Raw genomic sequence first — 71,313 nt, 5'->3', positions numbered from 1 at the left:
ACTTCCAAGGAACCAGTTGGCAATAGTAGAGTAGGAAGTAAGAGGATTACATTGAAATGCCAGTGAAAATGGCAACAGAAAGACTATACTGTATTCTAAGGCTGTGAGGTCATTAAACATCCATCCACCTTGAATCCAGCCGCTGAGGGTAATGCTGTTAGAATAGAGCCCAGGATGAACCTTGGCCTTGACGATGCTCAGTGGTGCTGAAAAATGGTCTATACCATCACCCCATCAATTTTAATCACCAAGCTGGTCCTCTGTATCTCACTCTGCAACTGGATCTTTGACTTTCTCAAGTCGGTGATAGCAGGTCTTCTTTAATGACTATCAACAGAGGTGCACCTCAAGGATGTGTACTCAGTCCACTCCTCTGCTCTCTCTACACTCATGACAGTGTGGCTAAGCACAACTCAAGCAACATTTATAAATTCACAGATGGCATCTATGTTACCTCATGATTAGGTTATGGTTAATAGGGGCTGTGGGGTTGCTGGGGTAGCTGGCCTTACAAGCCATGAAGGGCCTAGTGTGTGCTGTATCACTAAATAATTAATAACAGGCACCAATCCTCATTGAGGAGCCACTGGTGAACAGCTTCAAATTCCTGGGTCAACATCTTACAGGATCTATGTTGTACCCAACACATTGATGCAATCACAAAGAACGCACACCAGTGACTTTACTTTGTTAGGAGTTTGGTATGTCAGCACATTTCTGTAGCGGTATGGTGGAGAGCATGCTGGCTGGTGGAATCACAGCCTGCTGTGGAGGCTCTAATGCACAGGATTGTAAGAGGCTGCAGAGGGTTGTAGTGGACTCAGCCACTTTCATCATGGGCACTACCCTCCCCATCATCGAGGACTTCTTCCAAAGCAAGGATGAGACTTTATAAAGCACTGGCGAGGCCTCACTTGGAGTATCGTGAGCGGTTTTGGCACCTTGGAAAGGATGTGCTGACACTGGAGAGGGTTCAAAGGAGGTTTATGAAAATTATTCATTGAAACCTGTTGTATGTTGAAAGGCCTTGATAGAGTAGATGTGGAGAGGATGTTTCCTATGGTGGGAGAATCTAGGACCAGAGGTCACAGCCTCGGAATTGAGGGGTACCCATTTAGAATGGAGATGAGCAGCAATTTCTTCAGCCAGAGGGGTAAATCTGAGGAATTTGTTTGCACAGGCAGCTGTTGAGGCCAAGTATTTACATATATTTAAGGCAGAGGTTGATAGATTCTTGATCGGTCAGGGCATGAAGGGATACGGGAAGAAGGCAGGAGATTGGGGCTGAGAGGGAAAATGGATCAACCATGATGAAATGGCAGAGCAGACTCAATGGGCCAAGTGGACTAATTCTGCTCTTATATCTTATGGTCTTAAAGGTGGTGCCTGCAGAGGGTAGTATCAATAATAAAGGACACTCTTCATCCAGAATATACTGCCTTCTCATTGCCATCATCAGGGAGGTGGTACAGGAACTAGAAGACCCACATTCAATGATTCAGAAAAAGCTTTCCCCCCCCCCACAACTGGAATTTTGAATGGTGCATGAAGCCATGAACACTACATTTTTTCCTATTATTTATTTTGTAATTTATGATAATTTTATTTTTGTGCCCAACCTCTGTCATAAAACAACTAATTTCACATTATGTGAGACAATGAAAATAAACCTGATTCTGGTATTTCATTCCTGGCCTTCACTTTCTCAAAGCTGGGGTTAGCAAGTTGGGAGTCAGACTGTCAATTCTTTCCTGCAGCTATCAAGTCTTTACTTAAAAATGCAACCAAGCATGACACTTTGCTCTAAGAGGCCCACCCTTTTTTTTTTTAAGTACAGTAATGAAACATGCCAGAAATCGCAAGGTGTGTGTTCTAAGTTATTCAGTTCCACAGGCAATCAAAATGTCAGCATTTTCTTCAAATATTAGGGGAGCTGCCACTGAGAATGTTGGAATTCTTTCCTGGGTTAAAATGGGGGCTATAAGAGGAGTTTCATGCTGAAAATGTAACTTAATGCCACCTCTGCAACAATATCAATTTCCATACTTGACTTGCACCACTTTGATTCCTCTCAGCTTGCTAGTTTACTGTACTCATACTTCCAGTTGCAAGATTGTATGTTCAAGTCCCGATTCCAAAGCAGTTCTGCTGAGTACAGGAAAACCCCGGTCCCCACCCCAACGCCTGCATTATGGCCATTTAAATAGCAGAAACAGAATTAACAAATGACTTCCCAAAAATTTGAGAAACAATAACATTTGTTCTCACTGGATTTAACTAGGGAAAAGAAAAATAAATAAATACAACTATTGCTTCTTGTTGCATGTACATACGGTGTGTCTGTGTGTTATGGATAATTGTGATACTATCAGTTTTCTGGGAATATAATCACTCCTCCAATATGCAGCGTTCCCTTGTACTAAGAGGGACTTGGATTTATACTATAGTGTCTTTCATATTTCGGGATATCCTGAAGTTCTTTGAAGCCAATAAAATGTTGCTTTGATGTAAAGCAGGTGAAATGCTGACAAAAAGAACAATAAGTATTTTCCAGATCTGCAACAATTCCTCCGTTCTTCCAATTCATGCTTACAACTCACTGACAAAGCTCCCAGTTGATTCTCCTCTGAAAAATGGCACCTCCAACAATATTGCATTCGTACAAAAAAACCTTCAGCGCAATACAGTCCCTTTGGCCCACAAAGCTGTGCTGAACATGTCCTTACCTTAGAAATTACCTAGGGTTACCCATAGCCCTCTATTTTCCCAAGCTCTTTGTACCTATCCAGGAGTCTCTTAAAAGACCCTACCATATACTGTTGTATTCCCTCAATATTGCACTGTGGTGTCAGCCTAATATTTTGCTCAAATATCTGGAGTGGGATCCAAACCAGCAATCTTTCCTTTACATTGAATAATTCCATCATTTGCACCATTGAAAGGTGGTGAGAGAGAAAAACCAGGGAATTGAAGACCAGTTAGCTTATCATATGCTGTTGGTAAATCATTAATTTCCATAACTAAAGAAGTCATGACAATTGTCAGTTATTAGGCAGGGCAAAGTGGATTAATGAGGGATAGATCATCCCTGCTGTATTTGAATAAGGAATTTGAGAGCATTATAGAGGCAATGTCGATGGATATGTTTGTTTGTTTTATTTTTAAAAAGCTTCCATAAATAGTTTTTAAAATCCTTTATACAAAAACTGTTCCTAAAGTTGAAGCTCTTGACCTAACCGAGATTAGGAAATTAGCGAAGTGGCAGGTAGCTGAGTACAGCTCTAATGCAGAACCTAAGTTTGGTAATGATACCAATGTTGTTGGCTGAATCAAATGTGGTGATGAATGAGCATGTAGGAGGGAGATTGTAAATCTGGTTGAATGCTGTCACAACAACAACTTCTCAGGAAGCCAGAGGTCTATGAACCAGTTCTCATGAGCAGAAAAGAGGTGGAAAGAGTCAGTAACTTTTAATTCCTTGGTGGTATCATGTCAGAGGATCTGACCTCGGACCACCAAATGAGAACACTTCTATTGTCCTAGATTGTGTAGATTTGGCATGTCACCTAAAACTTTGACCAACTTTTATAGTTGCACAGTGGAGAGTATTCTAACTGGTTGCATCATGCTCTGATATGGACACACCAATGCCCAGGAATGGAAAAGTCTACAGAAAGTTGTGGATACAACTCAGCCCATCACAAGAGAACCCTTCATCATCTTTGAGCACACTTACATGGAGCACTGTCATAAGAAAGCAGCATCCATCATCAAGGACCCCACCATCCAGGCAATGCTCTCTTCTCACCCTTAGGTCACACACTACCAGGTTCAGGAACTGAACCAACCTGCATAACTTCACTCACCACAACTCTGAACTGATTCCACAAACTACAGACACACTTCTCAAAGACTCTACTACTCGAGCTCTTGGTAGATTTATAATCATAAAATTTGTCATCTTTTGCACATTGGTTGTTTGTCAGTCTTTCTTTGTGTAGTTTTTCATAAATTCTATTGTATTTCCTTATTTTCCTGTAACTGCCTGCACTTAAATGAAACTCAAGGTAACACATACATGCTTCGATAATAACTTTACTTTGAACTTGACTTTGAAAAGCGGTGCAGTGGTGTAATTAGCAGACGCACAGACCCAAAGCTCCAATGAGCCAGGTTCAGACTGACCTCAGGAACAGTCTGCGTGGAGATGCACGTTCTTCCTGCGATTACTTAGATTTACTCTGGGTGCTTGGGTTTCATCCCATGTCCTAAAGATGTGTGGGTTGGTAGATGGATTGGCCACTGTAAAATTCTCTTCGCTTGTGTGTGTGGCAGAATCTCTTGGGAGTATAGGGAGAATAAAATACAGGCTTATATAGGAATGGCCTGAATACATGGTTGATAGTTGATGCAGATTCAGTGGGCCAAAAATCTCACTTAATTTGCATAACTTGTGATATCTTAAAAGCATCTGTATAGGTAGCCTATCTAGTCACAATTTCAAAAGTTTATTTATACAATCAGATGGAAAGTCATGTATCCAAGTTTGTTTATGAGAAATTTATAACCACATTGTAAACAGTGTGGATGGAAAAATACACATAAAAGATAGACTGTGAGTGAGTAAAGCAATAGATTTCATTGTCAGCAAATGCAGGCTAGATCCAAAATTAATAGTATGTCGTGGCCTGAAACGTGCTATCTGCCATCACAAATTCTGTAGGGACAACTGGCTTTCAGGCATTGGTCACAGCTGAAATCCAGATCTATGTGAACCTGCTCTCAGTCGAGATGTGCTATATGACAGTCCCTCAGCATAGGATTGGGTTCCCAGCCTGAAGATTAGAAGATAAAATGTTGTTTGACATATTTTAATGCCAAACACACTTTTTAAAAAAATCTTTCAAATTACAATCTGCGTTGACAGGAGACGAAACTCCACCTCTAGCGATGCATCCTGTCGTATGCTGTCATGCCATTCAGAGACACTGCTGCTGCCTCATCAGCTGATATTTGGGTGCTGGGAGCTGGTTCTCTGTAGCCAGCTCCGGCAGGTACAGACACATTATGGGTGTTGATTCATGGGTTGGCAGGCCTTGTAACTCCAACACAGGAACGCACAGAGCAGACATTTTAGCACATGAATGCGAAACATTGACTTGTCATACTGAGTATAGTACCAAGCAACTCTGAGCACCATAGTTTTCACAGGGTTTCCTGGCACTAAGGGAGCACAGCATAGATTTACTGATATGGTCTGTGGCTTCGGAGGGTTAGATTTTGAGTTTACACAAAACAGCATTAGAATAAAGAATATTCCAGACAGACCAACCAGGAGAGAAATACAGACAAGGTGGAGTTTGAAAAGTATTTGCATTAGACATAGACATAGAATAGTACAGCACAGTACAGGCTCTTCGGCCCACAATACTGTGCCAACCCTCAAACCCTGCCTCCCATATAACCCCCCACCTTAAATTCCTCCATATACCTGTCCAGTAGTCTCTTAAACTTCACTAGTGTATCTGCCTCCACCACTGACTCAGGCAGTGCATTCCACGCACCAACCACTCTCTGAGTAAACAACCTTCCTCTAAAATCCCCCTTGAACTTCCCACCCCTTACCTTAAAGCCATGTCCTCTTGTATTGAGCAGTGGTGCCCTGGGGAAGAGGCACTGACTATCCACTCTAGCTATTCCTCTTATTATCTTGTACACCTCTATCATGTCTCCTCTCATCCTCCTTCTCTCCAAAGAGTAAAGCCCTAGCTCCCTTAATCTCTGATCATGATTAGTATGAGGAGTGTAAGAAATATAGTTGGAGAACTGCAGCTACATGTCACTGCACAAGGTTACAACATTATAACAAAATTCTTCTCCTTAAGCAGCCCATTGGGATCAACAGTAGCCTTCTGTACTGGTTTGGGGTTCCAGGTTGGCTGATGCAGCCGGTGAGGGAACAGCATTCCGGACTAGGAGCTCCGATCAGCCCCGACTAGGAGTTGAGGATGCCATCGTCCACCTGCTGAACCGTGTCTACACCCACCTGGACAAGCCAGCGAGCACTGTGAGGGTCATGTTTTTTGACTTCTCCAGTGCGTTCAACGCCATCCGCCCTGCTCTGCTGGGGGAAAAGCTGACAGCGATGCAGGTGGATGCTTCCCTGGTATTATGGGTTCTTGATTACCTGACTGGCAGACCACAGTACGTGTGCTTGCAACACTGTGTGTCCGACAGAGTGATCAGCAGCATTGGGGCTCGACAGGGGACTGTCTTGTCTCCCTTTCTCTTCACCGTTTACACCTCGGACTTCAACTATTGCACAGAGTCTTGTCATCTTCAGAAGTTTTCGGATGACTCTGCCATAGTTGGATGCATCAGCAAGGGAGATGAGGCTGAGTACAGGGCTATGGTAGGAAACTTTGTCACATGGTGTGAGCAGAATTATCTGCAGCTTAATGTGAAAAAGACTAAGGAGCTGGTGGTAGACCTGAGGAGAGCTAAGGTACCGGTGACCCCTGTTTCCGTCCAGAGGGGTCAGTGTGGATATGGTGGAGGATTACAAATACCTGGGGATACGAATTGACTATAAACTGGACTGGTCAAAGAACACTGAGGCTGTCTACAAGAAGGGTCAGAGCTGTCTTTATTTCCTGAGGAGACAGAGGTCCTTTAACATCTGCCGGATGATGCTGAGGATGTTCTATGAGTCTGTGGTGGCCAGTGCTATCATGTTTGCTGTTGTGTGCTGGGGCAGCAGGCTGAGGGTAGCAGACACCAACAGAATCGACAAACTCATCCGTAAGGCCAGTGATGTTGTGGGGATGGAACTGGACTCTCTCACGGTGGTGTCTGAAAAGAGGATGCTGTCCAAGTTGCATGCCATCTTGGCCAATGTCTCCCATCCACTACATAATGTACTGGGTGGGCACAGGAGTACTTTCAGCCAGAGACTCATTCCACCGAGATGCAACACAGAGCGTCATAGGAAGTTATTCCTGCCTGTGGCCATCAAAATTTACAACTCCTCCCTTGGAGGGTCAGACACCCTGAGCCAATAGGCTGGTCCTGGACTTATTTCATAATTTACTGGCATAATTACTATTTAACTATTTATGGTTCTATTACTATTTATTATTTATGGTGCAACTGTAACGAAAACCAATTTCCCCCCGGGATCAATAAAGTATGACTATGACTATTGTTTTCTAGAAATGAAGCAAGAGGTGGCCAAAGGGGAAGGTGGACGAGTAGCTCATGAGGCAGCGATGTATCCTCTCTGCTTTCACGTGGCTTCTGTGTGCTCTCAATGTGTGGCCTTGAGGCAGTCAATCCCCTGCGGAATGCAACTTCTCCAACTCCCGTAGTCAAGTGGAAAGAAGTTAATTATTTATTTATTGAGATACAGTGTATAGTCAGCCTTTCAAGCCGTGCAGCCCGGCAACCCTTGTTTTAACACCAGCCTAATCAAGGGACAATTCACAATGACCTATTAATCTATGTTTTTGGACTGTGGGAGAAAACTAGAGCACCCGGAGGAAAAGCACATGGTCACGAGGAGAATGTACAAACTCGTTACAGACGGCGGTGGGAATTGAACCCGGGTCACTGGTACTGTAAATCATTATGCTAACCACTAAGCTACCGTGCCACTCATGCAGCTTAGAAGTAAGCCCTTTTACTTCACCATGTTTATGTCCGCCATCTAATACTTATTCATACTAATCCCATTTACCAGCAATTAGTCTGAAGCCTTCTCTACCTGATAACTTTCTCCCACAGAAGATCTCTTTTTTGGGATCTGGTGTCGGGTGCAGTATTCAAATGACCTGGCCAGCTTAATGAGTAACTGGTGCCTCACTTCAGGAGCTGTTAGTCTGATAAGGATTCTGGCATCAATTCGCTCATTCTTCCAATATATTTGAGAAAGTGATGTTCAGTTCATTGCTGCAGGCAGTCTGGAACTCTGAAGCAAACAGGAGAGTAGAAATCTCTATTGCCTGGTCTGTTGTCTGGTATGGGGAGGCTACTGCACAGGATTGAAATAAGCTGTGGAAAGTTGTAAACTTAGTCAGTTCTATCATGGGCACTAGCCTCCATAGTATCCAGGACATCTTCAAGAAGTGATGCTTTAAAAAGCTGGCGTCCATCATTAAAGACCCCCTTCACCCAAAATATAAATATGCCTTGTTCTGACTGTACCATCAGGAAGGAGGTGCAGGAGCCTGAAGGCACACACTCAGCAATTCAGGAACAGCTTCTTCCCCTCTGCCATCCTGAATGGACATTGAACCCACAAACACTACCTCACTTCTTTTTAATTTTTTAACTACTTAACTTTTATACTTACTGTACTTCATGACTTTTCTATTATTTTGTATTGTACTGCTGCCACATAACAAATTTCACAACATACACTGGTGATATTAAATCTGATTCTGCCTGGCAGACTAGGAGTACAAGTATTTCCTGAGATATGTAAAGTTTCCTTCCTGAGAATTGTCAGTAAGCTGACTTTTTTCTTAAGTCAGGCATGAACAATTTCAGTAAGAGTCAATCCATGTGAATGTTTGTTTATTGTTTTCCCAGCATTTTCTGTTTTTATTTTAGATTTTAGCATCTGCACTTCTCTTCATCCTCTACAGCCCGGCCACTGAGTTTTAGGTGAGGTGATCTTGACTTTGGAGAGTAGTTGCCACAGGTTAAACAGTTCCCCATTGGATCTGAAGATCAACTCCAACCAAATAGAATGTGTTTTGCAGTGAGACTGACACTTTTAAATCACAAATACATGTTACTTGTGATTTTGAGTATATACTAAGGAAGAAACTGCAAAAAACTTTTACACTTGTGGTCGATAATTCAGTGGTGTAAATTTTAAAGAAAAACAAACTCACATAGCTACCTGAGGTGATGCCTTTTCATTGAGGGACTTCTCCCACCTGTATCTGCACTACCATGTGTGGTCGCAGAAGGGGCTAGACTGTGGTTCCTTCCCCACAGAGCCTTAGCACTGGCTGCACTGAGTTTCAGTAAGTTACACAGCATGTACTGACTGTGCCAGTCTGCAGTGTTCCCTTACAGATACCTCACTGTACTGGAAGACCAAGTCTCAGGCAGACCAAAGGGCAACTTTCACCGAGTTGAAGACCACCCAGAAGCACTTGATGTCTACCTCAGTGTGTATCACCGGGAAACACCCATAGATCAGAGTCATCTATTATGCAGATGCTGGGGATAAACTGTAACATGGACTCTTGCATTCTTCTGCACACCCTCTTTAGCAAATCCATAGTTTTCAAAAAGGTGGGTGACTGTCTCTTCCCCACCTTAGCCATCCTGAGGGAAGTACATATTGGGGGTGCTCTGTCTGGGAGGGCTCTTCTCACCACCAACCAAGCAAAGTCTTGGTGCTTGTTGGTCAGATCTGGCAATGAGACATTGTTATATGGCTCAGACCATTCTTTCAGGGAACAAACTTCAGTACATTCCGTGCTGACACTGCCTGACGGACTTGTGGTCATAGGTGTTTATGTGGAATAACTTTTCCCCCCCACAAAGGACAAGTATTGCAGCATGTCCAGCTGACTCGGAGGCAGTACAGTAGAGGGGCCAGGTCTACCTTCTTCAACACTAGGGACAGATAGAACTTGGTGTCCATGTACTTTGAGTCAGTGCTGATACAGGCACACATGAAGGTGGTCATTAGGATAAGGGCAACAATGGGTACACTTCAGTCCCCATTCTTGGGGGACATTGTGCATTGTGACCTATTGGACTGCATATTTTGGACCCCCAAATAAACTGAACGGCTTCCCAGATGATTACTGAGACTTAAGGGTGAGGAACAGGCTTCATCCATTCCAGATTCAGCAACCCTGAGGGTATATCTCACCTGTTGTCCAAGTTCCTCCAAGTTATTGACAGATAACACCACTTACACAGCCAATTTTTGTTACATATTCATGATCCACTCCAGACAGTTTTTGATTCATTCCTCAGCTTCACTGAGCCAACTTTCCAGCACCTTCAGGGAAGTTAGGCCCAACAGTAAAGAGGACATTGGATCAGCCAGATTAGTTACCAAGGAACGTCGCCTGGCACTTCCCTGGGTTGACTCTGGTTCCAACCACCAATTTGAACTTGTCACAATGCTGTTCAGTATGCAGACTGACCATGGATCCAAGCAGAAGGCACTGACATCATCCACGCATCTACGAAGGTTTTGACTTCAGCGCCACAACTTTTTAACAACATCACCCCTTATGCTTTCGGACTTCCTGATGCATTCGGCAAAAGGTTCTATGCAGCAAGTGAACAAGACAGGGTAAGAGAGGACAAACCCTGCCTGACTCCAGACTTGATGGAATAAGTACTGTCTCTGAACTTTACTACAGATATCTGTGTAGAGCAGTTGGATCCAATTTCAGATGGCCTCCCCAATACCCATTTTCGATGGCACATCCATTATATCCTGTCAGCCTTCTCCTGGTCCAAGCCGACTGGGTAGGCATCCACCCCTCCATCCTACACAAGGGCAAATACTCCCTTGTGTAGCACAAACCTGTCAGAGATGTTCCTGCCTGGCTTTGTGTTGGTGGATCATCCATCCCAGAGCAGACTTAATCTGGTTGGCGATGGTATTGGACAGTGTTTGATTAGACTGTATAATTGCTATTTCTTTGCAATTTAACTTTCTCACCTGCTTGTATTTTCATATAATTACATATGTATTGTATACACCAGTGTTCAGTGTGTCCCCTACTAGTTACAGTTCTTTGTATTATTCTGGAACTTGTCAGGTATTGCATTATTTGAATAGAGGTCATCTATTATCTACAAATCTGAATGGAATGTCTGTTGCCCAGGGTATAAGACCAGGGCACATTGGCTTCCCATGCTTTCTTTCTTCCTTCCTCTTTGTTCTCTCCTGCCAACCCTACCAGGGTCTCCCTTTCCAGTCTCTTTCTCCTCTTAAGCGCTTAGTAAAATGATCATAAAGCAACTAGTTTTATGTCCTCAGGTCAAAAGCATCAGAATCCAGCAAAATCATCTTACAATTCACATTCAACAGTGAAATGGGTTTCCAATTCTTGATGTCCTCCCTCTTCTACTTGTTGCTAAAGGCGATGATGCTCTCCCTCCCTCGGTCAGATATGCTGCCAGCCAGAAGCATAGTTCCACCTTTCCAGCATGTCTGGGCCCATTCAGTCCTACAGAGCCAAGTACAACTCTGCTGGCAAGTCATCACTTCTAGGAGTTTTGTTTGTGTCAAGGGAATGGATGAAGCCTGTTCGTTTCTCCAGGGACAGTGGCTGCACCAGACTCTTCCACTCTGGGATAGAGCACAGGAAATATTTGGGAGGCTGTGCTGTCTGTGGTCTTACTCTCATGCAAACTGGCATACTGAGGATCTACAGATCCTCTCGTCTGTCTGTAAGGATGTTACTGAGGCACCCTCTTCTTTAAGCTGTGAATCACAGAGCTCCCCCAAGAGCCCTTTTGGAAGTAGAAGTGAGAATACATTTTATCCTGTTCCATAAAGATAGGAGAGCTCAGATTGCTGGCTCTTTGCCACTTGGAGTTCCTCTCTCACTCCCAACCATGTGACTGCAGGAAAAGAAGTTGCTACAAGTCTGCCTGGAGTTGGCTCTAATTCTGTATTGCTTCCTGAACATGTTTGAGGATGAAGAATCCTTTGTTTGCTTCTCACCGGTGAATCAGAGACTCAAAATAGGAGTTTCATAATTCTCCAACCTGCATAGTCTCTCTTTAGTTCATGGATGTTTTCTGGGGTCAGCAGCTTGATAATCATCTTCCACATCCACCCACCTGCCTTCTTGTCCTCTTGAGGATGATAAAGAAGGCAGGGGGCGGAGAAGAACCCCAGCACAACATCAGTAGATCTGACCAGGACTGCCTTCAATGGTGGTCATCAGGATGAGGGCAACATTCGGTACTTTTGGCCCCCCATTCTCAAGGGGCTTGTGCATCATGTCCTGTTGTGACTGGTAGGAACAGTTACGTGACACGTGTTGGCCTATGACCTAATACCAATAACAAAAGCTTGACCTTTCCGATATGACCATTTCCTGGATCAAAAAAAAAAGGTCAAGCAGACCTCTTTCCGTGTAGATTTTCAGATGTCAATCTTGATTTTAGATTTGATATTTTTTAATTTTAGATTTCGCGTTTTCAATCATTCCCGCCCCACTTGCTAATGTTTCCCTTACTTGCCAAAACAAAGTGCTTCCCACTACTGGGAACGTGGGAGGCACCGCGGGCGGACATCCAAGACTCGGTGTGCGAGCCGTATCCGAGCAACCGCATTGTTTACGGTCGGCACGGCACGGCGCGGCGCGGCGAGCCCCGGGAGCGCGCACTCAAACACAGCCCCGCAAACTCTCTCTCTGCATTTCGAAAGTAAGCACAAATGCTGAATTATGGCCCATAAGTACGACACACTGCTCGCCGAGAAATCTGCATTAAGCAAAATACTCACTGATAAGAATCCGCTTCCTCAGCCGTGGTAAGATTTTTTTCCCCACAGCCGATATTCAGTGTCTTGCCGTTATTTCTCTCAGATGTGGAGTGGTTATTTATTTCGGATCATTGGTTGAGAAGTCTGTAAATGTATTCGTTAAGTACCAGAGTTAACTGCACCACTGAAATGAATGAGAAGTGATTCAAATCCCATGGTAGCTAATTAAATTATTAAACATTTTTCGAAACTATTAATTGTAACCCAGAAACGACTGGATTGTTGTAAAAACCCATCTGATTAAATTGTCAAAAGAATTGTTAGGCTGACCCTGATTCCATAACTGTGGTATTTTGGGAGTTCATAAGATACCTTTTAAAGTCAAACTTTCTGAACCCTCTCAATATTTAATAGTGAGTCCCAAGACTCCACCATTCTCTGGGTGAACAGTATTTGCCTCAACCACTCTAACCCTGATACTCATTACTTTTCATCCATATTTCCACCAAACAATGTCCTCTTTATTGATAAGCTCCCTTTCAATTTGTTTAAAAGAAAACAATTAGCCAATCTCTCTTAAATAAACTGTTCCAGTCTTGACAACATCCTTGTAAATCACTCTAGCTTCTCATAAGCTATCACATTATTCTTGGAGTGTATTTTATCCTCTCCAATACAATAACACTTTTATCTGACACCCTTGGAACCTCTCTGGTGCTGGACTAGCAGAGATTTTTGGTCTCTCAGATGTTACTCCTGTGAGTACCCAAACATTTCTTTATTTCACTTTTTTATAGTTTACACAATAATATGATAAAATTTCCAGTGAGTTTATAGGGAATTCATCATTCCACCGTACATTTCTACAAACTTACCCATGTTCCTGATGTCTGGTGCTCAGGACCCCAATCCTAGCTCCAGTTACATTCTCATAGTCCAGGCACCAAACCCGGCTGCACTCCACACAACCGTCTCTGATGCAGACCCCTCCTTCATTCTGAACCCCTGTCTATGTTCACTACTTTGACCATCTGATCACATCCACTTCCATAAGCCTTCAATTTTCTTAACAATTAACCCTTGCTTCTGGTCATGTTGTCAATTTTGGATCCAACATGCCACTCATAAACCTTATATTTATTGATCAGATTGCCATGTTTGACATTGATGAGGTATTTATAAATACAGTATTTCATATTGTGAAATACGTGAGCTGAATTGGTTCTGAACATTTATAGTGTTCAGTCTTTATACTAATCTATTATACTGTTTCGATTGGTGGTAAGAATGAGGAGCACACACAAGAAGCTTGTAGATTATCCAAGGGCTTTTCACAGACTGCCATTACAAATTTCTGTGCATATTGTTGCAGATCAGAGCGCTGTCAGTCTATGACTATATTAAAATATAACATTTTTTATAAAAACTGCATTACATATTCAGTCGTGCTTTCCTTTTTTTAAAGGGTTGCACATTTTACAAATTAAACATAATCACCTGTTTTTGCACTCTTAGCAGTGGTACTTTTGTTATTGCAGTTTCATTTGCACATGTTCTTGGAGTTTCAGCTTTCCCCATATTTGAGGACGTGGTGTCAACTTGACTGGCTAGAAATAGTACATATGTTATTTCTTGAAATGCTGTCAGAGTCACTAGAAATATATTCAGTCTCACAGTCTTCATTATTCTTATAAATATCATTTGCCAGGATCAAGTAGTCTACATTTTAAAAATTATCTTGTGAATATTGGTGAGAAATTAAGTAGAAAATTATATCTCTACCAGTTCCTCCAAATCCATTAGTCTTTTCCCTAACAGCTAGTGTAATGATGTTTGATCTACCCTCTCAAGTTCAAGATTATTGTCATTCAGCCATGCACATGTATACAGCTGAACGAAACAGCATTCCTCTTGGACCAGGATGCAAAACACAGAACATACAGTCACACTCAGCACATATGGTTAGGACCCAGCACATACAGTCACAAAATCATATTAGCACAAATCCCTGAGTGACAGCAGCCTGAAGACTGACAGGTTGACATCGTGTGAGGTGCATGTTTATGTAAGACAGATGTTACTCCTGTGAGTACCCAAACATTTCTTTATTTCACTTCTTTATAGTCTACATAATAAAATGATACATTTTCCAGTGAATCCAATGAGTTACTGGCACTATTATAGTAAAGCAAACAGCTGTATAAAAATGTGTAACAGCTGCAATAAAGGGTGAAAGGTGACCGGTGGAGGATGATAGATAGACAGATACTCTGCTGATCTCAACGGAGAGTGTGCCTGTGAGATGGGGAGTTGGGTGAGGCAGCAAAACATTCAGACAGGATGTGTGTGTGTGCTGGGTGGCTGCAGGGCGTTAAGAAGTTTAACAGCCTGAAGGAAGAAGCTGTTACCATGCCTTACAGCTCTGGTTCTTACGCTGAGGTCAAAGGGAATGTGGCTTTGAAGCCTGTGGGGATGGTGGTCTGATCTAGTGAGATTAAATCTCTTACTAGCTCTTCTTTCAGTTAGTCCTGACGAAGGGTCTCGGCCTGAAACGTCGACTGTATCTCTTCCTAGAGATGCTGCCTGGCCTGCTGCGTTCACCAGCAACTTTTATGTGTGTTGCACATCTTAAATCTCCTATGTATCAGCATTTCTGCATGGGTGCACCTTGTGAAGTGTGTTTTTTTTCTATTCTTTAGAAGAATGCTGCATTGATATTTTATGAACCTTACATGACCAATTTCCTCAACGCTTCTTTTCTTGTAAACTAACTTTTCCACTTCCCCATTTGAAGCAGGGTGACGGTGAGAAGTACAATAGTGATTCATTCCATTGCCTATCAGAAATTGTTCAACCTGAATCACTCTGAGTTGTGAACCATTCTGTGATTCAACCTCTTCCAGTTTATAATCCCATATACAGTATTTCACATGCTCCAATCACTTTGCATGGTTGTTGATTGATACTGAAAAGTTATTCACACCTTTCATCACAAATCAGGTTTAATTATCATTCAAACTACACATAGGTACAGCTGAATGAGACAGTGTTCCTCTAGGGCCAGGGTGCAAACTGTTCAAAAATAGCAAGCAAACTTGAAAATAGTGAGTAACATTTAAAAAGTGAGTACATAATTCAACAACAGTGAGCAAAGAAGCATGTTCACTTGAAAAAAACATATAAGTAATCACCACCCCGCCCCCCCCAGAACTTTTCATGTTTTATTGTTCTACACCATTGAATCACAGTGGATTTAACACAGATCAACAGAAAAAGACTCTTTCATGTCAAAGTTATCTGTGGAATTTGTTGCCACGATCAGCTGTGGAGGCCAAGTCACTGGGTGCATTTAAGGCAGAGGTAGACAGATTCTTGATTAGCCAGGGCATCAAAGGGTATGGGGAGAAGGCAGGGGAGTGGGGATGACTGGAAGAATCGGTCAGCCCATGATTGAATGGCAGAGCAGCCTCGATGGGCTCAATGGCCTACTTCTGCTCCTATATCTTATGGTCTTATGAAAGCGGATCGCTACAAAGTGATCTAAATTAATTACAAATGTAAAACATAAAATAATTGATTGTGTAAGTATTCATCATCTTTAATATGACACACCAAACCGTCACTGGTGCAGCCAATTGGCTTTAGAAGTCACATGATTTTCCCATAAAGTATCACTCTATGCTGATGACTTACTTTTATATATTTCTAATCCTCAAAAATCTATCCCTGCTGCTTTAGATTTATTAGCACAATTCAGTCTTTTTTCAGGTTATAAATTAAATCTTAGTAAGAGTGAACTTTTTCCGATGTATCATAACTTTCCGTTTAAAATGATTAATAATTATTTCTCATATCTTGGGATTAAAATTACTTATAAACACAAAGATTTATTTAAGACTAATTTTCTACCCTTAATTGATCATATTATTCAACTTTCATCTAAATGGTTTCCATTACATTTAACTTTGATTGGTCGTATTAATGCAGTTAAGATGTTTATTCTGCCAATATTTTTATATATATTTCAGGCATTACCGATTTTTGTTCCAAAATCTTTTTTTGATAAAGTTGACTCTAAAATTTCTTCATTTATTTGGCAAAATAAAAACCCGAGACTGGGTAAAATACATCTACAGAAAGCTAAGAGAGATGGAGGTTTAGCATTACCTAACTTTGGATTCTATTACTGGGCAATTAATATTCGACATATGGAATTTTGGTTACTTGACCAAGATACACTATCCATCCCTAAATGGGTAGTTTTGGAATTACAATCTGCTCAGGGTTATGCACTTGGCTCTATTTTAGGTTCCTCTCTTCCTTTCGATTTGAAACGCCTCAAACTGGTTTCTAACCCGATAGTTAAATATACCTTACGTATTTGGTTTCAAATCAGAAAATTTCTCGATCTTAACCAATTTGGGCTAGCGATCCCTATTTAAGGTAACATTTTTTCCTCCCTCTTTCACGGATCGTGCGTTTCAAATTTGGAAGACTAAGAGTATTTCACGGTTTTTGGATTTATTTTTAGATGGTTCCGTTATGTCTTTTGAACAATTATCTAATAAGTATAATTTACCAGGAATACATTTTTTTAGATATCTTCAAGTTAGAAATTTCCTAAGTACTATACTTTCTTCCTTTCCAATGCTTCCTCCTACATATATTTTAGATACTATAATTAACCTTAATCCATGTCAGAAAGGTGCAACAACTATTATTTATAATATTATTATGAAACTTAGGAAAGCTCCATTTGATAAGATTAGGTCAGATTGGGAACAAGAATTGGGTTCTATTATTTCCATGGAGACTGGGGATAGATTTTACAATTAGTCAATACTTCCTCTATCTGTGCTAAACATTCCCTAATTCAATTTAAAGTTGTTCATAGAGCACATATGTCCAAAGATAAATTAGCTCGTTTTTATTCTCATATTAATCCTTTTTGTGATAGATGTCCGGGGCAGATAGCTTCCTTAACTCATATGTTTTGGTCTTGTTCTACTCTGGAAACTTTTTGGAGAGACATTTTTAATATTATCTCAAAGGTATTGAATATAGATATCTCTCCTCATCCTACTACTGCTATCTTTGGATTACCTAATATTTCCAGTAATCTTTCCCCTTCAGCCCGTAGAATGATTGCATTTCTTACTTTAATGGCGAAAAGTTGTATCTTACAACATTGGAAAGAGCCTAATGCTCCAACTACCTTTTTTTGGTTCTCCCAGACGATATTATGCTTAAATTTGGAGAAAATTAGAAGTAATCTTTATGATTCCTCATTTAAATTTGAACAGACCTGGAGATCTTTTATTCAATATTTTCATTTAATGTAATTTTTTTTTCTCTTTTGTTTCATATTTATATTCCCTTCTTGCTTTTTTTAACTGTTTTTAATGGAGGTCGGGTTTGAGGACGTGATTTTAAGTTTTTTAACTCTACCTGTTTCCAAGTTAGCCCATTGCTTTGCTTTGCTTTTAGTTTAGTTGCACGGTGGGTTTTTTTGGGTTTTTTTTTCCTTTTCTCTATTGATATATATATATATATATATATATATATAAAATTAGTATACTATTAATTTACCTTATTATTTTATGTTTAAACTGCACTGTTTGTATCAATTTTTTTCTGTATTAATATCTCCTGTAATTTCTAACAGTGTATTAGTGCTTATATGGTTTACCTTTTGTATACTTATTTAATAAAAAGATTTAAAAAGAAAAGAAGTCACATGATTAGTTAAATGGAGATCATCTCCACACCTCCAAATGGAGAGTCAAGGTGTTTCAATTGATTACAGTAAAAATATACCTGTAGCTAGAAGGTCCAACTGCTGGTGAGTCAGTATCCTGACAAAAACTACACCATGAAGACAGAAGAATGCTCCAAGCAACTCCGCAAAATGATTATTGAAAAGCACAAGTCAGTAGGTAGATACAGAAAAATTTCCAAGTCACTGAATATTCCTTGGAATACAGTTAAGTCAATCATCAAGAAATGGAAAGAATATGACATAGCTGTAAATCTGCCAAGAGCAGGCCGTCCTCAAAAACTGAGCAACCATGCAAGAAGGGGACTAGTGAGGGAGGCTATCAAGAGACCCATGACAACTCTGGAGGAGTTACAAGCTTCAGTGGCTCAGATGGGAGAGACTGTGTATACAACAACTGTTGCCCGGATGCTTCACCAGTCACAGCTTTATTGGAGAGTAGCAAAGAGAAAGCCACTGTTGAAAAAAGCTCACATGAAATCTTGGCTAGAGTTTGCCAGAAGGCATGTGGGAGACTCCGAAGACAGCTGGAAGAAGGTTCTATGATCTAATGAAACCAAAATTGAGCTTTTTGACCATCAAACTGAACACAATGTTTGGTGTAAGCCAAACACTGCATATCATCAAAAGCACACTGTCCCTCCTGTGAAGCATGGTAACACACATTAAAGTTGCTGGTGAACGCAGCAGGCCAGGCAGCATCTCTAGGAAGAGGTACAGTCGACGTTTTGGGCTGAGACCCTTCGTCAGGACTAACTGAAGGAAGAACTAGTAAGCGATTTGAAAGTGGGAGGGGGAGGGGGAGATCCAAAATGATAGGAGAAGACAGGAGGGGGAGGGATGGAGCCAAGAGCTGGACAGGTGATTGGCAAAAGGGATATGAGAGGATCATGGGACAGGAGGCCCAGGGAGAAGGAAAAGGGGGAGGGGGGAAAAAACCCAGAGGATGGGCAAGAAAGAATAGTGAGAGGGACAGAGGGAGAAAAAGGAGAGAGAGAGAAAGAATGTGTGTATATAAATAACGGATAGGGTACGAGGGGGAGGTGGGGCATTAGTGGCAGTTAGAGAAGTCAATGTTTATGTCATCAGGTTGGAGGCTACCCTGACGGAATATAAGGTGTTGTTCCTCCAACCTGAGTGTGGCTTCATCTTTACAGTAGAGGAGGCCGTGGATAGACATATCAGAATGGGAATGGGATGTGGAATTAAAATGTGTGGCCACTGGGAGATCCTGCTTTCTCTGGTGGACAGAGCATAGGTGTTCAGAGAAACGATCTCCCAGTCTGCATCGGGTCTTGCCAATATATAGGCCACATCGGGAGCGCCGGATGCAGTATATCACCCCAGCTGACTCACAGGTGAAGTGTCGCCTCACCTGGAAGGACTGTCTGGGGCCCTGAATGGTGGTAAAGGAGGAAGTGTAAGGGTATGTGTAGCAGTTGTTCCACTTACAAGGATAAGTGCCAGGAGGGAGATCAGTGGGGAGGGATGGGGGGGGACGAATGGACAAAGGAGTCGTGTAGGGAGCGATCCCTGCGGAAAGCAGAGAGAGGGGGGAAGGGAAAGATATGCTTAGTGGTGGGATCCCGTTGGAGGTGGCGGAAGTTACGGAGAATAATATGTTGGACCCGGAGGCTGGTGGGGTGGTAGGTGAGGACAAGGGGAACCCTATTTCTGGTGGGGTGGCGGGAGGATGGAGTGAGGGCAGATGTGCGTGAAATGGGGGAGATGCATTTGAGAGCAGAGTTGATGGTGGAGGAAGGGAAGCCCCTTTCTTTAAATCTTTAAAAAAGGAGGACATCTCCCTCGTCCTTTTTTACAGTAGAGGAGGCCGTGGATAGACATATCAGAATGGGAATGGGACATGGATTTTTACAGTGGAGGAGGCCGTGGATAGACATATCAGAATATTCCGTCTGGGTAGCCTCCAACCTGATGGCATGAACATTGACTTCTCAAACTTCTGCTAATGCTCCACCTCCCCCTCGTACCCTATCCATTATTTATTTATATACACACATTCTTTCTCTCTCTCTCCTTTTTCTCCCTCTGTCCCTCTCACTATACCCCTTGCCCATCCTCTGGGTTCCCCCCCTCCCCCTTTTCTTTCTCCCTGGGCCTCCTGTCCCATGATCCTCTCATATCCTTTTTGCCAATCTACTGTCCAGCTGTTGGCTCCATCCCTCCCCCTCCTGTCTTCTCCTATCATTTTGGATCTCCCCCTCCCCCTCCCACTTTCAAATCTCTTACTCACTCTTCCTTAAGTTAGTCCTGACAAAGGGTCCCGGCCGAAATGTTGACTGTACCTCTTCCTAGAGATGCTGCCTGACCTGCTGCGTTCACCAGCAACTTTGATGTGTGTTGCTTGAATTTCCAGCATCTGCAGAATTCCTCGTGTTTGTGAAGCATGGTGGTGGCTGCATCATACTGTGGGGATGCTTCACTGCAGCAGGCCCTGGAAGGCTTGTGAAGGTAGAGGGTAAAATAAATGCATCAAAATACCGGGAAATCCTGGAGGAAAACCTGATGCAGTCTGCAAGAGAATTGTGACTTGGGAGAAGATTTGTTTACCAGCAAGACAATGACTCCAAGCATAAAGCCAAAACTACACAGGAATGGCTTAAAAACAAGAAAGTTAATGTCCCGGAGTGGCCAAGTCAGAGTCCAGACCTCAATCCAATTTTGAATTTGTGGCTGGACTTGAAAAGGGCTGTTCACGCATGATCCTCATGGACAGAGCTTGAACAGGTTTGTAAATAAGAATGGGGAAAAATTGCTGTATCCAAATGTGCAAACCTGACAGAGGCCTATCCACACAGACTCAAGGCTGTAATTGCTGCCAAAGGTACATTCACTAAATACTGATTTGAAGGAGGTGAGTAATTATGCAATTATTTTGTGTTTAAAAATTGTAATAAATTTAGACCAATTTATAGAAATTTGTTTTCACTTTGACTTGAAAGAATCTTTTCTGTTGATCAGAGTCAAAAAAACCAAATTAAATCCACTGTGATTTCATGTTGTAAAACAGTAAAACACGAGAACTTCCAAGGGGGGTGGTTGAATACTTTTTATAGGTACTGTATATAGTCCAAGACCCTCAGCGACAATGTCCGGCAATCAGTGGTGCAGTCTCCCAGCAGTGAGCAGATGTACGCAGTCCAGCTTGTCATTCCACTGCTTGAACACAGGAGGGCAGCACCGACAGGAGAGGCCAGGCCTCAGCTGAGTGCGGACACCACACAGTAACGCAACAGCGTCTCTCTCACCTGGTCTGCAGTAGCAGGCAAGCCCAAGGCATTGAGGCCTAGTCTTCGCTCCAAATGAAGCTCCCATGTTGTCTGTCCCTCCACCAGACAAAGGTAACAGGCCTGCAGCAACACATTATCATGTACAACAGAGCCTTGTGATCGCAAGTGAAATGTCCGAGACAGTCTCCCACAGTTATACTGCACCAACCTTGATACCTCTGAGTAGGAGGCAGTAACACGCTCTGTGGTCAGGTCAGCTCCTCCGAACCCAAACTGACCCCTCCGACATCCCGGCCGGATCCATCTCCTTCTCCGGCATCCCGGCCAGATCCATCTCCTTCTCCGACATCCCAGTCAGCTCCTCTGAACCCAGACTGACTCCTCCGACATCCCAGCCGGATCCTTCCCCTTTCCCAACATCCCAACCGGATCCATCTCCTTCTCCGACTCCTGACTGGCTCCTTCTCCTTTCCTGACATCCCGGCCGGCTCCCTCTTCTCCTTCGACCCGCTGGCCAGCTCCTACGACTCCCCGGGCGGCTACTTTGAACAATGAGTAGCTCACTGATACGGTAGCCCTGCTGTGCCCATAGTTCTTGCAATCCAGTATAGTCTTACAATTGTAAAAAACACATGTAATACAGAAAAGAACAACTTTGGTTGGCCCTCGAAGGCCACGGCATCCGAACGCGCTGCTATCTTACCAGATTTCACAATAAATCTGTAGGGACTAGCTGAAATGCTTTTGTATTCCACTCTGACACTTCAGGAAACTGTGTTCTGTATTCCTGGCATACTGTACGTCAACTAATTAATTTCCTGTATCTTTGTCCATGCCAGGACAATAGACATGTCATCTCGTCACTGCATTTATATTCATAATATAGAAGTTTTCCACATGAGTTCTTCCTTAATCTTGCTTTGTAAATCCTTCATGTTCCCATTTTATGCTTTGCTTGTAGACACTTCAGATTGTTTGCAATAAAATGGGTTCATGCTTATTTTTATTTATCTAGGGATGCAGCATGAAACGGACCCTTCCAGCCCAACAAGCCACACCACCCGGCAATTCACTTACTTAGCCTTAGCCTAATCACTGCACAATTTACAACGGCCAGTCAGCCTTCTAACTGGCACGTCTTTGGAATGTAGGAGGAAACAGGAGCACCCGGAGGAAACCCATGTGTTCGCGGGGAGGGTGTACAAACTCCTTATGCTGTAGATGGCGCTGGAATTGAACTCCAAACTCCAGCACCCCAAGGTGCAATAGTGTCGCCCTAACTGCTGTGCTACCATTCATGTCTTCATTTAGACGGAATTGGCCCATTCACTTAAAGGGTATTTATACACTTCATTCAGAGATATGTCCTTTGGCTTAGGTCTAACTGTTTTCACTGTTGGCACAGTGAAATAGTCTCCTGCCACCGAAATCATTTGCCATTGAAATAATCTCCTACCATTGAAGTCATCTTCTACCACCGAAATCATCTTCCTCTGAAATCACCTCTTACCACCGAAATCATCTTCCACCGAAAACATCTCCTGCCACCAAAATCATCTTCTACCACCTAAATTGTGCTGATTGTGGTTTATTCATAAGGTCTTTTCTAAAATGCTTTCACAATGGTATTTCATTTGGATGCACTATTTAATACCATAGTTTAATTGAGACCATTAGAGTGATTTGTTTCTGTACTCTTGTACTAACTCAAGGGAATAGCAGATGTTGATTCCAGAATGATCAATAAGGCCTTGTTCTCAGTTACTAGTGCGAATGGTTCTTCCAGCAAAATTTGGTAAAGTTTTGTAACCGTATACTAATTATCAATGTCTCCTCTATCTGACAAGTTGTAATTATCCATTGAGGACTCACTGTTGAGGATTTTCTTGCATAGATCCACACATTTGACTGATAATTTTCTTGCACTGATCATTTTCTGATCGAAGGTTAGATCGGCGGAGCTCAGTAATGATTTTAGCTTTATTGATTCTGATGTATTAAACTCTACTGTATATTGAAATAGCTGCAGCTCATTTACATCTATTTAAATATTTAAATAAATCACTTACTTCTGCATAAAGATACATTTGTTTGATATTATGTTGATGAATTCTACAAAATGCTTCCTCACCCAGCTAAAGGCTTTTTTGCTTCTTGTTGGTTGCTACCAGAATATCAGCCAGATGTACAAACATCTCCTGCAGCATATTAACCACAGTCACCTGGAATATTTTTAGCGATAATCTGATCACATGTGGTATAATCCCTTGTGCCTGTTAGTTACCTGATCATCATTAAATCACTCCAAATCCAGTTGTCTGCCTTAGGTCACCCAATCACTTTCACCTATTAACACTTCAGCTTGAGGTTTCAATGTATATGGTATCTAATTTATCCGACAATAAATCACTTTTGAAGTTAGTTTAAGCTTGACTGTGTGTAATGCCTAACTAAGTCACATACATACCTCAATATTCTTCTAGAAACTTACTTAAAAAATGTTTCAGATGTATTCATTTTCACAATCCATTCTTAAGTCACACAGCCTTCAATTCCATAAGATATAGGCAAAGGATGAGGTCATTCGTCCCTTCAAGTCCACTCCACCATTTGATCCTGGCTGATTTATTTTCCTTCTCTACCCCATTCTCCTGCCTTCTCCCTGTAATTTTTGATGCCTTTTTAACCAGCATTCCATTGTTCCTGGTGTTCTTGGGGTCTCTGCACATTATGTTCTCAACTTCAAAGTGCTTCTAATGGGACCTTGCTAAACTTCTAATCAAAGTTACAGGTCTCTGCACATCACAGATGGTCTTGAGAAGAGACCTCAAGTATGTGATGGACAGGTTAATGAAAAATATTTTTAAAAACTTCATTAAGCAAAGAATGAAGATCCTGATTGTGTATTGAAAGTGCATTCATCAGCGTTGGAGCAAACATATGCCCATGATGGAGCAGTTAGTAGCTGTGTCAACATTCATAATGATATGTCGATGTTTAATCTCTGATTTTGAAGTGATTCTGTCTTTATCACCATTCATATATACTGTTTAAAACACACACTTTGCATTGCTCATCCTCTTCAATTTTACAGAAATGTAGCCTCCTTTCTGCAGTTCCCACAGTAATTGTTTCCTTTCCATTGGGATACTAACTGCCACCACTTGATTTATCTCTGAATGCAGGTGCTATGGGCCCTGTTTTCTACAATTATCGATTTTGGCTGCTCTCAACTTGTACCGAATGATCCCTTTTGCAATAAAGCACCCTGCCAAATGCATTTTTCATGCCACTTGTGTGCACGACATAAATTCAATATCAGATCTCCCAGTACTGTTTAATATTGTTTACACTAGAGGAAGTAAAAAGTCAAACAGGGTTCTTTCAAGTTATAAGGTAGCCAGGAAGGGTTTTAAGAAGGGGTTTAGGAGTGCTAGAAGTAGACACGAGAAGGACTTGGCAAATAGAATTAAGGAAAGCCCCAAGCTGTTCTACACATACAGTACGTGAAGAACAGCAGGATGACTCAAGTGAGGGTAGAACTGCTCAGGGAGAAAGGGGGAAACTTGTGCCTGGGGTCAGAGAAGGTAGGGTTGTTCTTAATAAATACTGTACTTTGCTTCGGTGTTCACCAGGGAGAAGGCCCTTAATGAATGTGAGGTCAGCATGCTGGAGCATGTTAAGGTTAAGAAAGGGTCAGTCTCAGAACTTTTGAAAAATGTTAGCATAGATAGATCCAGAGGCCGGACAGCATACAGTGGGCTTGTCCTTATGGTGAGGGCTGCATACCATCGCAGACTTCAAAGCTAAACGTTGTGGTGCTACCAACATCGTGGTCTCTCTCCCAGATGAGCTCAATCGCTTTTACGCTCGGTTCAATGTTACTAACTCTGAGCCTCCGAGGAAAGCCACCGCTACAACCTGCAACCTGGTCATCTCTGAGGCTGAGGTACGCAGATGTTTCCAACGAGTGGACAGTCGCAAGGCTGCGGGACCAGACGGCATCCCAGGGCGAGTTCTCAGGATATGTGCAGCACAACTGGCAAGTGTGTTTAGACATTTTTAATCTCTCCTTCTCCCAGTGTAGATGTAGAGTGCCCTCCTGCTTCAAATTATCCACCATTGTCCCTGTACCAAAAAAGACCAAGGTGACATGCCTGAACGACTGGCCTCCTGTCACACTCACTTCAATAATAAGCGAATGCTTTGAGAGGCTGGTCAGGGACTACATCTGCAGCTTCCTACCACCAAACTGGACCCCCTACTATTCACCTACCGACACAACCGATCGACAGATGATGCAATACCCACTGCTCTGCATACCGTCCTTATACATCTGGAGAAGAAAGATGCTTATGTGAAAATGCTGTTCTTGGACTACAGTGCAGCATTCAACAACATAGTTCCATCCAGGCTCGACAAGAAACTCAGAGACCTTGGCCTTGACCCTGCCTTGTGCAGCTCGATCCTGGACTTCCTGTTAGAACGCCAGCAGGTGGTAAGAGTGGGCTCCCTCACCTCCAACCCTCTGACTCTCAATACAGGAGCCCCTCAGGGCTGTGTACTGAGTCCTCTCCTTTTCTCTCTGTATACCCATGACTGTGTCGCCATCCACAGCTCCAATATGCTAATTGAATTTGCCAACGACACTACATTGATTGGCCTTATCTCAAACAATAACGAGGTGACCTACTGGGAAGAAGTCATCTCTCTGACACAGTGGTGTCAAGAAAACAACCTGTCCCTCAATGTCGCAAAAACAAAGGAGTTGGTTGTGGACTACAGGAGGAATGGAGACGGCTAACCCCTGTTGACATCAATGGATCTGGGGTGGAGAAGGTAAACAGCTTCAAGTTCCTCGGCATCCACATCTCCGAGGGCCTCACGTGGTCTGTACACATCAGCTGTGTGGTGAAAAAGGCACAACAGCACCTCTTTCACCTCAGACGGTTGAGGAAGTTTGGTATGAGCCCCCAAATCCTTTCCTCCTCCCTTTTCCTACCCATGTCATTGGTACCAATATGTACCACGACCTCTGGCTGTTCACCTTCCTACTTCAGGATATTGTGGACACGATCAGAAACATCCCGGACCCTGGCACCTGGGAGGCAAACTACCATCTGTTTTTCTTTCCTGCATCCACAGAATCGCCTGGTAACCCCTTAACTATGGAGTCCCCTATTACTGCTGCCCTCTTCCTTTCCCTACCCTTCTGAGCCACAGGGCCAGACTCTGTGCCAGTGGTACGGCCACTGTTGTTTCACCCAGGTAGGCCATCCCCCCCAACAGTACTCAAACAGGAGTACTTATTGTTAAAGGGCACAGCCACAGGGGTACTCTCTAGAATCTGACTCCTGCCCTTCCCTCTCCTGTTACCCACTTATCTGTCTCCCGAGGCCTTAGTGTGACTACTTGCCTATAGCTCCCATCTATCACCTCCTCACTCTTCCTAACAAATGACCCAAAGCCTCACCATTCTGCCTCAGATCACACCATCGATGACCACTCCACTAGGCAGTGTCTCCCTGCTATAGTATTTAACTCACGAATGGTGCTCTGGTTATAGCCACTGATTGGCCACGTACAATGGACAATGCTCTCGAAGCTCCCTTTTTAAACAGCCACCTATTAAATAATACTTATGTGAGAATGCTGTTCTTGGACTACAGTTCAGCATTCAACACCATAATTCCCTCCAGGCTCGACAGGAAGCTCACAGACCTCTACCTTGACCCTGTCTTGTCAGCTGATTCTGGATTTCCTGTCAAATCGCCAGCAGGTGGTAAGAGTGGGCTCCCTCATCTCTGTCCCTCTGACGCTCAACACAGGAGCCCCTTAGGGCTGTGTACTAAATCTCCTCCTTTACTCCCTGTATACCCATGACTGTGTCGCCACCCACAGCTCCAATCTGCTAATTAAATCTGCCGACAACACTACATTGATCGGCCTAATCTCAAATGAGGTGGTCTACAGGGAAGAAGTCATCTCTCTGACACAGTGGTGTCAAAAAAACCTCTTCCTCAATGTTGCAAAAACAAAGGAGCTAATTGTGGATTACAGGAGGAGTGGAGACAGGCTAACCCCTATTGACCTCAATAGATCTGGGGTTGAGAGGGTAAACAGCTTCAAGTTCCTCGGCATCCACATCACCGAGGACCTCACATGGTGTATACACACCAGCTGTGTGGTAAAAAAGGCACAACAGCGCCTCTTTCACCTCAGACGGTTGAGGAAGTTTGGTATGGGTCCTCAAATCCTAAGAACCTTCTACAGGGACACAATTGAGAACATCCTGACTGGCTGCATCACTGCCTGGTATGGGAACTGTACCTCCCTTAATCACAGGTCCCTGTAGAGAGTGGTGCGGACAGCCCAGCACATCTGTAGTTGTGAACTTCCCATGATTCAGGACATTTTACAAAGACAAGTGTGTAAAAGGGGCCTGTAGGATCACTGGGGACCCAAGTCACTCCAACCACAATCTATTCCAGCTGCTACCATCTGGGAAATGATGCCACAGCATAAACACCAGGACCAACAGGCTCTAGGACAGCTTCTTCCACCAGGCCATCAGACCAATTAACTCACGCTGATTTGAGTGTATTCTATATTACATTGACTGTAATATTTATTACAAATTTTTATAAATTACTGTGATTGCTTATTGCATATTTAGATGGAGATGTAACGCAAAGAATTTTACTCCTCGTGTATGTGAAGAATGTAAGAAATAAAGTTAATTAATTCATTCAGTGGTGCTAGAAATTCTGTGAGGCATGAGAATTTTCTCTACTTCTGCATGAATATGACCTAAAATGTGATCAGATCTGCACAAAAGTTCTAAAACTAGATAGAGAACCCAATTAATTAAATAACACAAAAGCATTATTTATTGAGAAAAATAATCCAATATTACATGTATTTGTTGGAAAAAGTACATGAACCTTTGCTTTCAGTAACTGGTGTGACCCCCTTGTACAGTAATAACTTCAACCAAATGTTGCCAGTAACTGTTGGTCAGTCCTGCACATTGGCTTGGAGGAATTTTAGGCCATTCCTCCTTACAAAACTGCTTCAGCTCTGGGATGTTGGTGGGCTTCCTTGCATGGACTGCTTGCTTCAGGTCCTTCCACAACATTTCTATAGGATTAAGGTCAGGACTTTGACTCGGCCATCTCAAAACGAAGTTTTCTTCTTTTTAAACCATCTTATTATTGATTTACTCTTGTGTTTCGGCTCATTGTCTTGTTGCATCATCCAACTTCTATTAAGCTTCAGGTGTTGAACTGCTACCCTGACATTCTCCTGTAAAATGTCTTGATACCATTTTGAATTCATTGTTCCCTCAATGATTACAAGCTGTCCAGGCCCTGATGCAGCAAAACAGCCCTAAACCAGATGTTCACAAACTTTCTATCACCACTGTGTATCCCAGGTTAGTATGGGAAGCAAGGGAAGAGATTGCTAGGGCATCAATGAAGATCTTTGTGTTCTCACTAGCCACAGGAGTAGCACCATAGGACAGAGGATGGAAGATGTTGTACCTTTGTTCAAGAAGGATAATAGGGATAATCCTAGTTAGTCTTACAACAGTAAATAAATAGAGAGGATTCTTATGGACATGATTTATGAACATTTGGAGGGGCACCATCTTATTAGCGATGGTCAACATGTCTTTGCAAAGGGTAGGTCATGCCTCTTGAGCCTGACTGACGTTGAAGGTTCTGATGAAGCTAGAGCATGGATGTGGTGTACATGGATTTTAGTAACACATTTGAGAAGGTTCTCCATGGAAGGCTTATCTAGAAAGTCATAAGACATGTGATCCATAGAAACTCGGCAGCGTGAATTCAGAAATGGCCAATTTACAGAAGGCAGAGGATAGTAGTAGATGGAGTGTATTCTGCCTGGAGATTGGTGACCAGTGGTGTACTGTGGGGATCTGTTCTTGAACCCCTGCACTTGCTGATTTTTATAAATGACTTGGATGAGGACAAGGAAGGATGGGTTGCTAAGTTTACAGATGAGACAAAGGCTGGTCGTTAAGATTATAAGAGGTGGTATTGTTAATAGTGTAGAAGCTTCTCATTGGTTACAACGGGATGTTGACAGATTGCAGAGTTGGGCTGTTGGATTCGGACAAGTGTGAAGTGATGCTCTTTGGAATGTTGAACTTGAAGGCAGAATATAGTACAGGGTTAATGGCAAGGTTATTGGCAATGTGGAGGAACAAAGGTACCTTGGGGTCCAAATCCATAGATCCCTTAAAGTTGTGTGCAAGTTAAAATGATGATTAGGAAGGCATATTGTATATTGGCCTTCATTAGTTGATAGATACTGTTGCAGCTCTATAAAACTCTGGTTAGATCACATTTGGAGTATAGTGTTCAGTTCTGGTCACCTCATTATTGAAAGACTATGGAACCTTTTGAGAAGGAGCAGAAGAAATTTACCAGGATGTTGCCTGGATTAGAGAACATGTCTTATGAGGAAAGTTTGAGTGAGCTTGGGCTTTCCTCTTCGGAGCGAAGGTGGGTAAGAGGCAACTTGATAGAGATGAATAATATTATAAGAGGCATAAATGTAGTGGACAGCCTGCATCTATTTACCAAAGCAGCAATGGCTAATATCAGAGGATACCTTTAAAAAGGTGATCGAATGAAAGTTTAAAGGATATGTCAGAGGTAGATTTTTTTCTCACAGAGCGTGGTAAGTACCTGGAACATGTTGCCAGGTGTAGTGATACAGGCAGATACATTAGGAACATTTAAGAGTCTCTTAGATAGGCACATGGATGAAAGGAAAATGGAGGGTTATGGGCTACGCAGGAGAGAAAGGTTAGGTTGATCATGGAGTAGGTTAAATGTTGGCATAACATCATGGGCCAAAGGATCTGTACTGTGCTGTAATGTTCTATGTCCTATACTGTAGTTCTGTGTTGTTTAAAGTTCCCTAACATTTGTAGGCACCTTTTCTATAGACACAGTTACTTTGCTTGTATGTTCAAAAGTTAGATCTCATGTGCATAGTAAATTGTACATCATACCCTCTCATTAATGTGCAAAATCTGTGAATTCAGTGGTTGGTAATCTGTAATGAATGTACAGGCTGAGGTATGTGAAATGAGGAGCTCAAGCAAAAGCATTTCACAGACTACCTCTAGAACTTTTTATACACTGATAACTTTGGCAGTCAGTAAGGGAACCGTTATTGTTCACAGCTGAAATTACATGTACTATACTCATAAATTCAGAATGTGGCTTTGCGGAAGAGAGAAGATATATTGAGGCATTGCTCTAGTTAATAATTGAAACGTAAAAGTTATTCCAATTTGTAGGTACAAGGAGAGATTAAAGACTAAGTACTTAAAGAAGAATCCTAAAGTGCAGTCTGATGCTTTGAATGGACATAGATGGCGCTTCCTGAAAAGTGGACTGGATGATTTTCGTGATGGGTATCCACCTCAGTCACAAGAGGATTTAGCCATTATACAGAGTCAGAAAGGTGCTGGCCTTAGTCCTTTGCTGGTGAACACAACTGAAACTTTCAAGCCTGCTCAACATGTATCAAAAAGACTCAGTAAATCACAGATATGTTATTCCAAGGCTCTACCATTACAACAGGCTAAGAGAGAGCAGATTGAGGAGATTGAATATGGCTTGAGTCAGCATCCGTTAGCTCTTTATCCACACCTGGAAGAAGGAGTGCCTCCAGAGGTAGGAAATAATTTGAATAAAATTCTGCATGGTCTCATTTTAATCTTAACTGAAAAATAATTGAATTTCTCTCCATACAGCAGATAGACCGCTAACCTCTCGGGTAATTTCCCTCAAAAAGTCAGTTTTGCTCTGCAATTTGTGTGATTTAATTTTACAGTCCTGTGTGCAATGCATACAATGGTATTACTCCAATGTTACAATAAAGTTTATCCTTAAGTTTAAACAGCTGGGAAGCGGCTTAAAGTATTTTTGTATTCTGCAATGTACAAAGGGTCATTTTGTAGTTTCAATTTGCATTGCTCTACTTTTATTCTGTTCATGTTTTCTAAATTAAAAGCAAATATTTCTGACAATTCTTAAACAGTGACTTTCAATCAGACCATTGATTCTGTGGCTTCTGATTTATGGTGTTGGTATCATGGTGTTCTTACTTTGCACCAGCGCCAGAGCTAAAGCCATGGCCCTGGACCCCATTCAGGAATTACAGTGCAAGAATATAAGAAGCAAAGTCAAATCATTTATCACTTGGGCTGTTATAGTTTAAATTTATTTTTGTTATAACAAATTGAAAATAATTCGTTGCTTTGATCTCAATTGTTGTTCTGTTAGCTAGTGAGGTGATGATATAACTTTTAATTTCAGCTCTGGGTGTGGGTCAAGCTGTCTGAAGTTAAAATGGAGTGTGAGCACTCCCAAGCCTTGGCTATGTGCATCTTGACAAGTTTTACTTTCTGGGACTCATTTGCACAATCATGGTGGTTTTATTCTATCTGAAATGATTGGGAAGTGGTATCTCGTTGGGGAGAAAAAGCACACTAGTTGGGTTTGCTGGGATAGTGGGGTTGAGGGTGGAGATGAATAGACCCTAGGCATCTAGTGATGAACAGGAATGGAATCTGGGAGTACCAGTTATAGCCTTAAGATGATAAAGAAAGAGAAGCCCATACTTCTGGCCCAGAGATTAATCCTTCTTCTAATCATATACATTTTAAAATATCAGAGTTGCTAGGATTTCTTATGACCCTAGTCCTCTTCCTACACTGTTGGGCTGACTACCTTTCACAGGCTTCTGGTAAAAACAGTACTTGGGCTGCAATAATAATCGTCAATATTCAATTTGCTTTCTTGAAGTAGCATTCTGACAATTTCAGAAGTGCAAACTGAGACCGGATCCTTCAGAAGGGGGTAGGACCTTGGAGGATACGTCACTCGGGTAATGCAAACTGCTTAATTGCGTAGTTTCCCCAGGGCATGTAGGATTAAAACAGACCCATAATATAAAGTGACATGTTGAGAGCGTATCACACCTTTGAAGCAGAAAAAGTTATAGAAATGTCATGAATTTCATATTGGTTCAACTGAAAAATCTAACTTAATTTAGGGAGTCATTCTGAGGAACTCTATGTTTAAGGTTAGAAGAAGTTAATTATAATTATTCACTCCACCTTATATGAAAATCATTACTGTCACACAGAACATAACCACATGCAAGATTGAACAATTTGTGATAAAATAATTAAATACGTTCATCAAATCAATGTAATGTTGGTCATCTCTGCAAAAGTCCTTTCAACAAAACCTTGTTTTTCACTTTATTGAATCCCAAATATGGAATCTTTTTAAGCCAATTAGGTAAACATAGTCTCTAATTCCTGCATGTTCATCTGTAACTCTGTGTGTGTGTGTGTGTGTGTGTGTGTGTGTGTGTGTGAGAGAGAGAGAGAGAGAGAGGGATTGAGATTTATTGAGAGCTTTAACTATACCCTTAAACTACTGAAACAGGTAGACAGGATCCCCCTCAAAAAATTGAAAAGCTGCCATTACGGTACATTATGACACAGGAGATTCTGCAGATGCTGGAAATCACACAAAATGCTAAAGTAACTCAGCAGGTCAGGCAACATCTATGGAGAGGAATAAACAGCGAGCATTTTGGGCCAAGACCCTTCATCAGGACTGGAAAGGAAAGAGCAAAAAGCCAAAATAAAGAGGTGGGGGAGGGGAAGGAGTACAAGCTAGAAGTTGATAGGTGAAAGCAGGTGAAGGGGAAGGTAGGTGGGTGGGGGAGGGGGATGAAGTGAGAAGCTGCAAAGTGACAGGTGGAAAGGTAAAGGGCTGAAGAAGAAGGATTCTGATTGGTGAGGAGAGAGGATCATGGGAGAAAGGAAAGGAAGAGGGACACCTGAGGGAAGCGATAGTAAGGTGAAGAGAAGAGAATAGATAATGGGGAGACAGAATAGGGAATGGAAAAAGAGAACAGGGTAAGGTGGAGAAATTACTGGATGTTAGAGAAATCAGTATTCATACTGTCAGGTTGGGGGCTACCCAGATGAAATATGAGATGTTGCTCCTTCAACCTGAGAGTGGCCTCATTGTGGCAGTAGAAGACATCATGAACCAACATGTTGGAATGGGAATGGACAGTGGAATTAACATGAAAATGCTGCTTGTTGAGGATGGGGAGAAGATACCCAACCAAGTGGTTCACCCCAATCTATGTCGGGTCTCACTGATATAGAGGAGGCCACACTGGGAGCACCAGGTAGAGCAGATGACCCAGGCACACTCACAGATGATGTGTTGGTTCATCTGGAAGGATTGTATGGGACTCAGTATGGTAGTGAGGGAGGAGGTGAATAGGTAGCTGTTGTACTTCTTCCATTTGCAGGGATAAGTTGTCAGGAGTGACATCAATGGAGAGGGATGAATGGGCAAGAAATCATGGAGAGAGCGATCCCTGCTGAAGGTCGACAGTGGGAGGGAGGTAAAGATGTGTTTAGTGGTAGAATTTCATTGAGGATGGCAGAAGTTGTGGAGAATGATGTGTTAAATGCCGAAACTCATGGGGTAGTAGGTAAGGACAGGAGGATCTCTATCCCTGTTATGGTGGCCAGATGATGGGATGAGGGTAGATGGCCAGGAAATGGAGGAAATGAGAGTGAGGGCAGCATCACTGTCCGTTGAAGAAGGAGGACATCTCTGAAGGAAAACCTCATCCTGGGAATGGATAGGTGGAGATGGAGGAATTGAGAGAAGGGAATGACATTTTTATAAGTGGCTGGGTGGGATGAAGTATTGTCAAGATATCTGTGAGGGTCAATAGGTTTATAAAAGATGCTGTAAATGTTTTATATTAGACATAGACTGAGGATATATCCTTGTGTGAGGTTTGAATACTGATCAAAAAAGAGTATCTCGTTAGTAGATTAGTTATGGGTAACACACGGTCAGAAGCAATAACAGAGGTGTTTCAACCATATTTCAAGCTCTTTGAGAACATTGTAGAGATCCTGGATCCTGAGATGCTCCTGACCAGTGAGGAGGTTCAGGCAGGTCCCATGGAACCTACTGAAGGAAATGAGAAACTTCAAAAGGCACAGAAGAGGAAGGAAATGCTTGGACAAAAATGTTCAAAAAGGTAATTATTAAAGTGATTCTTAATGAAGCATGCATTTTTAAAAAGCAACTAATAGGAAGCAGAAAATGCTCACAATACCATAATGTATCACATTCCTCTATTGAACTGACTAATCTTGCTATTCCAGCATCATTTTTTGCCATGTTGTCAAAGCCCTTTTGTCATGTTATTTATCTCAAATTGAGAACTTTGATCACACTCAATGTTTATCTCCTCCTCCCAATTCATCTATTTTCTTGGTTTTGAGGAAATAAAAATCCTATCCTATAAATGACCTCCTTTAATTTTCTTTCACTGTGTTTCATTTGGGTACCGTCCACACTAAGGTTTAAATACCATGGCCACAGAAGTTCCTGTGCCTAAAGTGAGTTCCCCAGAATTTCAACCTGAACCCGCTGCTGGGGCATTTCCCCTCTATCTTGCATTGATAACATCCACTTGAAGTGACTCTCCACTGCCCTCTGAGTAACCTTCATCAGAAAGATATTATGTGTCAAAATCTTTGCAAACTTTGCTCCACGTATCCCTAATTTGGCCTGACATTGTAAGATTTTGACATGCTGGTGTAATAAGAGTACTTATGTTAAAATCACTTAATACCCAAGTACTTACGAAAATAGTGCAGAAACATATGGCTGCGTATTGAAATGGATCTTGACCTGACATTTAAAAGCAGAGTTAGGATCACCGCAGGCTGGTAAATGAATCATATCCAGTTCTGTCACACTACTGGCAGCAGCGTAAGGGCTCAAGAGTTTTGAACCTTGTTTTTTTTCATTAATATATTCTGAAAATAAGTGTATTTAAGGATGAATACTCCGTAAAATCCTGCCAGTCCTATCCTCAGATACAGATCATGCCTGTCCTCTGCTGAGAATTTACTGAAAGGGAAGGTGGGAGAAGAAGAGTGTAGTAGTGATAGAAAGCAGACAGGAGATTCTGTAGACATGAAAGAGACACCCAGATGGTATGTTGCCTACCAGGTGCCAAGGACAAGAATGTCTTGGATTCTAATAGGGAAGGGTGAACAGCCAGAAGTTGTGGTACATATTAGTACCAATGACATTGGTAGGAAAAGGGAGGAGGTCCTGAAGAGAGAACATAGGGAGTTAGGTAGAAAGCTGACAAGCAGGGCCTCAAGGGTAGTAATCTTTGGATTGCTGCCAGTGCCATGTGTCAGTGAGGGGAAGGATAGGATGATTTGGCAGATGAATGCCTGGCTGATGAATTAGTACAGGGGACAGGGTTTCAGGTTTCTGGATCATTGAGATCTCTTCTGGGAAAGGTATAATCTGTACAAAGCAAATGGCTTACACTTGAACTCGAGGGGGACCTGCTGTATATCCTTGCAGGCAGGTTTGGTGGAGCTGTTGGGGAGTGTTTAAACTAATTTGGCAGAGGGCTAGGAACAGGAGTGATAGGGCTGAGAGTGGGGCAGTTGGTATACAAGTAGATGCAGTGTGTAGTGAGTGAGAGGAAGGACAGGTAGATGATAGGGAAAAATTGCAGTCAATAGGATGTTTAATTGTAACGTGGGGCAAAATCGAAAAGGCTGATGAGTAAAAGACTGAAGGTGTACATTTGAATGCACGCAGTATACAGAATAAGATAGATAATCTTGTAGTGCAGTTAGTGATTGGCAGGTATGCATTGTGGGCATCACTGAGTCGTGGCTGAAAGAAGATGTGAAAGGATACACATTGTATCAAAAAGACCAGGCAGGTAGGCGGAGGGTGTGGGTGACTCTATTGATAAAAAGTGAAATCAAATCCTTAAAGAGAGGTGAGATAGCATTGTAAGATGTAGAATCCGTGTGGATAAAGTAAAGAAACTCCTGATGTGAGTTATATACAGGCCACTGATCAGTAGCCAAGATATAGGCTACAAATTACAATGGGAGACAGAAAAGGTATGTAAAAAGGGCAATGTTACAACAGTCGTGGGGGATTTCAGTCTGCTTCTAGATTGGGAAAATCAAGCTGGTGCTGGATCCCAAGAAAGGGAATTTATAAAATGCCTATGAGATTTTTTTTTAGAGCAGCTAATGGTTAAGCCCACTAGGGAAAAGTGAACTCTAGATTGGGTGTTGTGTAATGAACCAGATTTGATTAGGGAGCTTAAGGTAAAGGAACACTTAGGAGGGACAGTGAATATAGTAAGATAGAATTCACCCTACATTTTGAGAGGGAAAAATTAAAATTAGAATCAGTATTACAGAGGAGTAAAGGGAATTACAGTGGCATGAAAGAGAAGCCAGATTGGAAAGGAACACTAGCAGGGATGACAGAAGAACAGCAATGGCTGGAGTTTCTGGGAGAAATGTGGAAGATGCAGGATAGATACATCTTAGAGGAGAATTTAAAGCCAGCATAAAGCAAAAGAGAGGGTACATCATATAGGAAAAAATATTGGGAAGATATTAAAAGCTAATAGAAAGAACTAAAAAAAGTAATAAGGAGAGAAAAGATGAAATATGTAAACTAAGATAAGTTAGCTAATAATATAAAAGAGTTTCTTGTTCACTTCAGTAGGTTCCATGGGAGTTACCTGAACCTCCTCACTGGTCAGATATATAAAGAGTAAAGGAGAACTGAGAGTGGATATCAGATCGCTGGAAAATGACACTGGAGATTTAGTAATGGGAGACAAAGACGAACTTAAATTTTTTGCACCATTCTTGCTGTGGAAGACACCAACAATATGCCAGAAAATTGAGAGTGTCAAGAGGCAGCAGTAAGTGTAATTGCTATCACGAAGGAGAGGGTGCTTGGAAAGCTGAAAGGTCTGAAGGTGGATAATTCCACCATACTGCTAGTATCTTCCACTGTGAAGACTGATGCAAAATACTTATTCAGTTTGTCCACTGTTTCGTTGTCCCCCATTACTGCCTCTGCACCATTGTTTTCCAGCAGTCCGATCTCCACTGTCATCTCTCTTTTACACTTTATGTATCTGAAGAAACTTTTGGTGCCCTCTTTAATATTATTGGCTAGCTTACTTTCATATTCCATCTTTACCTTCTGAATGACTTTTCTAGTTGCCTTCTGTTGGTTTTTAAAAGCTTACCAATCTCCTACCTTCTAACTAATTTTTCTCTATTATATGTCCTCTTATTGGCTTTTATATTGGCTTTGACTTCTCTTGTTAGCCATGGTTGTGTCATTTCACCTTTAGAACACTACTTCCTCTCGGGGATGTACCTATCCTGCACCTTCCAATTGCTTCCAGATATTCCAGCCATTGCTGCTCTGCCATCATCCCTGCCAATGTTCTTTTCCAATTAATTCTGACAAACTTCTCTCTCATGCCTCTGTAATTCCCTTTACTCCACTGTGATAATGGTACATCTGACTTTAGCTTCAAAGTTCAGGGTGAATTTGTTTATGTTATGATCACTTGTCCCTAAGGGTTTTATTACCTTAAGCTCTCTAATCAATTCTGATTCCTTGCACAAACCCGATCCAGAATAGCTGATCCCCTAGTGCGCTCAAGCAGGAGCTGCTCTAAAAAGCCATCTTATAGTCATTTTAGAAATTCACCCTCTATCTGCATATTGAAACCCCCCATGACCTTTGTAACATTGCCTTTTTGACATGCATTTTCTATCTCCCATTGTAATTTGTAGACCACATCTTTACTATTGTTTGGGGGGCGGGGTCTGCATTCAATCCTCATCAGGGTCCTTTTACCCTTGCAGTTCCTTCATCCACAATGATTCAATAACTTCTGACCCTATGCCACCTCTTTCTAATGATTTTATTTCATTTTTTTACCAACAGAGCAATGCTGCTCCCTCTTCCCTCCAGCCTGTCCTTTTGATACAATGTGTATCTTGGATATTAAGCTCCCATCTATAACCTTCTTTCAGCCATGGTTCAGTAATGTCTACAACATCATACATGCCAAATCTGTAACTCTGCTACAAGTTCATCTACCTTATTCCATATAGTGTGAACATTCACATTTAACACCTTCAGTCCAGTATTCACCCTCTTTGATTTTGTCCACCTTTTACATTGAAACTCATCCTGTTGACTTCAATTTTGCCCTATCAACAGCCTCTCCTCACTACACATTGCCTCTGTTTGTAAACCAACTACCTCATTCCCTGCACAATCACTCCAATTCCCATCCCCCTGCCAAATTACTTTAAACCCTCCTGAACAACGCTAGCCAATGTGCCCGCAAGGATATTGGTTCCCCTCTGGTTCGAATGTAACCCGTCCCCTTTGTACAGGTCATACCTTTCCCCAGAAGTGATCCCAATGATCCATAAATCTGAACCCCTGCCCCCTGCACTAATTCCTCAGCCACACATTCACCAGCAAATTCATCCTATTCTTAACCTCACTAGCACATGGCATTGGCAGCAATCCAGAGATTATTACCTTGAAGGTCCTGTTTTTCAACTTCCTACTGAGTTCTCTAAAATCTCACTTCAGGATTTGCTCATCTATTCTACCTATGTCATTGGTGCCAATATGTACCAAGACTTCTGGCTGCTCACCCTCCCCTTTTAGAATGCCATGGACCCGATCCAAGACATTCCTGATCCTGGAACCAGGGAGGCAACATACCATCCGGGTGTCTCTATTGTGCCACAAAACCCTGTCTCTGTTCCTTTGACTGTGGAATCTCCTATTAACACTGCAGTCCCCTTCACCTCTCTGCTCTTCTAAGCCACAGCACCCGACTTAGTGCCTGAGACCTGGTCACTGTAGCTTCTCCCGGTAGGTCATTCCCCCTCAATATGGTAGTATCAGAAGTTGTATTACTGGGAACAGCTCAGGGATACTCTGCACTGGCTGTGCATTTCCCCTCCTTCTCCTGACAGTCACCCAGTTACCTGTCTCCTGCAACCTAGGGGTGATTATCTCTCCAGTTCATTAATACGTTCTCTCAGGAGCTGCAGCTCGGTGCACCCGGTGCAGATGTGTTTGTCCGGGAGACTGGAGGTCTACTAGACTTCCCACATCACACAGAGTACAAATCATTGCGCCTGGAGCAATTCTCACTAAACTACTGTGCTCTAACAGGTAAGAATGAACTAATAAGAACAGAAGAGAGTAACTTACCAGATACTGTACCTCACCCTAGCCGATGAGCCAAAGCCACTCTGAATACGAGCACATTTAAATGAATGGCCATTCCATTTGCACCTGTGCTATTTTTACTGGCCCCTTCTACTGAATCCCTCTTGCTGATTGGTCATTCATATTTATTCATCTTATATTAAAATTGTTCATCTTTAAGATGATTTGTTAAGGCACGAAGTTGAGCTGATTAGTGAAAATACAATAAATGGCATTGTTGGAAATCTAAAACAAAAACTAGAAAATGTTGGAAATAGTCATCAGATCAGGCAGCATCCATGGAAAGAGAGTTAATGTTACCTTTGCTTCTCTTTCCACAGGTGCTGCCTGATCTGCTGAGTGTTTCCAGCATTTTTCATTGTTTGTTTCATTTGGTCAAATTACTTGTGCTTGGATTATGCAGCAGTGAAGAGACGAAACAAAGAAACCCATACAAATGGATTCTAACCAGAGGGACACAAAAAGAAGACAAGAATGCAAAACTGAAAGGGGACACACTGTCACAGCAAGAGAAAGAAATAGAAGAGGTTACAAAGGCATTTTGTGACTGGGTTGCTTCGCTGGTATGTAGTTTGAGCAAGACAGCAAGTGGAGTTTACAAGGGGAATGTTGATAATGATATTACTCATGGATTTGCTGAACTCTTCTAACAGCCAACAGCTTTAAGAGTCATTTTAATGACGTGCAGAATGCTGAAATATATTCCTCTGTTGGTTGATGCTTCTCTTGAAATTTGAGGGTTTTGTAATACTAGGATAGTAGATTAATTATTTAAAGACAAGTGAGAGGCCAGTTTGCTAAAAAGCTGTAAAAAAGTAACAGGAAACAAAACGACCCTAACATTTGGGGTCTGGATGTTGACAGCAATACTGGCACTTTATTGTCCACTTTGAATTCCTCCTAAACTGAGGTGGCAGTTCAGAGTAAGTCACATATGCCATGTATTTATCATTATTGTTATTCAATATTGCATTCTTCACACCAACATTTGAGAAGCTAGCATTCACTAGAAGCTATGGCTTTTAAAGTAAAGAATTAGATCACTGAAAATATAATTTTGTAGGACTCCCTGTAGACTTGTTGTTTGTTTCAATAGCTGTGCATAGAACACTTCAAGGTTATTCAAAAGGGTAGGTTTTCTGAGTCTCATTATATGTAAAGTAGATTGCAGGCCATTAGTGCACTTTGGAATTTCGTGGACCCACTCACCGAGAATGAATAATGAACATTCTTCAACCAACACACATCAAAGTAGCTGGTGAACGCAGCAGGCCAGGCAGCATCTCTAGGAAGAGGTACAGTCGACGTTTCAGGCCGAGAGCCTTCGTCAGTACTAACTAAAGGAAGAGTTAGTAAGAGATTTGAAAGTGGGAGGGGGAGGGGGAAATCCAAAATGATAGGAGGAGACAGGAGGGGGAGGGATGGAGCCGAGAGCTGGACAGGTGATTGGCAAAGGGGATATGAGAGGATCATGGGACAGGAGGTCCGGGGAGAAAGAAAAGGGGAAGGGGGGAACCCAGAGGATGTGCTGAGTGTGGCTTCATCTTTACAGTAGAGGAGGCCGTGGATAGATATGTCAGAATGGGAATGGGATGTGGAATTAAAATGTGTGGCGACTGGGAGATCCTGCTTTCTCTGGCGGACAGAGTATAGGTGTTCAGCAAAGCGGTCTCCCAGTCTGCGTCAGGTCTCGCCAATATATAGAAGGCCACATCGGGAGCACTGGACGCAGTATATCACCCCAGCCGACTCACATTCTTCATTCAGATTGGGGCGTGTCTGTGTGTGTGTTGTTGTCTGTGTATGAAATAACCATGGTGGTTCCATAACAACTAACTCCAGCAGCTGACCACTCCAAAACTGGTGAAAAATAATAGACTGAAAGCCCATATATTTCAGATTAAAAACCAGAACTTTAATTTTAATGGGAAATAGAAATAAAGCAAAATGAAATCACTAACATAATAAGAACAATAATAACACACTTGGGAGCTAATTTCCCTTGGACTTCACCAGTGTGATGTTGCTGGAAATCATGTTTTCACATGTTTTGTAACAGGAGTTCTTGTTATGCAACCACTAGCTTCATTGTCCAGAGTATGAGAACCATCAGAGAAATTCACCCTCTTAATTTCCCACTAGAGCTTCAAAGTGATTCCAAAATAATAAAGGCTCTGCAGCTGCTCTTACTACAGTGGTTGCCGTTCAAAGACACATTGCGGGCATCCTGCAGTTGGAGAAATGCCATAGTAATGTTTTTCTTCTCTCAGGCTTGGCAGCTTGAATCGGTCCAAGCTGAGACAATAGTGGTCGTACAGCGTGCCCAATAAAGCTTACATTTAGAATTTTGGAGTTTCTATGGTTTACTGTGATTGACCACATGTTTCATCTCTTTTTTAAGAGCAGTATGACAAAAAATTAACAAAATTCAAGGTATGTGGTTGGTATAGAAGTATTGGAGCAACATGGAACGCAGATTGCATTTTCCTCAGGATGTTGAATTGTTGATCATAATCATATCCCTCGATAACAACAGGTACAGGATGTGCATCCGTACCAGGGGGAACATCCATCCTGAATATAAGCTCTGAAAGACTTCTCATTCACCACTTGTATGGTCTGTAGAGTATATGGGGTGTCAAGGAGGGGTAGCACCTCTGGTGGGGGAACATGTCGCGTCCTTTTCAGGGCGGTTAGTCCACCTTTGGTCCCCACCTGGCACTCAGCTCTCACCTGTGGCTCCCCGTAGCTGTTTGCATGCGACAGCGGCCACACCCCGGGCAACGGCTTTGACAAGCCGGCTAAACCAGGTGAGGGTAGCTGACGGCTCTCAAACCCTCAGTGAGATAGGGAGTTGTCTATCCCAGCATGTGAAGACAGACTCCGGCGGATTGAGCGGACAAGACCAATGGAAGGTCCAACGGTCAAGAAGGCGGTCTCTGCAAGTGTCGTGGAACGTGTAGAGCAGGACAAGACATAGAAGATGTCCTGGTCATCCACTGCACCTAGTCCCATCTCCAGCCGCCTAGACTCTGTCTTGCCACTGGATCCAGATGGGAACTGGGAAGGGAGAGTGAGGCTGACGCTGCGCAACTCTCCCTCACTTAAATCCAAATCACGCGCTAGTTTCGACACCATCATTATGGTGTCAAGGTCCTCATCGTCGTCAACGATGGACGAACAATAGTATAATATCCCAAAGCCGTCCACCTTATGTCAATGGAACTTGAAAAAGACAAGTTTTTAATTCTAGAATCTTTCCGCTTGGTGGGGATCTTCGTAACACCAGGCAGTGCATTTACTTAACCAGTCAGATGCTCTTTCCTTCCCACCTCCAGGATTGTTTTTGTTGGTAATAAATTAGTTAGCAGTTAGTCCAAGTATCAGACTGTATGCAATTATTAAAACTTGTGTTCAATCCTTTGTACTATAAAGGGTAGCGAGAACAACAATATCGAAGAAGCAACTATCATGAGCCTGTTTGCCAGCAACTATGAGTCGCAGGCTGCACTTGCAATACCTATCCAAGTGGTAGAGCTGATTGATGTGCCACCAGAATTGAGGAAAACTGTAGGAACCCCTCCACCACCACCTTCAGCTCAAACCAGCAAAGCTATTGGCACGGTAAGTAAACATGCAATGTCACAGGTAGATAGGGTGGTGAAAAAGGCATTGAGCATACTCGTCTTCATCACTCATGGCGCTGAGTACGAGAGATGGGATATTCTGTTGCAGTTGTATAAATCCATGGCGAGGAGTATGATGAATATTTTGGAGAAGACAGATTTGGTTAAACTGGAAAGAGTGTGGGAAAGATTTATAAAGATAGTGCCAGGACTAGAGGGCCTGAATTATGGGGAGAGATTGGCCTGGCTAGAGATCTTCATTCCTTGGAATGTAGGAGAATGACAGGCAATCTTGCGGAAAGGTTTATCATTATGAGACGCTTAATTAAGGTAGATAGATGGTAACTGTCTTTTTCCCAGGGTAAGGGAGTCTACAACTCGAGGGCCAAGATTTAGGCTGACAAGCGAAAACTTTAAAAGGGACCCAGGGGGCAACTTTTTCCTGCAGAGGGCAGTGGGTATACAGTATGTATTGAGTTGCAAGGGGAAGTGTTTGAGGCAGGTACAGTGGTATAATTTGAGACGTACTTGAATAGCTATGTAAATGGACAGGCTGACCACAGGGAATTAGAACTAGCTAAGGTAAGTCTAAAGGTTAAGTTTATTTGTCAAATAAACATCAAAACAAACAGTGAAATGCATCATTTGCATCAACAACCAACACAGTCTGAGGATATGCTTGGGGCAGCCTGCAAGTGTCGCCATGCTTCTGGCGCCAACTTAACATGCCCACCTCTTAGTAACCCTGACCTGTACATATGGGAGGAAACTGGAGCATCCCGAGGAAACCCATGTGTTCACAGGGAGAACATATAACTTCCTTAGAGACGCAGCAGAAAGGAGCCAGAATCTTCCGATTGATGGCGCTGTAAAGTGTTATGCTAACCATGCCACTCTAAGTGAGCACTGTGGTCAGCATGGATCTGTTGGCTGAAGGACCTGTGCTATCACATATTTTTGGAGGACCAGACTGTATTAGGGTGTGAAAGGATTGTACGAGGTTAACTGTTCCCTGTAGGCAAAGGATCAGAATCAGCAGTGCAAAAATGCAAAAATAGAAATAAAGAAGTAGTGAGGTAGTGTTCTTGGGTTCAATGTCCATTCAGAAACCGGATGGCAGAGGGGAAGAAGCTGTTCTTGAATCACTGAGTGTGTGCCTTCAGGCTTCTGTACCTCCCTCCTGATGGTAACAGTGAGAAAAGGGCATGTCCTGGGTGATAGGTGTCCATAACGATGGATGCCGCCTTTTTGAGGCTTTGCTCCTGGAAGATATCCTGGGTACAACTGAGGCTAGTGCCCATGATAGAGCTGACTAAGTTTACAACTCTCTGCAGTTTATTTCAATCCTGTGTAGTAGCCTCCACCTCCCCCCACCTGAAGGTGATACAACTAGTTAGAATGCCCTCCACGGTACATCTGTAGAAATTTATGAGTGTCTTTGGTGGCATACCAAATCTCCTCAAACTCTGAATGAAATATAACCTCTGTCTTGCCTTCTTTGTAGCTGCATTGATATGTTGGGTCAAAGCAAGAAACTATAGTGACAGTACTGAGTTTAGAAGATTTAGAAAGAATAACCAGAGAAACTTCTTTACGAAGGGACTCATGAAGCTGTGGAATTCTCTTCCAAGTTTAATGATTAAGACAAAAGATTCAAGAAGGAACTAGTGTTGTAGGAAAAGAAGAGCTTAGGTAAATGTGATTAGTAAAAGCCTTTTGTGCAGGGAATAAATGTTAACATTCCACAGTTATGTTAAACTTAACCAACTTGTTAGGTGACAGACTGAATACTAGATATAATTATGAATCTCATTTATGGAAAATATGTGATAATGTTACACTGGATGCAGAAGAAATTTATGAGTGATTTATGACTGATGTCAGTTCAGGAAATTTTTCACAAGATGGAAAAATTGGCTAGCTTGGTTACTTTCTTTTGAATATAGGAGAATCATTTCACAAAAGCCTTTCATTGTATCTTGGAATACGTGGGAAAAATAATTCAACATCATTACCAATCATCTGCACATTCATCAAGAAATATGAGTTATGGAAGGTAGAACATTGAATGTAGAGTTGGGAAAAACGTGTTATGTTTACATTTACTGTCTTGCACGCAAAGTTCATGAGAGTGAATTTTTATTCCATATCCTAATTTCTTGATAGTGATTTGTGAATTCCATAAAGGTGAATTTTGATTACCCTACCTGCTGTAAGGTGGGAGTCACCTGTAAAAGGACCTGTCTCGCAATACATACAGGGAGATTGATAACCAGAGATCTTAAATTTAAATCAGTAGTAAATGTAATAATTTAAAGTTAACCTATTTATTCTCCCAATTGATGATAGAATGATAGCAGCAGAAACTTTATCCCATTTGTTTGGTGCTTGGACTTGCATTTTAGGTGGCGTTACCTGCTACTGTGTTAGATTTAGACAAGTTCATTTAGGTTAACATATTTAAATGTGAATCAGACTGAGAACACAGACTTTATTTTTATTCGCTTTGTAGGGAATGGGCTTTGCTGGCATTTATTGGCCGGCCCAATTCACCCACAAAGTTAGTGGCGATCTGCCATCCTGAACTACTGTAGTCTGTCTGGTACGAATAATCTCACAATAACGGAACAGCAAATGTGAGGAAGTCTGCAGATGCTGGAGATCTGAAGCAACACACACAAAATGCTGGAGGAGATCAGTAGGGTGATGCAGGGCCTTAGCCCGAAACGTTGACTGTTCACCCTTCTCTGTAGAAGCTGCCTGGCCTGCTGAGAACAGCAAATGTTTGTAAGTTCTGATGGGGTGCAGTTCAGGGAGCAGCCTGTGGGTGGCAGTGCTTCCATGCATATAGTGTCCTCGCTTTGGTAAGAGATGTCAGCTTTGGTATGTGCTACCAGAATACTCCAGACAAGTAACTGACCTTTGTAGATTATGCACAACATAGCTGCTGTGTGCAGTTGGTAATGAATGTTTAGGCTGCCAGTCAAGTGGCTTTTCTGTCCTGGTTGGTGCTGAGTATCTAATAACGACTCAGCTTTTTAGTTCGGCCAGCAGTGATTCATATCTACCCTGTGGCCTCTTTATTAGGTACACCTGCACACCTGCTCATTACTGCAAATGTCTAATCAGCCAGTCATGTGGCAGAAACTCAATGCATAAAAGCATGCAGGCATGGTCAGAAGTTTCAGTTGTCATTCAGACCAAACTTCAGAATAGGAATGAAATGTGATCTAAGTGACTTTGCCCATAGGATGGTTGTTGGTGCCAGATGGGGTGGTTTGAGTATCTCAGAAACTTTTGATCTGCTGGGATTTTCAAGTGCTACAGTCTCTAGAGTTTACAGAGAATGATATGAGAAACAAAAAAAAAATCCAGTGAGTGGAAATCCTGTAAACAAAAATGTCTCGTTAATGAGAGGTCAGAGGAGAATGGCCAAACTGTTGCAAGCCAACAGGAAGGCAACAGTAACTCAAATAATCATGCATTACAACAGTGGTGTGCAGAAGAGCATCTCTGAATGGGCATGTCGAACCTCAAAGTGGATGAGTTACAGCGGCAGAAGATCACACTGGGCTCCACGCTTGTGGCCACTTCATTAGGTACACTCCTGCACCTAATAAAGACACCACTGAGGGTATATCTGAAGAACAGATTTAATATTTGAAGACTTATTCAGAGAGTCTGTCTACTTAAAATTCAAATAAGATAGTTAGTACAGGTGACTCCTGAAATGGGGGGAGGGGGATGGAGGAATCCATTCTTTGTTACAGTTCATATCATGATTTGCATAATGTGAAATCACATCATTTGCCCATGTGTTGAGAAATGTGAACTGAAAATAAATGTGTTTTTGTTTTTCTTTTTCATATAAATTCTGTGAGAGAATTTGTCAGCCTTCAAATTTTTTGGGTAGTGATTTGTGAATTCCACAAGGGCAAATTTCCTTGAATGGCAATAACTCGGTAATTAAGTACTCTTTGGCAAAATGGTTGTTGTCATGCTTCTAGTGTGGTAGTGTAGTGGGTAGTGCTTGTGGTTCTCACTTTCAGCTTCCCCTGCTGACTAGCAGTCTAGCGAAAAGGAGAAATGAATGATAAGTCTCTCCCTGCCAGTACATAGCCTCTCCAACAGCAGTCTTCATGTAGTGCCTCCTCACTGGCGACACAGGGAAACTAAACTCCTTTCGGACTCAGGCTGAACTACAGAGGTTGGGGAGGAGGTCTAGCCCCTGCACACGTAGCTTCCAGACCCACTGGTGTGTGGACACGCCCTGGTGCTCATGAACCAGATCTCCAGCTATGGGTAAATAGTCCCACTGCCTTGTGGGCAGCCTCGGGGGAGACAAAGGCTATGGGAGTAAACCCAGACAACAAATCCAGAGTGGAGCCCCTTCCAGCAGCTCCTGCAGCCAAGCTGGTGCCAAACATATTGCTTCATAAACTTTCCTTTGGACTACACTGGTGTGGCCCCGAGGGGGATCCTGACGACTGGACATCTCAGGATCTCCGTACCTTCCCCCAGGCTTGTGATGATGATTATCATCACCTGTTGTCCTTCGAGGCAGACGGATACCAACCAAGTACTCTTTAGAAGCAGAAGACTGTCCAATGTAGTAGATGAAAGGAGTTGCCACAAACTCAAGTCAGTCAGTAAGTCAACGATACTTACCAAAGGTTTGGGAGAAGAGTTCAGTCCACAAATGGGTCTACCTTTCCAGAGTGATTATGTTTCAGGTCTCAGAGTAATGGGAACTTAATCTGTTTTAGCAGTTTGCAATCTAGTAAATTATAGCGGTCCCAGACCAGATCTTTAGAATCAGTATCAGGTATAACAGCACTGACAAGTGTCTCGAAATTTGTTTTGCAGCAGCAGTACATTGCATTACATAAAGAATAATACAATCAGAAATAAATTTTTAAAATTGAGTTAAATAATTAGTGCAAAAGGAGAGTAATAATAGTGTTCATGAGTTGGTTCATTGTCTGTTCAGAAACCGGATAGTGGAGGGGAAGAACTGAGTGTGTGTCTTCAGGCTTCTGTACCTCCTCTTTGACGTTAGTAATATGAAGAGAGCATGATGTAACATTGCAAGGTAAACATTGCTCTTGATACACTTTTTAACAAATAGTCTGTTTATTGACCTGTTAAAAAATACTGTCCAGTTTAGTTGCACTTCAACTAGTTCTGTTATTTATTAATGTTAATAAAATGACCAACAGATCTACATTTTCTAAAATTTACAGACTATACCCTTTATCCCTACCTGGGTAAAAAAAAATGTTCTGAACTGAGAATGAACTGTTGCCCTTCTCTGTACCTTTACTGAAGGCTTAACATTCCCAGTGCGACGAAACCAGAAATAGATTCAGAATTCCAAATGAGACTAACAGCATCTTGTATGAGGTTAAAATCGAGTGTTCCATTTTGTAGTGTGTTTGGGCGTAGCTCTGGGAAGCAAATTGTGTAAAACTATAAAGCAATTTGCAACAAATCAGCTATCTTTTTATAAAGACTTGCCATTATCCTTGTGATCATATTTTTGCAGGAATCTACCCAACAAAGGGAGTACAAATTTAAATATGGAGCCTGGTATTTGGACCCAAAGACATGGATGAAAAGAAGAGTTGATGAACCTCTGGTTGATCCCAATTTTGTGCCCGAGACAGAGAAATCATATTTATCTGAAGGAGATATTGAGAAGGTAGCACTTTTCCTTATTTATTTATGCAATTGAATAACCAGGTACCTGATATGTACCTGATTTATTGCATTAGTTTTTTCTTTCTTTCTGTTTTTAGCCTGGAATCTCTAATAGCATGTTTCCCTCCAGATGGCATTGGTTTAGAAATCAATAGCTGAGGGTTAGGAATTTCTTGTGTCGTGTGTTGTGTTCCATGTATGAATTTGATGTAAATATTATTTGGTCTTTTGAAAATAGATTGTACTCTTCTGGAAATATGTCCTGAATTCTGCATGTGTAGTGATAACAGTAGAGCTACGAGGACTTGATGTTTCAGTCCCTATGGTAAGTTGACACTCTCGATATTGGCAGTGGGCTTGGAGTGGAGACAAGGGGGGAGGGTAAGTACATCATCGGGGTCATCAGGTGGGCACCTTCCTTCTTTGACGTTTCGTTGATAAGCCCACGATGTCTCCAGAGGGCTCAACAGTGCTACCTGGCGTCCCAGATACACCCCCCTCAGTTCCATACCCTCCTGTCTTCATCTTGCAGCCCAGTTGTTGGCTTTCCTTTTAATCTAAATCCAATTGCTGCTTTCTTCTGCTGCATTTGACAAGGACTTGATTGCTTGTTGGAGGGAGTGACCCCTCACCCCCATCTTCTTCAATAGACTGGTCGTAGATGTAGCAACGAATCCCCTGCATCCCACTTCTACCGGGAAAATCTTGGTCTTCCAGCCATTCTGGGCAGCTTCAGTTGCCAGTTCAGAGTATTTGGTCTTTTTCCTCTCATAAGCTTCTTCGACACCATCTTTCCATGGTACTGTCAATTCCACAACATATGCCAGCTTGGCTGTTGTGGACCACAGGACCATGCCTGGCCGGAGTGTTGTAGCCGCAGTGTCTGGGGGAAACACAAGCTTTTTTTTCCAAGTCCACGTCCATTTTCCAGTCCCGAGCAACCTGCAGAATGCTTACATCTTTTGATGTTATATGGTGCTCTGGAGGTTGGCCTGCTGGTACAAATCGTGTAATGTGGACATTTCCTGCCGATGTTTGTGGGAGAGCATTTGTAGTGATTCACCTCTGTCCCAAGATTGATGCCAGCTGTCTGAGAACTTGGTTATGCCGCCAAGTGTACCGCCCCTGGGTGAGGCTCGTGGTGTATCCTGTTAAAATGTGCCTTAGTGATCCAAGTGTTTGACAAAGAGAGCAAGCAGGGTCTTCTCCCCGCCACTGGTTCAGGTTCTGGGGTTTGGGTAGGAGGTCATAAGTGGCTCTGATGACAAAACTTAGCCGAGATCCCTCCATCTCCCAGATGTCACGCCAGCTAAGTTTCCTCTTTTCCAGGCTCTCCCAATTAGTCCAGTGACCCTGCTTGATCATTGAGACGGCCCTGGCATGTCGCTCTGCCTCCTCCTGTCTTCTCAACTCCTCCACCATGAGTCTTCTGTTCTGCACTGATGTTGCCTTGTGCCATTGAGGAGCTTTTGGGACGAGCCCGAGCCCGGCTCTCCCATGTTGGACTTGGCCAACCACATCCCTGAAGCAAAGAGCAGACTTAGCACTCTGAACAGCTTCAGATGGGCTCCACTTCCTCCCCGTTGCCACATGGGGGGGGCGGGGGGAGCTGCTGTTCAAATAACAGTATCTTCAGTTTCAGTAAGGGTCATGACCAACCTTGCTTTGGTGCATTTGAATTCTTCCACAAGAATTGCAATTGGTAATTCCAATTTGCCGTTCCTGTACAGTCCAACAGGACCTGAGCCTTGTGGAAGTCCAAGCCACTGTTTTACATGTGTGCTGATCATTCTTTCAAGCTTTTCAACCTTGCTGATGGAGATTTCATACACTGTTAAAGGCCACATGAGTCTTGGGATTATGCCTAACTGGAAACACCACAGCTTGAGTTTTCCTTGCAGCAAGGTCTTGTTGATGCGAGCTATGTACGTGATGGTATCCTTTTCGAGTTGTTCAGACTGCTCACTGTCCTTGAGCTTAGCATCATATCATCAGCCCAAGCTCTTCACTGGCATTTCTGAAACAGTTGGGATAGGTGTCCCGTCAATCTGAAATCTTTTATCTGTGACTTGACCTTTGACAATGGAGATGCTTCTGCACTTGCTGGGCTTGATCTTCATCCTCGCCCATGTGATGTTTTGATGAAGCTTTTCCAGAAGTCTCTTAATGCTGGGGACAGTTGTCATCAGTATCGTTATATCGTCCATATAGGCTCGTATCAGTGGTAACAGTTGACCAAACTGTAGCCCTTTTCCTCCCGCAACCCATTTTGAGGCTCTGATAATGAGCTTAATTGCCATAGTGAAGGCCAATGGGGAGATGGTGCACCCCACCATGATGCCTACTTCCAGTGGTTGCCACGCTGTGGTGAAGTTTGATGTTGTAAGACAAACTTGCAGATCCTGGAAGTAGTGTTTTACCAGATTTGTTATTGTTGCAGGCACCTGAAAGAATTCAAAAGCAGTCCACAGTAGGGAATGAGGAACTGATCCATAGGCGTTGGCCAGGTCGAGGAACAAGACATGCAGATCCTTTCTTTCCTTCTTAGCCATCTGGATTTGATGCCATATGACACTGGTATGTTCAAGGCATCCCGAGAAGCCTTTTGGATTGACTTATCAATGAAATGGTTTTGTTTCAGATACTTTGTAAGTCTTGCGCCAACACGTTGAAAAAGATCTTGCCCTCTATGTTCAGAAGGTTTATTTGGCGAAACTGCTCGATGGTGGACGAATTCTTTTCTTTTGGGATCAGAACTCATCCCGCTCTTCTCCAGGCTTTGGGGATAATTTGCTTTTTCCACGCAACCCCTCATGTTTTTCCAAAGGAATTTCAGAACATCCGGGGTGTTCTTATAGACACAATACGGAACACCGTTAGGGCCTGGCATTGATGCTGGTCTTGCCTTCTGCACTGCCTCTTTCACGTTGCTCAGCTTGGGAGGGCTGATGTTAAATTGATGTCGTGGGGGTGAGATTGATGGGATGTCAGCTGGGACAAGTATTGGTTCATCTTTTCGCTTATCAGTGTGGATGATTCTGAGATGTCTTTCAACCTCCTCTTTTGATACTTTCAAGTATCCGCTTTTCACTTTTGTGAAAGTGCTTTTCACTTTTGTGAAAGTGCCTTTCACATATTTAAAGGGATCTTTGTAGAAGTCTGTTCTTGCTTTTTCCTTCTTTTTGTGTTGTTTCCTTAAATTCTCTGCTCTGCGCAGCTTCGAGAGCCTCTGTTTTAGGTCCTCTTGAAGGAGGTTGATGCCCTCCCTTTCTTCTGCTGTTGCTTTTTTCCACAACTTCCTCAGGCCTCTTCTTTCCTTAACAAGTTGTTGGATTTCCTGTAGATGACGGGATTTGGGGGGAGGAGGCATATCTTTCCCGCTGACTTGTTCTTTCACTCCAAATTTCTCCTTTCCGTAGCTGTAGATCAGGTCACCCATCCTCTCCATCTTCTTTTCTGCTAATCCCTCGATGCCACTTAAGATCAGGCTCACATCTGCATTGATGGTTTCCCACTCCTTGCTGTTAGACTTTGGCCATTTCACCAACGGCTTATGTCCTTGCATGTCCTCTACTTTACGATGTGCCTGGCTGTGTCTTGGACTGCTGCTTGTGCCTGAAACTTCTTCCACATCCCGTAGGGTGCTGATACTCTCAAACGATAATCCTATCTTGTTCTTGTGAGAGGAGTATGCATTGAGGATGTAACTATGAAAGTGGACAAGGGAGAGCCAGTGGATGTAGTGTACCTGGACTTTCAGAAAGCCATTGATAAAGTCCCACATAGGAGATTAGCGGGCAAAATTAGAGCACATGGTATTGGGGGCAGAGTACTGACATGGATTGAAAATTGGCTGGCTGACAGAAAACAAAGAGTAGCGATTAACGGGTCCCTTTCGGAATGGCATGCGGTGACCAGTGGGGTACCGCAGGGTTCAGTGCTGGGACCGCAGCTGTTTACAATATATATTGATGATTTAGATGAGGGAATTAAAAGTAACATTAGCAAATTTGCCGATGACACAAAGCTGGGAGGCAGTGTGAAATGTGAGGAGGATGTTATGAGAATGCAGGGTGACTTGGACAGGCTGGGTGAGTGGGCAGATGCAGTTTAATATGGATAAATGTGAGGTTATCCACTTTGGTGGTAAGAATGGGAAGGCAGATTATTATCTAAATGGAGTCAAGTTAAGAAAAGGGGAAGCACAACGGGATCTAGGTGTTCTTGTACATCAGTCACTGAAAGCCAAGCATGCAAGTACAGCAGGCAGTGAAAATAGCTAATGGCATGCTGGCCTTCATAACAAGAGGAATAGAGTATAAGAGCAAAGAGGTCCTTCTGCAGCGGTACAGGGCCCTGGTGAGACCACACCTGGAGTACTATGTGCAGTTTTGGTCTCCAAGTTTGAGAAAGAACATTCTTGCTATTGAGGGAGTGCAGCATAGGTTCACAAGGTTAATTCCTGGGATGGCGGGACTGTCATATGTCAAAAGATTGGAGCGACTGGGCTTGTATACTCTGGAATTTAGAAGGCTGAGAGGGGATCTTATTGAAACATATAAGATTATCAAGGGATTGGACACGCTGCAGGCAGGAAGCATGTTCCCACAGAATTAGGGGTAGGCCATTTAGAATGGAGTTGAGGTGGATATATGGAATGCTCTGCCCCAGAAGGCTGTGGAGGCCAAGTCTCTGGATGCTTTCAAAAAAGAGATGGATAGAGCTCTTAAAGATAGTGGAATCAAAGGTTATGGGGATAAGGCAGGAACTGGATACTGATAGTGGATGACATGTCATGATCACAGTGAATGGCGGTGCTGGCTCGAAGGGCCAAATGGCCTACTCCTGCACCTATTGTCTATTGTCTATTGAGTGATTTATAAATAATGATAAAAAAATTTAAAAACTGGTTCATTGCTTAAAAAGAGCCAATACAAATCAGGGACCATAAAGGTGATGGGCAAGTGAGACTATAAAAATATCACAGTTATGGATAGCCTCATATTTACACAGAGGCCAGCCAAGACTGTGTCAGGCTAGCCCGATCTGAAGTATCAAAGTCATTGATTTTACAATTCTGCTACTTGTAGTGGTATTGCTGAGGTTGGATAGAATCAGGCAATATTTCAGGGGTGGAAATAGGAGATGATAGGAGGTGATAGTGATGATGTGGATATGTTCTCTGCTGCAAATATGATGCTAAGTTTGGTTTAGTTTCATATTTTTCTGAAGTCAATGGATGGACTCTAGGAGATGGTTTATGATAAAGATCCATGTCATTTCAAATATTTTGTTTGCAAGAAACATACTCATTTATTATTGGACGTCAAATAATCATTTTAACAATGTTTCATAACATTCCATTGCACTGCATTCATCTTAAAACTATGAAAAAAATGGTTCATTTGGCATGGTTTAGTGTATGGAATGGGAGATGAAGTGGAAATAAAGCTGTTTATCATTGCAAGTGTTAGCATTAATTCCTATATCTAGTTAGATGATCAGCCCTTGTGACTTTAGTGAGGAAGCTTTCAAATGCTGGGACAACATATGTTAACAGTACTTCATGTGGCCAAGTTAGACAAACCAGAGTTAACCTTGGTGTTGTGGGAATTACTTGGGTTTGGATTACTTGGGAATGGAAAAGGGAATTTATGAGCTATTCTCCTTTGTAACTTTGTTTTCACCTCCACCCCCAACTTAAGGAAAGAAAGATGAGAAGACTCCATGCAATGTTATCTTTCAAGAAATTCATTGAAGCTAAAGGACTTAGAAAACCAGAGGTGAGGAAAATCTAGCAAAGTACTAGATTTTTAAGAACCTAACCAAAGGAATAAAGTTGTAAATTCAGAAACATTTAGCTAGTATTAAAATCACAACGCACACAAAATACTGGAGGAACTCAGTAGGCCAGGCAGCATCTATGGAAAAAAGAGTGTAGTTGACGTTTCGGGCTGGGACCCTTCATCAAGACTGGAGAAAAGAAGATGAGGAGTTAGAGGAAGAAGGTGGGTGGAGGGGAGGAAGAAACACAAGGTGATTGTGAAACTGGGGGGCGGAGAGTGAAGTAAAGAGCTGGGAAGTTGATTGGTGAAAGAGATACAGGACTGGAGAAGGAGAAATTTGATAAGAGAGGATAGAGGCCATTGAAGAAAGAAAAGGGGGAGGATCACCAGAGGGAGGTGATGGGCAGGTAAGGAGACAAGGTGAAAGAGGGAAAGGGGGGGGAGAGGGAAACCATTACTAGAAACTTAAGAAATCGATGTTTATGCCGCCAGGTTGGAGGCTACCCAGACGGAATACAAGGTGTTGCTTCTCCAACCTGAGTGTGGCCTCATCATGACAGTCGATGAGGCCATGGACTGACATGTCGGAATGGGAATGGAAAATGGAACTAACATGGGTGGCCATTGGGAGATCCCGTTTTTTTGGCGGATGGAGCGAAGGTGCTCGGAAAAGCAGTCTCCCAATCTATTTCGGGTCTCACCGATGTACAGGAGGCCACTCCGGGTGCACCGATCACAGTATATGACCCCAACAGACTCACAGGTGAAGTGTCATCTCACCTGGAAGGACTGTTTGGGCTCCTGTATGGTAATGAGGGAGGAGGTGTAGGGGCAGGTGCAGCACTCGTTGCACTTGTAAAGATAAGTGCCAGGAGGGAGATCAGAGGGAAGGGACGAATGGACAATGGAGTCACATAGGCAGCAATCCCTGCTAAAAGCAGCAAGTTGGGGGGGAGGTCTGGAAGGTGTGCTTGGTGGTGGGATCCTATTGGAGATGGTGGAAGTTATGGAGAATTATGTGTTGGACACGCAGGCTGGTGGGGTGGTAGGTGAGGACAAAAGAAACTCTATCCCTGGTGGGGTGACAGGAGGATAGGGTGACAGCAGATATGTGCATACTGGAAGCGATGTGGTTGAGGGCAGCGTTGATGGTGGAAGAAGGGAAGCCCTTTTCTTTGAAGGAGGATATCTCCTTTGTTCTGGAATGAAAAGCCTCATCCTAAGAGCAGATGTGGCGGAGACAGAGGAGTTGAGAGAAGGGGCTGGCATTTTGACAAGTAAAAGGGTGAGAAAAGGTATAGTCCAGGTAGCTGTGAAAGTCAGTGGGTTTATAATATGCATCAGTAGATGAGCTGTTTCCAGAGATAGAGACAGAGAGATCGAGAAAGGGGAGGGAGGTTTCGGAAATGGACCAGCTAAATTTGAGGACAGGGTGGATGTTGGACGCAAAGTCAATGAAGTCAACGAACTCAGCATGGGTGCAGGCAGAGCACCAATACAGTCATCGATGTAATGTAGGAAAAGTTGGGGAGTAACACCAGTGTAGGCTTGGAATAAAGACTGATTGCTATCTGCTTGCCAAGGTCTTCCTCAATATTTCCATTGATTTCAGAGATAATTATGTCAAGTTTCAGGTATTTTCTTGTCCTCATGCTAAAAACTGTTGCTACTGCTGCACTGCCTGATGTTACATATTAGTTTGAATATATTGTGTTATGTCCTCAGTGAGTCTCTGATTGACTCTCATAATTTAGTGCCACCTCACATTATTATTGTTATAAAATATCAATGAGCCAAAGAGACATGTTGCATTTCTATTCTGGTAAAGTTTGGTTGGCATTTCTCGGCTGGGGAAAGTATCCCTTGTCACTATTATTAACTCCCAGGCTGAAGCAAATCCAAATATGTCAACATAGACCATAACTCTACAGTATTTATTTTCTCTTTGACACTGATTGTCATTGTAGCCTTGGTCAGCAACATTACTGAATTAGAGCATGTTTCTGAAAGAGACAGAAGGATAAAATAAAAGTTGATCTAGTGCTAGATCACAGCCCCGTTTCATGCAGAAGGTAGATATACAAGGTCAAGAATGGGCCAACACTGAGCACCAACCAGGGTTGGCCAACATTTTTGAGACAGTGTGACCAAATTGGCAATAATCTAAAAAAAAATTTCAAATGACATGGTAATTTTGAGCTGAGATTATCATTAATTAATGAATTACTAATAATAATTATGGACTTTAAGGAAAAATTTTGCTTAGCTACGTACGTGTATTTATTGTTTTTTTATTAATAAAAGAAAAAGACAGATTGAATTAAATAGAATATTTTAAAAAACCTGTTCATAAATTATTATTTTAGAGTCACAATGTCATAGAACACTGTAGCACAGAAAAAGGCCTTGTGGCCCATCTAGTCTGTGCCAAACTATTATTCTGCCTAGTCCTGGACCATAGCCCTCAATACCCTTCCCACCTAAGTACTTATCCAAATTTCTCTTAAATGTTGGAATCTAACCCACATCCACCACTTCTGCTGGCCACTTGTTCCACATGCTCACCACCCTCTGAGTGAAGAAGTTTCCCCTCAGGTTGCCTAAATATTTCACCTTTGACCCTTAACCCATGACCTCTAGTTCTAGTCTTGCCAAATCTTGCCCTTTCTATACCCCTCAATTTTGTATGCCTCTATCAAATCTCTTTATTCTCCACTACTTTAAATTTTCCATGCCTCTAGATCTCCCCTAATTTTCCTACGCTTAAGGGAATTAAGTCCTAACCTTTTCAACCTTTCCTTATAACTTAGGTCCTCAAGTCCAGACAGCATCCTTTTAAATTTTCTCTGCAATCTTATTCATATCTGTCCTGTGGGTCTGTGACCAGAATTGCACACAATACTCCAAATTAAGCCTCAACAATGTCTTCTACAACTTCAACATAATGTCCCAACTCCTGTACTCAATACTTTGATTTATGAAGGCCAAAGTGGCAAAAATTTTTTAATAATCTATCTGCCTGTGACACCGCTTTCAAGAAATTATGGGGCTGTATTCCAAGACACCTCTGTTCTACCACACTCCTCAGTGCCCTACCGTTCACTGTGTAATTCCTACCTTGGTTTGTCCTCCCAAAGTGCAAAACCTCACACTTGTCTGCATTAAATTCCATCTGCCATTTTCCAGCCCCTTCTCCCAGCTGGTCCAGATCCTGCTGCAAGCTTTGATAGCCTTCTTCACTGTCCACTACACCCTAATCTGGATGCCATTCGCAAATTTGCTGATCGAATTTACCATATCGTCACCCAGATTGTTGATATAGATGACAAATAACAATGACCCAGCACTGATCTCTGTGGCACACCCTTAGTCACAGGTCTCCAGTAGGAGAGGCAACCATCTACTACTACTCTCTGGCTTCTCCTGTGAAGTCAATGCCAGATCTCATTTACGACTTCATCCTGAATGCCAAGTGACTGAACATTCTTGACCAACCTCCCATGCGCAACCATTGTCAAAGGCCTTGCACAACCTCCACTGTACTTCCTTCTTCAACCTTCCTGGTAACTTCATTGTAAAACTCTGTAAGATTGGTTAGACATGACCTACCCATACACAAAACCATGTTGACTATTCCTGATCATTAATTGACTATCCGAATACTTATATATCCACTCCCTTAGAATACCTTCCAATAACTTACCCACTACTGATGTCAGACTAGCCGGCCTAAAATTTCCTGGCTTATTCTTAGGGCCTTTCTTAAACAATAGAACAACATTATCTTCCAATCCTCTGGCATCTCACCTGTGGCTGAAGACATTTTAAATAACCCTGTTAGGGCCTCTGCAGTTTCTGCACGTCTTCCACAAGGTCTGAGGGAACACCTTATCAGATCATAGGAATTTGTCCACCCTAATTTGCCTCAGGACAGCAAACATCTCCTCCTCTGTAATCTGTATACAGCCAGTGATCTCGCTGTTATTGTGCCTCAGTTCAATTGACTGTGTCCATCTTTTAAGTAAATGCAGATGAAAAAATATCCATTTAAGATCTCCCCATCTCTTTCAGCTCCATGCAATGATGACCACGTTTATATTCAAGAGAACCTATTTGTCCCTTGCTATCTTTTTGCTCCTAATGTATCTGTAGAAGCCCATGGATTCTCCTTCTCCTTGTCTGTTAAAGCAACCTCATGCCTTCTTTTAGCCCTTCTGATTTCCCTCTGAAGTGTTCTCTTGCATTTCTTATATTCTTCAAGTATATTTGTTCCTTGCTGCCTACATCTATGCACTTCCTCTTAACCACAGCCTCAATATCTTTCAAAAAAAAACTCTAAACCCTCTAAACCTGTTACTCTTGCCTTTTATTGTGACATGAACATATAAGCTCTGTACTCTCAAAATTTCACTTTGAAGGCCTCCTACTTATCAAGCACAGAAAACAATCTGTCCCAATCCACACTTGCCAAATCCTTTCTGATTCAAGATTCATTTATATCAAGCAGTAGCAAATTAAGGCAACTGGACTTGCTGTGTTGTCTAGAAGACATTTCACCACTCATCCGAGAGGCTTCTTCAGTTCTGATCCATGGTGGGTTGTTTCCCGGCTTATAAACTCTCTGAGTTGTTTAAAAGTATAGCAATCACATGAGGGTTGTTAAGAGTCATAGAGGTAATGAGAGGGTCATTACTGTTATCTTTGCATGAATGGAGGTGTGAATTGTGGAGACATATCGGTTGAGATATGAGGACTACATTGTAAGTTGCTGATAGATGGCATTATAGCCCACCCCCTCTGTTCAGGGATGGGTTTTCCAGTTTGACAAAAATGACTTCTTTAACCTCTCTTTCAAACCACCTGTCCTCCCTGTCCAAAATGTGCACATTGTTATCATCAAAGGAGTGTCCCTTGTCCTTCAGGTGTAGATATACAGCTGAATCTTGACCTGAGGTGTTAGCCCTCTGATGTTGCGCCATCCATTTATGAAATAGTTGGTTTGTCTTGCCGATGTACTGTGCGGCCGGTTCTCATTGCATTGGATAGCATATCCAGTATTGCTCTGTTTGTGTTTGGGTGTAGGATCCTTGGGTTGGACCAGTTTCTGTCTTAGTGTGTTTGTAGGTTTGAAAAACACAGGGGTTTGGTGTTTGTTTAAAATCCTTCTGAGTTTCCCTGAAACTCCAGCTACATATGGGATGACTATGTTTTTCCGTCTGCTTTGCTCCTTACCGCTGTCTGTTGGGCTGATGTCCCTGCTGGTTTTTGCTGCTGTCCTGATGAAGGCCCAGTCACAGTAGCGGCAAGCTTTCAAGGATCCTCTCAAATACTTGCACTCCTTGACCTTAGCTCTAATGTTGGTGGGCACATTCTTGGCATGGTGATGTAGTGTTCTGATAATCCCCATGTTCTAAGGGGTTAATGGTTTATCAACTCACAGAGTTTATAAGCTGGAAAACTACCCACCATGGATTAGAACTGAAGAAGCCTCTCGGATGAGTGGCGAAACATCTTCTGGACAACACAGCAAGTCCAGTTGCCTTTATTCACTACTGCCTGATATACAAAGACCTGGATGACTGAGAACCTTCATAGACAAGATTGTTTTATGTTATTTTCAGAACACAAGTGTAAAGGAGAACAAGATAATTGTTACTCCAAATCCAATGCAGCACAAGAAAAAATAACCAGGTCTGTGAGGATTTCAATACATATGATCCAATGTCACGTGTCCCTGGAATTGTCTAGCTGGCACCTAGCCGGTGTGAAATGTTTCCTATGAAACATCTCATTGTTCTTGGGTTGTAAAGAATCATTTGCTGTTTCTTTGGCAGTGTAGATAATCATTATAGGACACAGAAAAAAGATATTAAAAACCTACAGCACAATACAGGCCCTTCAGCTCACAATGCTGTGCCGAACATGTACTTGCGCATCTTTTTATTACGGGTGGGGTTTAAAGAATCGAGGAGCAGTATTGAAAACCACGTTCCAACAAAAGTTTTGTGCATGCCACAGCCTAACTATCCCAGAACTAGGCCAACAGCCAGGTTTAACAGTTTGAAATCACAGTTCAAGTTGGGCCTTAAATATTAAATATTATACTTCAGTATGGACACGTCAACATAATTGGTTATTTTTTAAGTAAAATAAGACAATCTTCAGTTGCACTGGGTGGCATTTGGAAGATAATGCATCATTGCCAAGATCTTGTAACTTTCTGAGTGAAGGTAATATATAATTAATGGTGTTTGTCTTCATCTGAACACCACAAGGGATCAGACAAGGGGACAGCCAGATTTGAATAAAATATATTGTCTATCAGATTTGACATTTTGATTTAACTGTTGTAGTTTGTGCTACAAAATAGTCACAGTTAATTCATTTATGTTTAAATATTTCAGTTTATGAAGAAACTGTTTGACACAGTTGATGAAAATGGAAAGATCATTTCCTGACTGAAACTGGAAACACTGAAGCACGGATTTTATTCTTCAATGCGTAAAGCCATCATTGTTAATTAATATGTGATTTCATTGTTTTACCTTATCACACTTTCTATTATATTATGATTCTGCTTTAAAAATGGCCACTAGTTTATACTTACAGAAATTTTTTTCACAAGAGTTTACTGGAAATTTTTTTCCAAGAACTGACAACGACAAAAGGCAGCTAATCTTGTACAGTGGACCTAAATGAAGATAATAAATGAGCATTTTCAATCCTGTTCTCCCAACTATGGTTGCTCATTTTGCATGTAGTAGATATTATCAGGAGCACAATTATCTGTTGAACCAGATTACACCGATAGCCAAGCAGCGTTCATAGAGAACACCAGTGAGAAGTGGTGCTTACATCAGCACATTCTAGACAGCAATGGCTATATGTCACAGTACTGAACATGCTGGAGGTCAGCTGAACTCCCACTCCACATCTACTACGTTCACTCAGGAGTGCAGGGGTCTTCACTGGCTTCCTCAGCCACCTGGCTGTATCTGGCCCACAGCTTCTGCCAGAGAAATCCACCAGAGAAAGCAGGATCTCCCAGTGGCCACACATTTTAATTCCACATCCCATTGCCATTCTGATATGTCCATCCATGACCTCCTCTACTGTCAAGATGAAGCCACACTCAGGTTGGAGGAACAACACCTTATATTCCGTCTGGGTAGCCTCCAACCTGATGGCATGAACATTGACTTCTCTAACTTCAGTTAATGCCCCTCCTTACCCCATCCCTTATTTATTTACTTACTTATTTATTAATTATTTTCCCCTCTTTCTTTCTCTCTCTTTTTTTCTCTGTCCCTCTCACTATATCTTCCTCTGATGCTCCCCTCCCCCTTTCTTTCTCCCTAGGCCTCCCGTCCCATGGTCCTCTCATATCCCTTTTGCCAATCAACTGTCCAGCCCTTAGCTCTATCCCTCCCCCTCCTGTCTTCTCCTATCATTTTGGATCTCCCCTCCCACTTTCAAGTCTCTTACTATCTCTATTTTCAGTTAGTGCTGACGAAGGGTCTCGGCCCGAAATGTTGACTGTACCTCTTCCCATAGATGCTGCCTGGCCTGCTGCGTTCACCAGCATTTTGGGTTTTGCTTGAATTTCCAGCATCTGCAGATTTCCTCGTGTTTACACAGCTTTATAACTAACCTTTAATACAGATCCATTCATTTGAGTGGGATTGCAAACTATAATTCGAAAGATAAATTCAACTTTTAAAGAATATTTTTCATTCTATTTCTTTATTAATGATTTAAATTAATTAAGTTTATGTTATTTTTAAATGCATTCATTGATTCTTTAAGTAAATTTCAACTGTTTTTTTAAAGCCTTTGAATATCAGTTTTGAAAACCAGGTAGGGGTCTGTCTCCCTATCATCCATCAGGGACATTTATCAGGAGTGCTGCATGTTCAGGGCCTTTAGTATTATTAGGGATCCCACCCATCCATCCAGCATCCTCTTTGACTTTCTACCATCAGGCAAGAGACTCCGATGCATAAAGACAAGAACGGTCAGGATGGGGAACAGTTTCTTCCCAAAGGCTGTTAGGCTTCTGAACTCCCTGCCGCATCGCATTCAAATTGTCACTGGTTAATTTGTTTTGTACCCTACAGTATTTAACCTATTCCCTTTTGGTTTGTTACTTATGTGTGATTCATTTGTAGGTTTTATCCTTGCTTTTGTAAGTTATTGTGTGATATGTGTACTACTGTGCTTTATACCCTGGTTCGGAGAAACATTGTCTGATTTGACGGTATACATGTATATACAAACCCCATTTCCAGAAAAGTTGGGATATTTTCCAAAATGCAATAAAAACAAAAATCTGTGATATGTTAATTCACGTGAACCTTTATTTAACTGACAAAAGTACAAAGAAAAGATTTTCAATAGTTTTACTGACGAACTTAATTGTATTTTGTAAACATACACAAATTTAGAATTTGATGGCTGCAACACACTCAACAAAAGTTGGGAAAGAGTTACAATAAGATTGAAAAGTGCACAGAATATTCAAGTAACACGGGTTTGGAAGACTCCACATTAAGCAGGCTAATTGGTAGCAGGTGAGGTATCATGACTGGGTATAAAAGTAGCATCCATCAAAGGCTCAGTCTTTGCAAGCAAGGATGGGTTGTGGCTCACCCCTTTGTGCCAAAATTCATTAGAGAATTATTAGTCAGTCCAAAAGGAACATTTCTCAATGCAAGATTGCAGAGAATTTAGGTCTTTCAACATCTACAGTACATAATATTGTGAAAAGATTCAGAGAATTCAGAAACATCTCAGTGTGTAAAGGGCAAGGTCAGAAACCACTGTTGAACGTGCGTGATCTTCAAGCCCTCAGGCGGCATTGCCTAAGAAACCATCATGCTACTGTGACAATTATAGCCGCCTATAATCGGGAGTACTTCGGAAATCCATTGTCACTCAACACAGTCCATCGCTGCATCCAGAAATGCAACTTGAAACTGTACTACGCAAGGAGGAAGCCATACATCAACTCTATGCAGAAATGCCGGCGAGTTCTCTGGGCCCAAGCTCATCTCAGATGAACCGAAAGACTGTGGAACCATGTGCTGTGGTCAGATGAGTCCACATTTCAACTAGTTTTCGGAAAAAATGGGCGTCAAGTTCTCCGTGCCAAAGATGAAAACGACCATCCAGATTGTTATCAGTGAAAGGTGCAAAAGCCAGCATCTGTGATGGTATGGGGGTGCATCAGTGCCCACGACATGGGTGAGTTTCATGTATGTGAAGATACCATTGACTCTGAGGTGTATATTAGGATTTTAGAGAGACATATGTTGCCATCAAGGTGATGCCTCTTCCCAGGACGTCCATGCTTATTTCAGCAGGACAATGCCAGACCACATTCTGCATGGGCTACAACAGCGTGGCTTAGTAGACACAGAGTGCGTGTGTTTGACTGGCCTGCTGCCAGTCCAGATCTATCTCCTATTGAAAATGTATGGCGCATCATGAAGAGGAGAATCAGACAACGGAGACCATGGACTGTTGAGCAGCTGAAGTCTTATATCAAGCAAGAATGGACAAAATTTCCAATTGCAAATCTACTACAATTAGTATCCTCAGTTCCAAAAGGATTAAAAAGTGTTATTAAAACATGCCTCTGTCCCAACTTTTGTTGAGTGTGTTGCAGCCATCAAATTCTAAATTTGTGTATGTTTACAAAATACAATTAAGTTGGTCAGTAAAACTATTGAAAATCTTTTCTTTGTACTTTTGTCAGTTAAATAAAGGTTCACGTGAATTAACATATCACAGATTTTTGTTTCTATTGTATTTTGAAAAATATCCCAACTTTTCTGGAAATGGGGTTTGTAGTTAAATGATAATAAACTTAACTTGACTTGACTTACAAACAGTGCAGCAGGTGACTTGACATTGTGATTTGTTGAAGGCCTTTGGACCCTGAGGACTGGCCACAGGATGTGCCATCTGGAGGCTTGCTTGCTGCTGTGGAAGCAAGGTTTGGAGGTTGTTGGAGCCACATGGCCATAAAATATTGGTGCTGCTGTGGGAGGGGGGATGACCAGCAGGCTGTAGTGAGTACAATTTAGCCCTAGAACCATAGAATAGTACAGAACCTCTTAACTACCAGAATATGCTCAATGAAGTCATCTACTACTACGAATCCTTTCCTCTCTGATACAAGTGGACTTCAGAATCTAAGCAAGAGTATAATTCAGAAGAGTATTATTGACTTTAATAGTAATAATAGGTATCTGTTAGTCTCATGAGACCATGGATTTGCGCCTTGGAAGGTTTCCAGGGTGCAGGCCTGGGCAAGGTTGTATGGAAGATTGGCAGTTGCCCATGCTGCAAGTCTCCCCTCTCCACACCACCGATGTTGTCCAAGGGAAGGGCACTAGGGCTGATACAGCTTGACACAGGTGTCATCGCAGAGCAATGTGTGGTTAAGTGCCTTGCTCAAGGACACAACACGTTGCCTCAGCTGAGGCTCAAACTAGCAACCTTCAGATCACTAGACCAACGCCTTAACCACTTGGCCACGCGCCAACACAACATTATTGTCTTTAAGACTGCAAAATCTGTAAAGTTTAAACTAATTAGCAATTGTCATTGTCCATCAGTTGACTCCCCAATGCAATGAAGCACATAATGTGATTAAAATATTAAATGAAAGTACAATCTAATTCTTCAATGTTTAGTTGAATATTTAAGTTGTCTGAAACAGCCCTAACTTACAATAACTTGTTTTCACTGCAGGAGTAATGAATACAGCAAACTGCATTCTATTACAAATGTTTGTAAATGGATGAGGGTTGTGTTAAAATATTATATTTATTTTTGGCTTGCTTACAGTCGGAGGCTTGTCAAGACTAGGGTTAAAGGCCATGGATTCTGGTGAGTTAGGATAGTGAAGTGGGAAGAGGAGTGTAGAGGGCAGCACTGGAGTGTAATGGTTAGCATAATTACTTTACAGCACCAGTGACCTCCGACTGGGGTTCAATTCCCTCTGCTATCTGTAAGGAGCTTGTAGGTTCTCCCCATGACAACATGGGTTTCTGCAAAGTGCTCTGGTTCCTTCCCACCTTCCAAAGATGTATGGTTAGGATTAGGGTTAGTAAGTTGTGGGCATGCCATGTTTGTGCTGGAAGCATGGCAACACCTGCGAGCCACCCACAGTACCATACTCGCTGATTTGATTTGATCCATTTTACTTTCAATGTTTAAATGTATATAGAGTCATCGAGCACTGTAGCACAAAACAGGCCTTCCAACCCATCAAGTCCATACCAAACTATTATTGTCCCTAGTCCCATTGACCAGCACCTGGACCAGAGCCTCCATACCCCTCCCATTCATGTATTTATTAAACTTCTCCTCAGTGTTGAAGTTCAACCCGCATCCACCATTTCCACTGGCAGTTTGTTCCATACTCTTGCCAACCTCTGAGTGAAGAAGTTTCCCTCATGTTTCCCTTAAGCATTCCACCTCTCACCCTCCAGTTCTAGTCTCACCTAACCTCAGTGAAAAAAAACTGCTTGCATTTACCCAATCTGTACCCCTCATAATTTTGTATGCCTCTGTCAAATCTCCCCTCATCTCCTATGCTTCAAGGAATAAAGTTCCAACCTATTCAACTCAGTTCCTCAAATCCTGGCAACATCCTTGTAATTTTTCTCTGTACTCTTTCAATCTTGTTTATATCTTCATGTATGTAGGTGTCTAAACTGCACACAATACTTCAAATTCGACCTCACCAACATTTTATACAACTGCAACATAACATCCCAAATCCTGTGATTTATACCTTGATTTATACAGATCAATGTATCAGAAACTCTCTTTATGACTCTGCCTACCTGTAACTTTACTTTCAATGAACGATGGATCTGTATTCCCAGATCTCTCTGTTCTAACACACACCTTGGTGTCCTATTGTTCACTGTGTGAGTCCAATCCTTATGTGTCCTCCCAAAGTGCACCTCACACTGCCATCTGCCATCTTTCAGCCAAATTAGACAAATAAAGCTAATCCTTTATTACAAATCTTGAATTACGAGAAGGGTCTTGGCCTGAAACACAAAGTGGTTATTCCTCCCCATAGATGCTGCCTGACCTGCTGAGTTCCTCCAACATTTAGTGTGTGTTACAGTTAATTACGCACAGATAAATCCCACTGGATTGGCAGCTGGTGTCATTGCTACATACCCCAGTGTGCTTCACTGGAGAGACGGTTAATGCCATGTGTATCACATGAATGTGCTTCTACCCAGCCATGACCACAGATGGTGAATGATTCTCTTCCATTACAGATCGTAGTCTCATTACTGTGGACAGCAAGTGTGTCCATTATTTAGATGTAGGCCAGAGCTGCCATGTAATTCTGGCAATGATTGCATGTGATCGCACCTCCCCCCACACCCCAAAGCATGGCTGGTTACTCTCTCAAGATTATTAGCACCGTGTGTTCTGCTTTGTTAATCCTCATTATGGCCACCTCTAAAGAAAGGACTCCTATGAGAGGCAAGAAAAGTGAAGGAATCACATGGTGGGATGAAACAATTGCTCCATGCCATTCCTTCTCTGAGAAGTCATCTGGCCCCATGTGGAGGATCGAAAGCAACAGAATTAGGCGAGAGAGCAACAGTACGTGCAAGAAAGCTTCACAGAACATAGATATGATTCAATAGTCCAATAGCTTCCAGCTGAATGCAATGCTTCGATTTGTTGATGCACCTGTTGGTTCAGTTGTTGAGCAGCACGGAATGTAACAGTGAGCACATCACTTTACAATGCCAGCTGTAAAACTGGGGTTTGATTCCTACTGCTGCCTGTAAGGAATTTGTACGTTCTCCCTTGACCACATGGGTTTCTTGTCCTGCTCTGGTTTCCGCCCACATTTCACGTCTGTACAGATTAGGATTTGTGAATTGTGGGCATGCTCTGTTTGTGTCAAAAGCATGGCAATTCTTGCCAGCTGCCCGGCACAATCCTCTTCGATCTGATTTGATGCATTTCACTGTACGTTTCAATGTATGTGTAACAAATGAAGTTAATCTTTAAATTGGCACTTGTGACGTGCTGTGTATCTTCAAAAGGTCAAATAATACAGTGGCTTTAAAGGAACCCTGACTGTAAACTCATGAAGGATTTCCTACTGTTAAGTTATTGTGGAGTTTAGTGTTTAAAATGTTATGCTCCTGGTACCTCTCCTTACCTTCTGAATACCATGTTACTAAGGATTTGACAATGTCCTGCATGGTCTAGAATCTTTGGGATCCAGGATGGGATAGCAAATTGGATACAAAATAGCTTGGTGAGAGGAGGCAGAGGGTGATAGTGGAGAGATGCTTTTCAGGTGAGAGATCTGTGATCAGTGGTGTGTCGCAGACATGGTGCTCGATTCTTAGTTCATTAGTGATTTGGAAGAGAGTGTAGGTGGCAAGAACAGTAAGTTTGTGGATAACAATGAAAGTTGGTCATATTTTGGAGAGTGCAGAATGTTGTCTAAGGTTACAGCAAGATCTCAATCAGCATACTGAGGGAGCTTAAAAAGGACAGGCAGGTGGGATTCGCTCACTGGGCATCATGGACAACTTCCCATGAAATCAACTGCATTCATGTGTTTATAAAGGCTGCCCTTAATAACCCATGTCTTTTTTTATTCTCTCTCCATCTGTGGATCAAAGTTCTCTTGACCTCCATGGGGAGAGCAGTCCAGGCACGAAGGTGTGCACAAAGTACACAATAGCATTCTGTCATCTCAGGAATTTTGGAAGACTAAAAGTGTAGGCTCTTAATTGATGGGATGACTTTGCCTCTTGCCCAAGGTTTCTAAATTACCCTGACTGGCCTGACTTGTCCATAAAGTGATGTGCTGCCAGCAGTGTCACATCTGGGACACTCTTTGAAATCACTATTAGTTTAAACAAGCTCTGTGGGTGCTGGAAGTTGTTTGAGCAGCCTACACTCATTATTGAATATATCCAGTCATGGCCCAGTTCTCAGTAGGAAAATCCTTAATTTGCCAAATGTAATGTTGTATGTTGATATATGCACTGCAACCCCCACCTCCAACCCCTGAATTTGATAAGCAGCTCTTTTGTTTTGCTGACATTGTGGGAAAGGTTGTTGCCATGACACCATGTCACTGGGCACTGCTTGTCCTTTGATTCAGCTTTACTTGAGATTCGGCGCACTATGGTAGTGTCATCTGCAAACCTATAGATGGAGTTAGAGCAGAGTCTGGCCAGGTGTTTGTGAGTGTACAGGAAATAGAGTGGGAGCTTGACGATGCAGCCTTGTGTTGAAGATAATTGTGACAGACGTTTTCCCCCCCCCCCTCCTTACTGACTGTGCCCTGCTGGTCAGCAAGTCAAGGACTATTGCTATGAAGTTGTTGAGTAATTCAATAAAGTGGAATTTTCAAATTGTTTTCTGTGTTCATTCAAAAAACAAATAAAAGTTTTTGGGCGCCACAGTAGCGTTGTATTTAGTTTGGAGTTTAATTCCAGTGCTGTTCTGCAAGGAGTCTCTGTACGTCCTCTCTGTGAAAATTGTGGGTTTTCTCGGGTGCTTTGCTTCCCTCCCACAATCCAAAATTAACCAGGTAGGTTAATTGGACATTGTCCTGTGGTTAGTCTAGGGCTAATCGGGGTTGTGGGGTTGCTGGGGCAACTCCACACTGTATCACTAAATAAATAGATAGAAATACGTGCATAAACTAGTTTGGTTATTACTGGTTTTTTTCCAGGGTTGCTATGTCAGTTGTGGATGGACCAGGTGAATTTACTTCCTAGCCCTACTTTTTGAAGAATGAGGGGATGAGACTGCAGGATTAATGATAAATAGCAGATATCATGTGGCATAAATATGTTCCCATCTACTGTCAGATGCAACTTATAAAGGCCTCGGTGTAGGAATATTATTAACTTATTTGTTAAGATTTGAAGTCGAGCAAGAAGATGGCAAGATGATAAGAGAAAATAATAACACTAAGTAGCATGCACAAAATACTAGAGGAACGTTGCACAGGCAGCATCTATGGAAAAGAGTACAGTCAACATTTTGGGCCGAGGTCCTTCATCAGGACTGGAGAAAAAAAAATGATTCGAAGTTAGAAGGTGGGGGGAGGGGAGGGAGAAACACAAGGTGATGGGTGAAACCAGGAGGGGGACGGGTGAAGTAAAGAGCTGGGAAGTTGAATGGTGAAAGAGATACAGGGCTGGAGAAGGGGGAATCTGATAGGAGAGGACAGAAGACCATGGAAGAAAGGGAAAGGGGAGGAGCACCAGAGGGAGGTGATGGGCAGATAAGGAGATAAGGAGAGAGAGGGAAATGGGAATGGTGAAGGGAGTAGGCATTACCAGAAGTTTGAGATAATGAAGTTCATGCTATTGGGTTGGAGGCTACCCGGACAGAATATAAGATGTCACTCCTTCAATCTGAGTATGGCCTCATTGCGACAGTAGAGGAAGACTTGGACTGATATATCGGAATGGGAATGGGAAGTAGAATTAAAATGGGTGGCCACTGGGAAATCCCACTTTTTCTGGCAGACGGAGCGTGGGTGCTTGACGAAACAGTTTCCCAATCTATGCCGCGTCTCACTGATATACAGAAGACCATTCTGGGAGCACCGGATACAGTAGATGACCACAACAATCTCACAGGTCTCACCTGGAAGAACCTGAATGGTAGTGAGGGAGTAGGGGTAGGGGCAGGTGTAGCACTTCTTCCACTGGACATGGAGGCTGAGGGGGTGGTAGGGTGAGGGGAGGAGGAACCCTATCCCTGGTAGGGTGGCAGGAGGATAGGTGAGGGCAGCATTGATGGAGGTGGAAGGGAAGCCCCTTTCTTTGAAAAAGAACATCTCCTTAGTTCTGGAATGAAAAGCCTCATTCTGAGAGCAGATGTGGTGGAGACGGAGAAATTGAGAGGTGGATGGCATATTTACAAGTAACAGGATGGGAAGGGGTATAGTCCAGGGAGCTGTGAGAGTCAGTGGGTTTATAGTAGATAAGCTGACTCTAGAGTAAGAGAGATGGAGAAAGGGGAGGGACATGTCATATGGCTGTGTTAGGTATTTACAAGTCTTCCATGAAATTTTGCCACGCTGATTCAATCCTGGTTTGCAACTCCTACCACAGCAACCTATCAAAAGCACATCTAGGATCCAATGGAAGGACAACGGTGAGTTAACATTATTTAAACAATTATTCACCAATTTACCAATATCTGTAAATTATTAAATGGCCTCTGCACACAAATCCACTTATTTGAGGAAGTTCCCATTAAATCTTTTATGCCAGGTTGGAGGTAAAAATCTATAGTCATGACTGCAGAAAATCTTTATTTAACATGGGAGACAAATTGTACCCTTTCTTATTTTATTAATAAACTCTTCATATGAAGACAGTTACCTTGAGTTGAATATTGTGCAGTTTGATCATTGGGAAGCTTAA

The 71,313-nt window shown here is 42.4% G+C and overlaps 1 protein-coding gene across 2 annotated transcripts; it reads left to right on the top strand.

Moving 5' to 3' along the window:
- Window positions 1-12,374: 12,374 nt before the first annotated feature.
- LOC140194643 (protein FAM47E) lies at window positions 12,375-62,548 on the top strand. 2 transcript variants are annotated; one of them, XM_072251894.1, is made up of 8 exons: window positions 12,375-12,529; window positions 30,846-31,224; window positions 34,494-34,645; window positions 40,142-40,301; window positions 43,174-43,362; window positions 48,910-49,065; window positions 54,770-54,847; window positions 61,255-62,548. In XM_072251894.1, the coding sequence occupies exons 1-8, from the start codon at window positions 12,444-12,446 to the stop codon at window positions 61,306-61,308; spliced, it is 1,254 nt and encodes a 417-aa protein (XP_072107995.1). In that variant the 5' UTR covers window positions 12,375-12,443; the 3' UTR covers window positions 61,309-62,548. The 2 variants fall into 2 exon arrangements, with proteins under 2 accessions (XP_072107995.1, XP_072107996.1); XM_072251895.1 differs by lacking the exons at window positions 48,910-49,065; window positions 54,770-54,847.
- The last annotated feature ends 8,765 nt before the right edge of the window (window positions 62,549-71,313 follow it).

The sequence above is a fragment of the Mobula birostris genome, chromosome 3 (assembly GCF_030028105.1).
Source record: "Mobula birostris isolate sMobBir1 chromosome 3, sMobBir1.hap1, whole genome shotgun sequence".
Taxonomy (NCBI): domain Eukaryota; kingdom Metazoa; phylum Chordata; class Chondrichthyes; order Myliobatiformes; family Myliobatidae; genus Mobula; species Mobula birostris.
Note: the sequence above shows the minus strand (reverse complement) of the source record. Positions and strands in the feature narration are given on the sequence as shown.

Coding starts and splice junctions, on each gene's coding strand:
- LOC140194643 (XM_072251894.1), top strand. CDS start 12,444: ATGGCCCATAAGTACGACACACTGCTCGCCGAGAAATCTGCATTAAGC. Junction 40,302..43,173: donor GTGACTGGGTTGCTTCGCTG/GTATGTAGTTTG, acceptor TGTACTATAAAG/GGTAGCGAGAACAACAATAT. Junction 54,848..61,254: donor AAGGACTTAGAAAACCAGAG/GTGAGGAAAATC, acceptor TAAATATTTCAG/TTTATGAAGAAACTGTTTGA.